The sequence below is a fragment of the Euleptes europaea genome, chromosome 18 (assembly GCF_029931775.1).
Source record: "Euleptes europaea isolate rEulEur1 chromosome 18, rEulEur1.hap1, whole genome shotgun sequence".
In the NCBI taxonomy this organism is placed as follows: Eukaryota; Metazoa; Chordata; class Lepidosauria; order Squamata; family Sphaerodactylidae; genus Euleptes; species Euleptes europaea.
In genome coordinates, this window is record NC_079329.1 from 16,787,964 (window position 1) to 16,839,434 (window position 51,471).

A 51,471-nucleotide genomic window follows, 5' to 3' on the forward strand; every position below is an offset into this window, starting at 1 on the left:
CCTGAAAGAGGGAGCTTTAACTCTCAAAAGCTTGTACCTCCAAAAAATGTGGAGGTCTCTAAGGTGCTAGAATCCACCTACTCTACTGCAGACCAACACAGCCATCCTCTGAAGTTATTTCCCTGGATGGCAAAGAAGGAAAATAATTTAAGATCTTCTTTATAATACCTTTTCTGCTGCTTCATAGGAGGTCAATGACAACATGATCTCAACAAGGTTGTCTTTCCATCATGTTCTCTTGTTGCTTTATAATCAGATTTGGCCATTTAAACTAATGTCAGCCTTTCTGAATGTCCTTGGAAATTTCTGCTTTAGTTTTAGTAATAATAGAACATCGCCTTTATTAATCCATGAATGTATCAGATACTTTGTCATCTAACTATACATCTGTGGATTCTTGACATAAGAGCAATACAGTTTTAGGAAGGTTTTAGGGGAGGGGCCGTGGCTCAGTGCTAGAGCATCTGCTTGGCATGCAGAAGGTCCCAGCTTCAATCCCCAGCATCTCCAGTTAAAGGGACTAGGCCAGTATTGACCCAACCTCTGAGCAGCTTCACCTCTTGCTTCCTGCGGTTCAAAACATCCTTAATAACCCATGAATTTGTTCTATATCCTTCAATTCTCTTCACACTTATCTCTTGATAAGTGAGGGCAGAAGTGAAGGCAACTAAGGTCACATTATAGTGGGGATGCCAGGACTCCAACATCTGCCTGTAGTTTGATGTAGTAAAATATATTTAATATTGCTAAAATGACTTCTGTATGAGTCACTGTGATATCCAGTGTTGAAGAAGATCATCTTCACAGTCATAATAAAAAGATATAACAGGCATGGGGCATTTTGTGAGCATACAGAGTGTTCAAATGAGTGATACTGGTCATTCTTACAAAAATTCCACCAGGAAGATCGGTGTAATTCTTGTCATGGTAAAGATAAAAACTGAGGCAAAGAGAGTGCCTTCCCAAAGGCCATCCAGTAAGTTCATGGAAGTGAAGAGAGATCACTCTGGGTCTACCTTTGTCACCGTCAGGACTATTATACACAGATTCAGAACCTCTAGCGAACACATTACAATGAACAAGAAGACAAAAAAAGAGCAACTACTATTAGCTCAGAAAATGAGCACGATGCCATTTTCCATCGTTGCTCAAATACCTCTTCAATTCCCACCTTTTCTGGGAAGACTTGGTTAGTCCTACTACCCATGAAGGTAACAATCCAAAACATGTCCTGCCCATTTATTCTTGAGGCTTCCTTTTCTTTTAGCCAGTATAGTAGCCACCCTGTTAAATTTTAGAGGATAAACTCAAGGAGGCAGGGACCACCATATTTATCATTATTCTGTGAAGCTTTAAGGGTACTACATAAAATCAAGAAAAACTGGAACAATGATTGAAATCTTTAAACCTTTCCTTTTTTCAGACATGAGTGCCTGTGTCACATGTCAAGAGGACAGCTATCCCAGCAAACCTCAAGATGAATGTATTCCCAGAGATATAACCTACCTATCTTACAAAGAACATTTGGGCATCATCTTATCTTTGTTGGCTATTACTTTGTCAATAATCACAGCCTTTGTATTTGGAATATTTGTGAAGCACCGGGATACCCCCATCATCAAAGCCAACAACCGGAACCTCACCTACCTTCTTCTCATCTCCCTCTTGCTTTGCTTCCTCTGCTCCTTGCTGTTCATTGGGCAGCCTGCAAAAGTGACCTGCCTTCTCCGACAAACAGCTTTTGGCATCGTCTTCTCCATAGCTCTTGCCAGCATATTGGCTAAAACCATCACTGTGGTTCTGGCATTTGTGGCTACCAAACCAGGATCCAGGGCAATGAAATGGGTGGGGAAAAGAAAGGCAAATTCTATTGTCCTGTTCTGTTCCTTGATTCAAACCGTTATCTGTGTCTTCTGGTTAAGTACTTCTCCTCCTTTCCCTGATAAAGACACACGTTCCCTGAATACAAAAATCATACTGAAATGTAATGAGGGCTCGGCCGCTTTTCTTTATTGCGTCCTGGGCTACATGGGCTCCCTGGCCATCACCAGCTTCACTGTCGCTTTCCTGGCCAGGAAGTTACCCGACAGTTTCAATGAAGCCAAGTTCATCACTTTCAGCATGTTGGTCTTTTGCAGTGTTTGGCTGACCTTTGTTCCAACCTACCTGAGCAACAAAGGAAAAGACATGGTGGCCGTGGAGACCTTCTCCATCTTAGCCTCTGGGGCTGGTTTGCTGGGCTGCATTTTTTCACCAAAATGCTACATAATTTTGTTGAGGCCTGAGCTGAACAACAAGGAACAGTTAATAAGGAGGAAAAAATGAGATTATATGTATATATTATTTTATTAGATTTTGATCCTGCCTTTTCTCGACCAAGGCCAGGGTCAGGGTGGCTAACTTTCAACAACAATTAACAATATTCAATTCTAATAAATACAACATGTTGATACGTGAAAAATCTATAATATATAGTAAAATTTAATCAATTTTAAACCAGAAAATCCTTCTCAGAAATACCTGAGAAGGGCTATAATTACTGTGCAGGAATGGATTCACAAACCCTTCCCGGATCCTTCTGTTGGGGCCTCCAGGAGGCTGGAAGAACCCCAATGTGATCGCAAGTCTCTGCTTGGCAATACACCCCTTCCACTTCAAATCAAATTTATTAATATAGTCAATTGACCAGAAGTAGTTTTCCACCACAGAATCACAGACTGCCCATACAAATAAAGGTGTAAGATCAATAAAAACAATCCCTGGTTAAAATTGAAGGAAATGGAGTTTTTCTTAAGAATGATCCTGAGTCTGATTAAGGACTAAACAAAGTGAGTTTATTCAGAAACCACAAACTTGGTAAACGACTGAGAGACAGGCGTATTTCTAACTAGAGTCCATAACTAACAGGGCAACATGCGGCCTATTGCTCCTCTCTTTCATGCCAACTATCAGTGCCCACCTTTGCTGGGAAAACTTGGTCAGTCCTATTCCACTTTTGCTGGGAAGCCTTGGTTACTCCTACTACCCATAAAGGTAACAATCCAAAACATGTTCTGCCCATTTACTCTTGAGGCTTCCTTTTCTTTTAGCCAGTGTAGTAGCCACCCTGTTAAATTTTAGAGGGCAAACTCGAGGAGGCAGGGACCACCATATTTATCATTATTCTGTGAAGCGTTAAGGGTACTACATAAAATCATCAACAACTGGAACAATGATTGAAATCTTTAAACCTTTCCTTTTTTCAGACATGGGTGCCTGTGTCACATGTCAAGAGGACAGCTATCCTAGCAAACCTCAAAATGAATGTATTCCCAGAGATATAACCTACATATCTTACAAAGAACATTTGGGCATCATCTTATCTTTGTTGGCTATTACTTTGTCAATAATCACAGCCTTTGTATCTTGAATATTTGTGAAGCACCAGGATACCCCCATCGTCAAAACCAACAACCAGAGCCTCACCTACCTTCTTCTCATCTCCCTCTTGCTTTGCTTCCCCTGCTCCTTGCTCTTCATTGGGCAGCCCGCAAAAGTGACCTGCCTTCTCCGACAAACAGCTTTTGGCATCGTCTTCTCCATTGCTCTTGCCAGCAGTTTCAATGAAGCCAAGTTCATCACTTTCAGCATGTTGGTGTTTTGCAGTTTTTGGCTGACTTTTGTTCCAACTTACCTGAGCACCAAAGGGAAAGACATGGTGGCCGTGGAGATCTTCTCCATCTTAGCCTCCGGGGCTGGTTTTCTGGGCTGCATTTTTTTCACCAAAATGTTATATAATTTTGCTGAGGCCTGAGTTGAACAACAAGGAACAGTTAATAAGGAGCAAAAATTAAAGTGTGTGTGTGTGTGTGTGTGTGTGTGTGTATGTGTGTGTGTGTGTGTGTATATATATATATATATATATATATATATATATATATATATATATATATATATATATATATATAATTTTAGTAGATTTTTATCTCACCTTTCCTTGACTAAGGCCAGGCTCAGGGCAGCTAACATTCAACAGCAATTAACAATATTCACTTCTAATAAATACAACATGACAATACATTAACTATGATTAAAAGCGTATAATATACACTAAAATTCAATCAATTTAAAACCAGAAAACCCAAAGGAAGCTGAGGAATGGATTCATAATTAGGGTTTCCAACCTCCAGGTACTAGCTGGAAATCTCCCCCTGTTACAACTGATCTCCAGCCAATACAGATCAGTTCCCCCTGGAGAAAAGGGCCGCTTTGGCAATTGGATTCAATGGCATTGAAGTCCCTTCCCTCCCAAAACCCCACCCTCCTCAGGCTTTTCCAAAATCCTCTCGCCGGTAGCGAAGACCGAAGAGGGACCTGGCAAACCTAATTCACAAGCCCTTTTCTGTTCCTTCTGTTTGGACCTCCAGGTAGCTGTAAAAACCCCAATATGATTGCAAGTCTCTTCTTGGCAACATGCCTCTTCCACTTGCTAGCCAAGGGTACAAAGGAAGAGATGCTTGTAGAGTGTAGTTGAGCTCAGTTAGCAACTGTGTTTGCTCTTGTGTTTCCCTGTATTTCTGTTTTATTTCACTTGTCTGTAGATTCATCCCAAGTATCCGTCTTTGAAATTTTTCAAGACATTCTATTTCTTGGCTCCACCATCAACCAAAAGGGAGACTGCAGCCAAGAAATCAGAAGGAGATTGAGACTGGGAAGGGCAGCCATGAAGGAGCTAGAAAAGATCCTTAAGTGCCAGGATGTGTCACTGGTCACCAAGACTAGTTTAATTCATGCCATCGTGTTCCCTATTACTATGTATGGGTGTGAAAGCTGGACAGTGAAGAAAGCTGATAGGAAGAAAATAGATTTCTTTGAAATTTGGTGTTGGAGGAGAGTGTTACGGATTCCATGGACTACCAAAAAAACAAATCAGTGGGTTATAGATCAAATCAAGCCTGAACTGACCCTAGAAGCTAAAATGACTAAACTGAGGCTATCGTATTTTGGTCACGTCATGAGACGACAACAGTCACTGGAAAAGACAGTCATGCTAGGAAAAGTTGAGGGCAGCAGGAAAAGAGGAAGGCCAAACAAGAGATGGATTGACTCAATAAAGGAAGCCACAGCCTTCAATTTGAAAGATCTGAGCAAGGCTTTCAAAAATAGGACATTTTGGAGAACTTTCATTCATAGGGTTGCCATGAGTTGGAAGCGACTTGACGGCACTTAACGCACACATCGTCTTTATATATGCTTGGTAATTTTAAAAAATGTACATTTTGATTCCTGATCTGGAAGAGATGTAGTGAATTAATGTACCTGCAACCCAACTGCTATGACAAACTCCACATTTAAATGTAATTTAAATGGGGGAATTCTAGAATTTTTCTTCAATACATGCCACACCCTTCTACGATAAATTTGCGTGGTTAATGCTTTTTCTAGATTATATGCAATAGCATTTAAAAGATAGTGAAGAGGAAAAAAATAGTATAAATACAACTATCAGCTAAAAAAGCTAAAACAAACAAAATCATAACACAGAGTTTCCCAAATTTTTCATTGTTAACACATCGACTAAGAAATTGGCCACTGCCACAGTGATCTCCACTGTTGTATCGTTCAATAAAATTTGACATTTTATTTTATTAGGAAGATAATATTTAGAATGTATCCAAGTATTTAACCATTTCTTCCTATTGGATGCATATAATGAGCTATCTAGCAATATTTAAAAAAAGATAGCGAAGAAAGGTAATTTGTATGGTAAACAAAATAAAGTAGGCTTTGATGCAGTAGAAATAGAATCAGAGATCAAATGGTTAAATTGTGGTACCTACAGTCTATAACAGTAGCTAATGAGAGAGAGAAATGAACACAGGTAGCAACACTAGTGGAATAATGATAGAAGGCTTTATTTAAACAAAGATGTAAGGTTACAATAATGATTGAATGTTTTAATCAAAAAGGTTACAATTTAACGATGTGATAGGGTTGGGAAGACGACAAGAAGTGATGTTTATTTTGCCTATATTGGTGTTTTTCCTTTTCCCCCTTTCCCCATATTTTTTCCTTTCGGTATCCCTAAAAACTTAATAAAACATTTATTTAAAAAAAATACATGCCAACATATGTATCTTCTTTAATAATCAACGGATCCATCTGTCTGTCTGTAACAAGCATAACTCTGCAGAAAATATAGCTAGGCCCTGCAAACTTGGCCACTGGTGACGGGATGATTGTGGGAGCTACAGTGCCAAATGACAAACTGGGTCACCGCTAACTGCCACCAATGACTGAGAGGTTCTCCTGCCAGACAGTCATATGCCTAGCAATCATGCATTCACTGTAACTTGCAAACATGGCTTAAGGGGCTGGGGGTTTAGTGGACAGCTTAATCCTTATTATAGCCATCATGTAGCTGGCTGTTTCATCTTCGAATGCCGGATATGTTATTTTGATCTTCTTCCCCGCTTCCAGTTCCCAGCTGAATCAGTCCGCATACGGCAGCTAGATCCAAAAATTCTCAGAGAATATGGGATGCATTCCTAACTAACGACACTAGGTGGCAGAAAAGCTCAGCAATCAGTCCAAGCAATATGTACTGTAAGCACTACTGGTATACCGGCTTGATCCACTGGCCAACCCCATAGTTTGATTCAGTCAATAGTTTGAATACTGAGCAAGCAATTCTACCTCCTGTCAAAGGAGATGCAGTGAATTGGATGTGAATTGGCAGTGATGCCAGATGTAGCAACAGCAGCGCAACTGTCCATTTTTTTTTTTGCAAACTGTAGCCAAAATGTGATTTATACCAATCTTTACACCCCACCTCTTTCCCCCATGGGAATCCAAGGTGGCTTAAATCCTTCTCTCCTCCATCTTATCCTCATGACTGTGAGGTAAGTCAAGCTGGAAAAGTGTGACTGGCCCATGGTTGCCCAGAAAGCTCCACGACGGTGGAAGGATTCAAACCTGGTCTCCTACATCATAGTCAGACACTCGAACCACTACACCAGACTGGCTGTGATACCTCAACCACCTTCTAAAACCCACTTTGCTTTGTCATGGAGGGAGTATTTCCCACCCTCCCTGTTGTACTGCCTGCACTTTCTAGGATTCTTGTGAGTAAACCTTTGTTTCCATTGCAGGGGGGGAAATGTAATAGAATCTATAGGGGTTCATGACATTCATGTCCATAATTATAAAAAAGCACCTTGAGAAGAAAAGTTATTGTTAATAGTACTGATTCTGTGGAAAAGAGCAAGAGTCCAGTAGAACCTTAAAGACTAACAAAATTTCCGGCAAGGTATGCCGGAAATTCTTCTTCAGGTATCTGAAGTAGGGTTGCCAACCTCCAGGTAGTAGCAGGAGATCTCCTGCTATTACAACTAATCTCCAGCCGATAGAGATCAGTTCACCTGGAGAAAATGGCCACCTTTGCCAATTGGACTCTATGGCATTGAAGTCCCTCCCCTCCCCAAACCCCGCCCTCCTCAGGCTCCACCCCAAAAACCTCCCGCCGGTTGTGAAGAGGGACCTGGCAACCCTAATCTGAAGAAATGAGCTATGACTCATGAAAGCTCATACCCTACCGGAAACGTTATTAGTCTTTAAGGTGCTGCTGGACTCTTGCTGTTTTCTACTGCGACAGACAGACTAACGTGGCTACCCATCGTGATCGATCTCCAGGTACTGATTCTGAATTTCACTCCCTCTTTAAATGACACATCGGGAAAACTTAACCTGGAACTGGCTTCTGCCAGTTTCCTGTTGCCCCTGGCAGCTGCAGATTCTAGAGAAGCAATTAATGTTTGTTTTTGCAGAAGATTGATGGGAAGAGAGCGGCAGGCAGCTTCTGCCCAGAGCACGCACCCGTGTGCCCATGTTTTTTATGCGTTTCTTGTCTTTTCTCTTCAGAAAAGAAATTTGGGCACCCACAAAATGAGGACCCTTTCTCTTCTTTGTCTGCCATTTGGCATGGAGGATTCCCTGGCAAAGACTATAAACCTTGTTTGTTTCATACAAATGGGGGGGGGAGATATGTGGAAATGTTTTTTCTCTCAAAACCAGTGGAAATGAAAATCAAATTGAATCACTAATGCCAGTGTGGTGTAGTGGCTAACAGCGGTGGTTTGGAGCTGTGGACTCTAATCTGGAGAACCAGGTTTGATTCCCCACTCCTCAACATGAGCGGCAGACTCTAGTCTGGTGAACCAGGGTGGTTTCCCCACTCCTACCCATGAAGCCAGCTGGGTGACCTTGGGCTACTCACAGCTCTTTTAGGGCTCTCTCAGCCCCACCTACCTCACAGGGTGTCTGTTGTGTGCTGGGGAAGGGAAAGTGATTGTAAGCCGGTTCGAGTCTTTCTTAAATGGTAGAGAAAGTCAGCATATAAAAACAACAACAACAACAACAACAATAATAATAATAATAATAATAATAATAATAATAATAATAATATCCAACAAAACCCAAGCGTATTGAAAAGAAAAATGATCAAAATAGGAACTTGTCCACAGCTGCAAAACAAAATGCAAAACCAAAAACCACATAATACTGTTTATTTTGTGTGTGTGTGCGTGCACCCTCAAGTCACAGCTGATTTATGGCGACTTCTAGTAATTACATTTCATTCGCTGCCTGGTGAGCCACCACCATCTGTCATTCATTTCATATTGCATTATGGACGAGGATTTCTACTTCCGGAGATGTAATAAGGCCTCGTAAATCCAGATATTAAAAGCATGATCAATATTTGAAGAAGGAGCACTAACCAGGAGGGTGGGGGAAAGCATGTGTGTGACAACACAGGCTGGGGCTCAATGGTCGAACATCTGCTTTGCATGCAGAAGGCTCCAGGTTCGATCCCCAGTATCTCCTGATAAAAGGATCAGGAAGGAGGTGATATAAATGATGTCTGCCGGAGACCCTGGAGAGCTGATGCTGGTAAGAAGAGACACATGAACACATGAAGCTGCCTTATACTGAATCAGATCCTCGAGAGTCCATCAAAGTCTACTCAGACTGACACCGGCTCTCCAGGGTCTCACACAGAGGTCTCTCACTTACTTGCCTAGTCCCTTTAACCAGAGATGCTGAGGATTGAACCTGGGACTTTCTGCATGCCAGGCAGAGGCGCTACCACTGAGCCACAGCCCCTCCCCATGCAGAGTTCAATGGGCCAAACTGGTGGTTCAGTATAAGGCAGGTTGATATGCATGTGCAATGCCAGATTTACGTATAAGCTAAACAAGCTATAGCTTAGGGCCCCACTCTGTTGGGGCCCCCCAAAAATTTCAGTTCAACAATTACTTTGATAAAATACATATTTTGTTATGTGCAAATGGCTTTAGATACCTATTAGGTCCATAAATTACCATATAACATATATTCAACACAAAAAACAGTGACAATTTGTTGTTGACAAAGGACAGCTGGACATATAAAGGTCCCCATTACCTTCAATAGCTTAGGGCCTCATCAAACCTAAATCCGGCCCTATGCATGTGGCTCTCCAGCTGCAGATGTTACAGCTGCTAACTAAGAAGCTGCAGCCGCTGGAGAGCCAGGGTGGTGTAGTGGCTAAGCGCGGTGGTTTGGAGCGGTGGACTCTGATCTGGAGAACCGGGTTTGATTCCCCACTCCTCCATATGAGCGGTAGATGCTAATCTGGTGAACTGGATTTGTTTCCCCACTCCTACACATGAAGCTAGTTGGGTGACCTTGGGCTAGTCACAGCTCTCTCAGCCCCGCCTACTTCACAGGGTGTCTGTTGTGGGGAGGGGAAGGTGATTGTAAGCCCATTTGATTCTTCCTTAAGTGGTAGAGAATGCTGGCATATACAGACCAACTCTTTTTCTTACAGCTTAGAAGGTCAGTAAACTTGGCCACTCTGACACAGCCATATTAATAATGATACCTTCAAGTAGGTTACAGCTAAGGATCCACCAACTCTGAACTATACGTAGCATGCCCCGATATTGCACTGTTCCATATCTGCTCACAATATCTGAGAATATCTTGGGGGGGGGGGTTTAGACTTCTGACCAGCCATAGCATCATTCTGCACGGTACACCATCCTTTTCCAAATAAGTCAAAGAGAAGGAAGGGGAGAGCAGCAATATCATGGACACCAAATACATTTGCCAGAGCTTGGTCAGAGCATAAGCAATGCCATGCTGGATCAGGCCAAGGCCCATCAAATCCAGCAGTCTGTTCACACAGTGTCCAACCAGGTGCCGCTGGGAAGCCCACAAACAAAATGACAGCGGCAGCATCCTGCCTGTGTTCCACAGCACCTAATATAATAGGCACATTCCTCTGATCCTGGAGATAATAGGTATGCCTCATGACTAGTATCCATTTTGACCAGTAGCCATGGGTAGCCCTCTCCTCAATGAACATATCCACTCCCCTTTTAAGGCCTTCCAAGTTGGCAGCCATCAGCACATCCTGGGGCAGGGAGTTCCACAATTTCATTATGCGCTAAGTGAAGAAATACTTAAGAACATAAGAAAAGCTCTGCTGGATCAGACCAAGGCCCATCAAGTCCAGCAGTCTGTTCACACAGTGGCCAACCAGGTGCCTCTAGGAAGCCCCCAAACAAGACAACTGCAGCAGCACCACCCTGCCTGTGTTCCACCGCACCTAAGATAATAGGCACGCTCCTCTGATACTAGAGAGAATAGGTATGCAGCATGACTAGTATCCATTTTAACTAACAGCCATGGCCACCCTCCTCCATGAACATGTCCACTTTCCTCTTAAAGCTTTCCAAGTTGGCAGCCATCACCACATCCTGGGGCAGGGAGTTCCACAGTTTAACTATGCGCTGTGTGAAGAAATACTTCCTTTTATCAATTTTGAATCTCTTACCCTTCAGCTTCAGCAGATGACCCCGTGTTCTGGTATTATGAGAGAGGGATAAAAGCTTCTCTCTACCCACTCTCTCCATACCATGTACAATTTTATAGACCTCTATCAGGTCTCCCATTAACCGCCTTCTTTCCAAGCTAAACAGCCCTAAGCCTGCTTCCCAGGGTCAGGTCTAGTCTGTGGCAAGAAGCAGAGATTAGACCCACACATATTTTATTAAATAAATCGTTCTGGTTAAGAGCCGGGAGACACCTGGATTCAAATCAGCTCTGAAGCTCACCGGGTGACCTTGCGGCCTGCCCACTGTTAAAACCCAGCCTACCTTGCAGGGCTGTTTAACGTGAGAACTGGCTTACATGTGAGCGTTTCCTTTTGTCACTGGGAGCTGTATGCAAATCCTGTAGAAGTGAGTTCCGTTTATTCCTCTTCCCTCCGCCCGAGGCTGATGACGAAGTAAGGGGCACACACGGGGAAGGGGGCTTTGCCAGATCTCCCAAAAACCCAGGCCATTTATGCATGGGTGGTTTTGCCTTGGATCTCCTGCTCTCTAGATGCACATTTTCCTCATCCGAATTCTCAAAACTCTGCATAGGGGCTTATTGGGCACATTCACACATGCACTTTCAGTGCACTTTAATAATGGTTTGCAAGCGAATTTTGCCACTTCACACAGTAAAATCCAGCTTCACAGTGCATTAAAAGTGGATTGAAAGTGTATTATTCAGCACGTGTGAAAGCGCCCATTTGTTGAGTTTTGAGAATTCGGATGGGGAAAAATGTGCATCTAGAGAGCGGCAAACCCAAGGCAAAACTTCCCGTGCATCAATGGCCCCACAGCGCGCGCACACGTGCGTCTTCAGGACGCGCATCCAAAGACCCCCCGCGTTCCTTACCAGCGCCCCGCCCTGGCTCAACCCAGCCCTAAGAAAAGGACCGGTGGGTTTGGCACGGAAGCCACCCCGGCCTTTCCCGGGGGCAGCATCCCAATCCCGAGCACTGCTGCCTGCCCGATAAGGAATTTGTTGAGGCTCCCCGGCGGAGGTGGGGCGAATGGGAATGGCTCCGCATCGGACTTGCTCCAGAAGCTTGGCTTTCGATTCAGCTGCGTAGACGCAGGAAGAAGGAACCCGCTGCCTCGGACCGGCCAAGGTAAGGCGACTCTCTGTTGTGATCTAACCCGCCGGGTTCCCATTTAATCAATCTCCAATCTGCACCCTGCTCCGCCCTGGTTCCAAATCTGCTCTCAGCAAGCAATTTCAGTCCCTTTGGAGGTTCATTTATCCTGTTCTTTCTTCTTGCTCTTTCTCACTTTCTGGGCTGCTCCGGTTCCCTTCTCCTCAATAAACCCCCAATTCTATCCCCCTCCCCAGATCCCTGACCAGACCTCATAGGGACCAGATTGTCAGTCTCGTGTGCCATTTATGCATGGGAGGTTTTGCCTTGGATTTGCCCCTCTTTAGATGCACTCCCCCCCCCCACATCCATATTCTCAAAACTCAACAATGAGCCCCCATACAGAGATTTGAGAATTCGGGTGGGGGAAATGTGCATCTATAGAGTGGCAAACCCAATGCAAAACCTTCCATGAATAAATGGCAATGGTGTGGTAGCAATTTGGCCCCAGCAGAATCCGAGGTGGAGCCTGGTGTCGAGAAGGGAAAGAGCAGGCAGGGTTATGGATATTAATCCTTCCCTGGAGTGTTTTGAAGAAGCAATACCATTTATGCATGGGAGGTTTTGCCTTGGATTTGCTACTCTCTAGATGCACATTTCCCCCCATCTGAATTGTCGAAGCTCTGCTCCCTCCCTAATCATCGCTTTAAAAGAAGTCCTGGAGATGCCCGGATGCATCTTGTGTGAGGGGAATGGGGCCACGCCCATGCTCAGCTGGGAATTTTTCCCTGTCCTGGAGGCTCAACTGGGATGGCAGCATCTCTGTGAGGTTCTCAGCTTTATGCCTAAATACATCCGATATTATAAATATAACCTTCTGAAGTCCCAAAAAAGACAAAGGGGGCTGGATTCAGATAGCCTCCATCTCTCGCTTTCAGCTGTTAAGAAGAAGAAGAGTTGGTTTTTATATGCCAACTTTCTCTACCACTTAAGGAAGAAGGAAACCGGCTTACAATCACCTTCCCTTCCCCTCCCCTCCCCGCAACAGACACCCTGTGAGGTAGGTGGGGCTGAAAGAGCTGTGACTAGCCCAAGGTCACCCAGCTGGCTTCATGTGCAGGAGTGGGGAAACAAATCCAGTTCACCAGATTAGCCTCCGCCACTCATGTGGAGGAGTGGGGAATCGAACCCAGTTCTCCAGATCAGAGCCCACTGTTCCAAACCACCGCTCTTAACCACTACACCACACTGGCTCTCTCTTTACTTTCTCCATGTTCCTTCTCTCGGCTCCTCCCATCACCTTCTCAGTAGGGCCAGAATTCTGCCCCTAATTCCTCTGCCATAACCCCCCCCACACACACACACAGTGCTCCCTTGCTAACCAGAACGACAGGTTGGTATTAAATCAAAAGAGATTGTGGCTAAACATTAGAGCTAGGGTTGCCAACCTCCAGGTACTAGCTGGAGATCTCCTGCAATTACAGCTGATCTCCAGCCAATAGAGATCAGTTCCCCTTGGAGAAAATGGCCGCTTTGGCAATTGGACTCTATGGCATTGAAGTCCCTCCCCTCCCCAAACCCTGCCCTCCTCAGGCTCTGCCCCAAAAACCTTCCACCGGTGGTGAAGAGGGACCTGGCCACCTTATTGCTGTACAAGGAGAGGAGGGATGTCCGAATAGAACATGAGCTAAGACTAGGGTTGCCAATATCCAGGGGGTTCAATCCAAATACACACAGAAATAGTATTTTCCAGTAAATCACAATATATTCCAATATCTAAATCTACAAAATAGTAAGCAATACAACAATCATAGTCATGAAATATACGAAAACATAAAAAAGGATGATTACACATCAACTCCACGTAAGTATAAATATAGGTAAGTATTAGAGTGTCTCTTTCAAATTGTACTCCTGTAATAAATTTATGATGTTTTTCCCCCCTTCATAACAGGGTCAAAATTCAACGGATGTCAGACCGGCAAGGAAGACGGCCGTTTCTGTTCTTCTTCAGTTCCTCTACCAAAACCTTAGTTTCTTCAGTTGTTGTATGTCTCCTTTAACCTAATATTTATAGATGCAAACTCCCCATGGTTAGAGAATGGTCCTCCTTCCTAGAAAGACTAGTCATGTCAGTAAGACTTCAAAGGTTCCCTATAGGGACTAGGCTTTCTAGGCAGGAGGACCAGTTTCTACCCATGGGGAGTTTGTTAGGTTATGAAGGGGGGGGGGTCATAAATTTATTACAGGAGTACAATTTGAAAGAAACATACTCTATACTCATATATAGTGTGGTGTAGTGTGGTGTAGTGGTTTAGAACGATGGTTTGGAGCGGTGGAGTCTGATCTGGAGAACCGGGTTTGATTCCCCCCTCCTCCACATGAGCGGCGGATGCTAATCTGGTGAACTGGATTTGTTCCCCCACTCCTACACACGAAGCCAGCTGGGTGACCTTGGGCAAGCCATGCTCTCTCAGCCTCACCTACGGTACCTCACAGGGTGTCTGTTGTGGGGAGGGGAGGGGAAGGTGATTGTAAGCCGGTTTGATTCTCCCTAAGGTGGCAGAGAAAGTCAGCATATAAAAACCAATTCTTCTTCCTCCTCCTCCTCTTAAGCACCCATTGTTCGATGCACAGTAAAGAAGTGCTTAAACTGAAGAGGGGGGACCCTTGGAATTTGAAACACATCCAATTCTCATCATGGTGAAATGCAACCACAAAGCTGTGCAGGGGTCTCGCAAATGAGCAGAGCGGGAGAAAGCGGTGGATAGGATTTCTGCTCTCGAGCTCGTTCTGTCCCTCTAACCAAAAATAAAAACAGGAGATCAATTTTTGTTTTGCCCAGATGGGGTGTGTGTGTGCTGCAAAGAGGCCTCTCCAGAGGGTCTCATCAGACTTGTCATTCTATGGCCTCGTCACAAAATTATACAAGCCAGGTAAGTGCCCCGCATGTGGTTCTTCAGTCAGGGGTGCTTAACTGGTCATTTTAAAATTTGAGGTTTGACATTTTACTGAAACTGGAAAATCAGATTTGCAACTTCTTTGAAGTGATTTTTTTTTTGAGGGGGGGGGTCCTAATGTACCTGGCCAGCTGGATGTGGAATGGTGTAGTATTGCCAGATCTCGGAAGCTAAGCTAGGTCTGTACTTGGAAGGGAGACCTCCAAGGAAGACTCTACAGAGGACTGCAAAGGCAAACCCCCTCTGCTTCAGCACTTGCTTTCAAACCCCCACCAGGGATTGCTATACCATCTTCAAGTACTTGAAGGGCTGTCATGTAGAGGAGGGTGCCGAGTTGTTTTCTGTTGACCCAGAAGGTCGGACCAGAACCAATGGGTTAAAATTAAATCAAAAGAGTTTCCATCTAGACATTAGGAATATTTTTCTAACAGTTAGAGCAGTTCCTCAGTGGAACAGGCTTCCTCGGGAGGTAGTAAGCTCTTCTTCCCTGGAGGTTTTTAAGCAGAGGCTAGATGGCCATCTGTCAGCAATGCTGATTCTATGAACTTGGGCAGTTCATGGGAGGGGGGCATCATGGCCATCTTCTGGGCACTGGGTGTGTGTGGGGGAGGTAGTTATGAGTTTCCTGCATTGTGCAGGGGGTTGGACTAGGTGACCCTGGTGGTCCCTTCCAACTCTATGATTCTAAGTTGGCTGCTACTTGGCGGCACTTTACACATGCACATCTGGCCAGCTTAGTATGAAGCGAGGGGAACCCAGTGTGTGGCTGCTGGATGTGGGTTTTCTCCCCGGGGGTTGGGTTGCCAGCTCTGGGCTGGGAAATACCTGGAGATTTGGGGGGGCGGAGCCTGAGGAGGGCGGGGTTTGGAGAAGGGAAGAACTTCAATGCCATAGAGTCCAGTTGCCAAAGTGGCCATTTTCTCCAGGGGAAATGATCTCTATCGGCTGGAGATCAGTTGTAATAGCAGAAGATCTCCAGCTACTACCTGGAGGTTGGCTATCCTAACACCCCTGCCTGTGGGCCACCCCTCCAAACACATGCACACTAATGTTTGGGAGATCTCCAACTAGTACCTGGAGGTTGGCAACCCTACTGGGGGCGAATGAGCTTTGGACTCCGGGCTCGAGTTCTATTTCCGTGGGACTGAGCCACCCCTTGAGCTGATGTGGCTTCACATTTCTCTTCACTGTTTCCTTGACCCAGTGCCCTTACAAAGCATCTCTGTGGACGTGGTGGTCCGTGGCTTCGTGGCTGATGTGTTTTCTGAGCTCCATTACAAGAATGAAGAAGAGAACCCAGCGGAGGTGACATTTCTCTTCCCTTTGGATAATGAAGCTGCCATCTATGCCTTTGAGGGCCTGATCTGTGGGACACGGATTGAGGCCCAGATCCGAGAAGTGAAAGAGGTATGGGGAAGTAGAGGAGTCTTTGGGAATATGGCAACTTCGTTTCCAAGGGAGCCAGAGATTTGTCTTAGGCAAGATTGATTTCCAAATCCAGAGCTTGTGTGAAGAAACCCGTATTTTGTGCTCGGAAGAAATTCTACCAAATGTAAAAGTGTTTTAGATCTTTTGCTTAACCTTCTCATTGTATCATGCTCTTCTACTTGTATATTTTCAGAATATTTTAGCATAAAAGGGCCTGTTATTTAAGGGGGCTGGGCTACTCAGTCTGCTGATGTCTCAGTAAGTGAGAGAGGACCTGAGATGTGAAATGAACATGGCTCTCTAAATATTTTAAAAGAAACTAGAAGGGTGATGAGTGTGACATCCTGACCTACATGTAACCCAAAAATGTGAGAGGGAATTGTTTTAGGCACTCTTGAATGAGTGGTTTTTAAGGGGAGTGGGCTACCCAGTCTGGTGAGCTTCCTCTTTAGACACCATATTTACCAGCATTATAGTTTGGTTTGGATCCTACGAACAAGTTCTGTGCCCTCTGTGCAGCCTATACTATAGAGCAGAGGTGGGGAACGTCAGGCTCGGGAGCCATTTAAAGCCCGCGAAATCATTTGGTCTGGCCCTTCGTGGGTCCTGGCAGATCTCTAGCTCAGAAGGCTCTAAGGCTGGCAATCCTTCCCCTCCCACGGGCAGGAATAGCCTCTATTCAAGGCAGATGTGAGTTTGTTTTTGCTGAGAAAAGGAACCTTTTTCCCCCTTGCAGAAGAGTCATTAGCTATGGAGCTGCTAGGACCACCCAAGAAACTGTGTTAACCCTTTCCCACCCGGGCTGTGGAGAAATGTATTCCCTCTGTACTACAAGAGGGCTAGGGGTAGAAGTGGCGACAATGGAGGGGTTAAAGGAGGCAGGGCAAGAATGCGTGCGGGGGGGGGGGTCTTAGCCAGTGTGTCCTCATTTCACCCCTGCAGGTGGAGGTAGCAGGAGCCAGCTGTAGAATCCGGCCCCAACCATGCAGAGCAGGAGCAACTCCGGCGTGCGGCTGGATGGCTATGCCCAGCTGATGCAACAGACCATCCTGTGCCACCAGGTGGGCAAGTGCGCCACTGGTTGGATGCCTGCCTGCTTGCCCGAGCAGGGGGGGTGTCATCTGAGGCAGCTGCCTGCTTGGGGCTTGGTCACCAAATTTTTAAGTTGATAATTTTTTATGGCCCGCGAATGATGTTATAAATATCCAAATGGCCCTTGGCGGAAAAAAGTTCCCCCACCCCTGCTATGGAGCTTACTCTGCTAGCACATCCGCTTGTGCGCAACCAGTGGCTTTCCACAAGTCCTTTCATAACTAGAAGTGCTAGTGGAAGAGGAAGCAGGCTTCATGCCAGGGGCTGTCTAGTACACGTGGATCTTCTTCATAGGATCAAAGCCATTGAGTCCATGGGAGTCAACTTGTTATAAAATCTTTCCTTGCCCTCCATCTCTGCCCTCTCCCTATTCCAATACAGGCACAGTATGAATACGACGATGCCCTAAGTGAAGGACGGCAGGCCTTCCTGCTTGAGAGGGACAGAACGTCCAGTGACATTTTCAAATGCAGTCTGGGGAACCTTCCTCCAGGAGGGGAGGCCACGCTGATGCTGCGCTACGTCCAGCAGTTGGCTCTGGAGCCTGACGGGGCTGTCCGCTTTGTCCTGCCTGTTGTGCTGAACCCCCGCTATGTGCCTGAGGGTAAGACCCTGCCCCCTGTCACCCAGTATATTTAGTCAGGTCATTGCCCCTCGCAGTTGCAACCCGTAATCTCTCACACTGCGCATACCCCACACAGGCACACTGTGAGGCCCAGGAACTGCTTGAAGAAGCTGTATGTGTTGGCACCACCAGCTTGGACGAGACCTTCCATTCTCCTTGAGAGCCGGCGTGGTGTGGTGGTTAAGAGCGGTGGACTCTGAACTGGAGAACCGGGTTTGATTCCCCACTCCTTCACATGAGCGGCGGAGGGTAATCTGGTGACCTGGGTTGGTTTCCCCACTCCTACACGTGACGCCAGCTGGGTGACCTCAGGCTAGTCACAGTTCTCTTAGAGCTCTCTTGGCCTCACCTACCTTACAAGGTGTCTGCTGTGGAGAGGGGAGGGGAAGGGAAGGCGATTGTAAACTGGTTTGATTCTCCTTAAAAGGTAGAGAAAATCAGCATATAAAAACCAACTCTCCTTCTCCTCCCTTCCTTCGATCTATATCTCAGTCTTTCTAGGAAACACAGTGCACATTAACACACACCCCTCTCAGCTAAGACCGTCAGGATCTCCTTCAGTCCTAATGTTAATGCCTGATCTATATGTGTGGCAGAGTGAAACAGGGAATGTAGGACCCTTACAGAATAGACCAGTGGTGGCGAACCTTTGGCATGCATGCCAGAGGGGGCACTCAGAGCCCTCTCTGTGGGCATGCGTGGCGTCGCCCCAGCAGAGTTCACCTGAGTTTGTTACTAGAAAGCCAGAGGGACGTGGGGCCGGGCTGCTCCTCTCCCCCTCTCCCTGCGTGCCTGAGGGCATTTCTCACATCACCCGCCCCTCTGCCCAGCAGCCCAAGGGGAGCGCTTCCTCCCTCCCCTATCACATGCAGCAGGGTGGCTCACATGCCAGGCAGCTCACATGCGGCGTGAGGGTGCAGCGCAGACGGCAGCCTGTTGAGTCTGTGGTGAAGGTGATTCCCGTGGTGGTGTTGGAGAGGAGCTAGGTTGGAGGGGAGCATAGCTCAAGTGTGGCATAGCTGGAGGGGAGCAGAGCGCTCGGGCAACAGCGCGGGCTTTTCGGCACCTCTCACCTTTCAGTGAAATCCCCTACTAAAAGAGGAACACCCACTTACCCAGCATGTAATTAACCTGTGGAACTACTTGCCACAGGATGTGGAGATGGCATCTAGCCTAGATGCCTTTAAGAGGGGATTGGACAAATTTCTGGAGGAAAAGTCCATCACGGGTGTTTAGCCCTGATGGGTATGTATTCATGTTGCCATGTTGGCACTTTGCGATAAATAAGTGGGTTTTGGGTTGCAGTTTGGGCACTCTGTCTCTAAAAGGTTCGCCATCACTGGAATAGACTATACATCTTCAGATTACAAATTGGGGCTATCATTTGTGGCAGAGTGAAACAGGGAATGTAGGACCCTTACAGAATAGACTATACATCTTCAGATTACAAGTTGGGGATATCATTTTTATTAGTGTCCCCCTACATATAATAAAGTCCTGACCTGGATACCCCAGGCTAGCCTGATCTAGTCACATTTCAGAAGCTAAAGCAGGGTTTCCCCAGGCAAGCATTTGGACAGGAGACCTCCAAAGAATACCAGGGTCACGACACAGAGGCAGGCAATAGCAAACCACCTCTGAACCTCTCTTGCCTTGAAAACCCTATAGGGTTGCCATAAGTCCACTGTGACTTATATAGGTAAAGGTAGTCCCCTGTGCAAGCATTCCTGACCCATGGGGTAACATCTCATCTCGACGTTTACTAAGCAGACTATGCTTACGGGGTGGTTTGCCAGTGCCTTGCCCAGTCATCTTCCCTTTACTCTCAGCAAGCTGGGTACTCATTTTATCAACCTCGGAAGGATGGAAGGCTGAGTCAACCTGGAGCCGGCTACCTGAAACCAACTCACATCGAGATCAAACTCAGGTTATAAGCAGAGCTTGGACTGCAGTACAGCAGCTTACCACTCTGCGCCACAGGGCTCATATATAAAATGTCTGTGAAAGAACAGACTCATAAACCTCTATTCCTTCAGGTCTCTGGGTTTCAGCCTCCAGCTTCATTCCATAAGCTGTGCAGGGACAAGCTATTGCTCTCAAAGAATGGCGAGCTTACTAGCTGCCCCTCCAAGTTACTTCATTTCAGATAGCAAGGCTGAATAGGCATGGTGTGGTTAGAAACATCAGGCTTAGAGCATTCAAAATATAAGGAAGTCTAATAAGAATATACGAAGGGACCTGCTGGATCAGACCAGTAGTCCGTCTGGTCCAGCATTCTGTTCTCACACAGTAGCCAACCAAGGTACTCTAGATGGCCAACAACAGGGCATAGCAGCTGAGGCCTCCCCTGGTGTTGCCTCCTGACACTGGTACTCAGATATTTACTGCTTCTGAATGTGGCTCGTAGCCACTGATAGACTCCATGAATCTGCCTTATTCCTGTTTCAAACTCTCTATCCCCGTGACCATTGCTACATCCTCTGACGGCAAATGCCACCTTTTAATCGCTCATTGTGTTTCTGTCATGATACAGTAACCCCATTTCTCCTGCCTCTGATACTAAGGTGGTGTATTGTGCAGTACTGAGAGCCAGTGTGGTGTAGTGGTTAAGAGTGGTGGTTAGGAGTGGTGGACTCTGATCTGGAGAACCGGGTTTGATTCCCCACTCCTCCACATGAATGGCGGACTCAAATCTGGGGAACCGGGTTGGTTTCCTCACTCGTATGCATGAAGCCAGCTGCATGACTTTGGGCTAGTTGCACTCTTTTAACTCCACCTCCGTCACAAAGTGTCTGTTGTGGGGAGGGGAAGGGGTGATTGTAAGCTGGTTTGATTCTTCTTTAAGTGGTAGAGAAAGCTGGCATATAAAAACCAACTCTTCTTCTGCGTCAAGAGAGGGATTTCTCACTGTGTCCTGTAACTATGACCTTGCCTGTGTCTGTCTCTCTCTGCAGGATCAGAAGAGGACGCAGTCACTAGTCCTATACCCCCACGAGTGCCTAATGGAAAGCTTCCCTATACGCTCAGCCTCAGCGCCATGCTGGAGTCCTCCCGTGTCATCAACCGGGTGGAATCCAAATGCCCTCTTGAGCCCCTTTGCTATATAGCAAAAGACCATACTGCTGCCCAGGTGGGTTTACTGCTGAAATGAACCATTAGTGCTAGTGATTGTTTCAGAAGGGTGTGGCCGGAACAGCCTTGCTCACTCGCAAGGGCTGCTCCATTTGGCCCTCTGAAGCATCTAGGCAACCAGGGGCCGTCCTGAGTCTCTGCATGGCAACGTGCCACTCTCCCAGCTCGCCTGATCTCAGGTGTGTTTCCTCCTCTCTTCTCCTTTGGTAGTTCGATAGTACAAGCACTAGACCACTCGGGCTCACAGTTGGAGTTCTTTGGGGAACTGAAATCCTTTCTCAGCCTCCAATTCTTGATTCTAGTTCTTGTTTTTCTGTCCCAAAGGTCTCCTTGGCAGAAGGGCACCAGTTTGACCGAGATGTGGAGCTGCTGATTTATTATGAGGATGTTCACAAGCCCAGCGTGCTCCTTGAGGCTGGGAAGCCAGGGGTTGCGTCAGGTGGGCAAGGCATGGATGGGGAGCTGAAGTGCAAAGGATTCTGGGAGATGTGCATTGGGCTGGATGGGGAGACGTGGTGAGGAGTGTGGGCAAGGATGGGGAGCTGATGGAAATCCGTGTTGAATCTCCTTTCTTCCTGTGCAAAACAGGCTCCCTGATGGGGGACCCATCCCTTCTGGTTACCCTGTACCCTTGCTTGAGCTGTGCCCCCAAGCCAGGCCTGAATGCCACTGGGGAATTCCTCTTTCTGCTGGATCGCTCCGGTAGCATGAAGTTCAGACATGCTCTTTCACCACCACGTATTCAGAGTGCCAAGGTACATATGAACAGGGCTAAAACAGCGGTACTCATTCCGCAGCTTGTAGAGAGCCACGTTTGCAGTTACCATCAATCGAAGGAGCCACATAACTGCTACATGCCCTGCGGGTAGGGCTATGCAAAAATATATATATATATCGGCATTTTTCGGGTCGATCAAACCTGAAAATTTTTAAACAATCCGGAAAACCCAAAAAACAGCCAGAATAATGCTATATATGTGTATGTATACATATATATGCCCTGACCTGGATGGCCCAGGATAGCCTGATCTCATCAGATCTCAGAAGCTAAGCAGGGTCAGCCCTGGTTAGTATTTGGATGGGAGACCACTAAGGAAGACCAGGGTTGCTGTGCAGAGGAAGGCACTGGCAAACCACCTCTGTTAGTCTCTTGCCTTGAAAACCCCCAAAAGGGGTCGCCATAAGTCGGCTGCGACTTGAAGGCACTTTACATACATACATACATATGTGTGTGTGTATTCGGCATTATTCAGGATTAGCTTATTTGGCTCTCTTTATTGCTGCCTTTTTCCATACCGTTTTTTTTTTAACATTTTTAAAACGTTTTTTAAAACGTTTGGGAAATTGATATGTACACCCCTGCCTGTGGGCCACCCCTCCAAACACACACATACTAATATATATATATATTAATTACTAAAGTATATCTGACCAGATAGGATTGTCTCTCCCAGCCATTGCTGAACCTTGCGCCTTGCGTATCTAGCATGAAGGGAAATGAGTCGGAAGGCAGAGAGCTTAGGAGAGGCAAAATAGGCAGAGATGGAAGTAAAGGGTGCTCAGGCTCCCCGCTGCAGGAGATGGCCTGAAATGGGCCATGAGTGTTCTGAAGGGAGGCTCCAAGGGGCCGTGGCTCAGTGGTAGAGCATCTACTTGGAATGCAGAAGGTCCCAGGTTCAATCCCCAGCATCTCCAGTTAAAGGGACCAGGCAAAGAGGTGATGTGATAGACCTCTGCCTGAGACCCTAGAGAGCCTCTGCCTGTCAGAGTAGACAATACTGACTTTTTGATGGACCAAGGGTCTGATTCAGTATAAGGCAGCTTCATGTGTTCAAGTCAGCACTGCTGGCACAGAGGGGCACTGCTCTCTCCATGGCACAAGGCTCCCAACACCCAGGTGAGGGGGAGATGCCTGAGTCTGCTCTGCCTTATGACAGGGAGAAAGTGAGAAGGCAGCGAGGGAAGTAAAGAGTGTGCTGGATTCCCGTGGCAGAAGCCTCCTCCGAGTCGACCGGCGATGTTGTGAAGCCTGTCTGTGCCAGAAGCCTCTGAGAGCCAGCATGGTGTAGTGGTTAAGAGCAGTGGTTTGGAATGGTGGACTCTGATCTGGAGAACCGGGTTTGATTCCCCACCTCTCCACTTGAGCGGCGGAGGCTAATCTGGTGAACCAGGTTGGTTTCCCTACTCCTCCATATGAAGCCAGCTGGGTGACCTTGGGCTAGTCACAGCTCTTAGAGCTCTCTCAGCCCCACCTACCTCACAAGGTGCCTGTTGTGGGGAGGGGAAGGGAAAGTGATTGTAAGCTGGTTTGGTTTTCCCTTAAGCTGTGGAGAAAGTCGGCATATAAAAACCAACTCTTCTTCTTCCTCTTCTTCTTCTGTGCAGACCCTTTATTACATGTAAAGGTCCCCTGTGCAAGCACCGGGTCATTCCTGACCCATGGGATGACGTCACATCCCGACGTTTCCTAGGCAGGCTTTGTTTACGGGGTGGTTTGCCTATGCCTTCCCCAGTCAACTTCCCTTTACCCCCAGCAAGCTGGGTCCTCATTTTACCGACCTCAGAAGGATGGCAGGCTGAGTCAACCTTGAGCCAGCTACCTGAAACCGACTCCCGTCGGGATCAAACTCAGGTTGTGAGCAGAGCTTGGACTGCAGCTTACCACTCTGCGCCACAGGGGCTCCTGGACCCTTTATTACTCTCTTTCTTAACACGAGGCAGCTCAGGCAAGAGGGTCAAGTTGCCTAGACGCCTGGAGGAGAGCAAGGTAACATGGAGAAAAGGAATGAGTGAATGAATGGTTTTATTTTCATTTAGCCATAGGCCATTACAAACATATCAAGGATACCCCAGATACATAATAAAATATTGGAAAAAGGAAGTGAAACCACCACTACACACAATGGCCAGCTTGTTTCTTTTTCCAGGCGGCTGCCCTGGTGTAGGTGTGAGAGCACAGAGGCTGGGGGTGGGGTCATTGAAGTTGGGTTCTTTGATTCCATAAGTGGCATGAGAGAGGGGACCTCAGAGAGACTCAAAGCTTTCCCGTCTGCCAGTTCCTCCAGTGGTCACTATTTCTAGGTGGAAACCACCTGCTGACCAGAAGCCTGCTAGGCAATAGGCTTGCCCATAGTCCTGAAATATGAGGGAGGGTGTCACATTAGGTATCAGCGCTCAGAAGGGCCACAGGTGGCATGTCGGATAGCAACACATGGAGCCACTGAGTGTCACTAGGCTAAATGCCAGAGCCTCTGGCAGAGGGTGGGTCATCTAGGGGTAGATTGTACAAGGGAAGAAATAGGGTTGCCAGCTCCATGTTGGGAAATACATGGAGATTTTGGGGGTGGAGCCTGAAGAGGGCAGGGTTTGGAGAGGGGAGGGACTTCAGTAGGGTATAATGCTATGGAGTCCACCTTCCAAAGCGGCCGTTTTCTCCAGGTGAACTGATCTGTCACCTGGAGATCAGTTTTAATCCCAGGAGCTCTCCAGCCACCACCTGAGGGTTGGCAACCCTAGGAAGAAGTGGACTAAGGAAGGGGACAGGAAGCTCTGGGAGGCAGTCTGGAGGTAATACCCTAACAGGGGAGTGAATTCAGAGTGGTAACTTTAGATTTTCTCTCCCTCACCTCAGGAGACCCTTATTTTCCTCCTGAAGAGTCTCCCTCTAGGATGCTTCTTCAACATCTATGGCTTTGGATCCAAATTTGACGCATTTTATCCGTGAGTGTCAGAATGTTGCATGCCTGTCTATCCTTTCATTTCTTGTTCCTTCTGCTCTGTACTGTTTCGATCTTGACTCCCTGAGCCCAAGGGAAAAGAAGGGGAAAGGAGATGCTGGTTCACTAGCTGCTACTCTTGATCTGCTAAGGCCAGCAAAAAACAAAGTAGTTTTTGACAAAGGCAAAAAACTCACAAAAACCAACAAGATGGTCACCAAAGCTGTTGGAAAGAAAATAGAAGACAAGTCAGTTAGGCATACCGATGATACTTTAAGTTCAGTACAAGTTACTTTTGCACTGCATTCATCCCACTAGCTAAATACCTTTCTCTTAAGGATGTTATCTCTGTGGACTAGAGGAGTGAGAAAATGCTTGTAGCTTTCATAGAAAGTCAAAAGCAGATTCCATGAACCATTGCAATTTCAGGCCTACTAGTGTGTGTGTGTGTGTGTGTGTAAAGTGCCGTCAAGTCGCAGCCAACCTATGGCGACCCCTTTTGGGGGGTTTCATGGCAAGAGACTAACAGAGGTGGTTTGCCAGTGCCTTCCTCTGCACAGCAACCCTGGACTTCCTTGGTGGTCTCCCATCCAAATACTAACCAGCGCTGACCCTGCTTAGCTTCTGAGATCTGACGAGATCAGGCTAGCCTGAGCCATAATGCTACCTTGATGAAATCAAACCACTCATGGCTGATTAACATGAAATCCCATGAAACTCTGCTGGGCAGCAAAGTTCTTCCCTTTTTTCTGTACCCTTAATGCCATCTTGTCCCTAACCTGGATAGCCCAATCTCATCAGATCTCAGAAGCTAAGCAGGGTTGGCCCTGGCTAGTGTTTGGATGGGAGACCTCCAAGGAATACCAGTGTTGTGGTGTGGAGGCAGGCAATGGCAAACCACCTCTGAACGTTTCTTGCCTTGAAAACCCTATGGAGTCCCCATGAATTGGGGGTGACTTGACGGCGCTTTCTGACATCAATACCATCTTACTGTCTGGCACTAATTAGCCACTGATGGCTTAAATTTTAATGGGAGATTATTGTTATTGGACTAGAGTTTTGGTGGGTGGGAGGGTCGCTTCGATGGGTTTTAGTGTTTGTGTGCAAGTCTGAGTCAGGGAGCAGAGTAAATAGGATAGGCAAACCTTAAGAAACAGGTCATCCACATCCTTGACTCCCTGATTTTTACCCTGTCAGACAGAGCGTAGAGTACACCCAGAAGACAATGTCAGAGTCTGTCCAGCGTGTGAGGAAACTGCAGGCCAATTTGGGGGGCACAAGGATCCTGAAACCACTGAAGGCCATTTACGCTCAGCCATGCCGAGAAGGATATCCTCGTCAGGTACAGGGAAAAAATGACTGTGTGGTGTTGGAAAAACTGATGGAACATATGACTGGTTGAAGATTTGGGGTCCCGTTCTGCTTATTTCCCAAGTCTGCCATTACCACCATGCAAGTGAGGACTCAACAGCTGTTGAATGTCTTGACATCTCCCCAAATTGCCTTAGAAATCAGAGGCCTCTCCATCGTGGTGCTGACAGAGATGGTGATGTTCCGTCCAAGGGCTAGGTCGCTGTCCTCATGTTACCAAAACGGCAGGTTCTTGGGTAATTTTTAAAAAATTAATATTTATTTATTTTAGAGAAAAGTAAATACAAAAGATTTTTAAAAACCCAGATAAAATAGATAGAACAGACATTACTACTGCGCATAAGCATATTTAGCGAATTCAAAATTAGGACCTATTTAAACAGAACAGAATAAACATGCTTAATATAATAGAAAACAAGTCATTGCTTCAGACTAGTGACAAAATTCAAGAATAGCTTAGCTAAAATCAAATATATCAAAAATAGTTAAACCTATAAGTGGGATATATAAGCCAATATGATTATTTCTATAGTATCTATAATGATATCTATTCATCTCCACATACCATTGGTTTCTAGATGCTTTAAGCAGGCGCAGCCTCGCTGTTCCCTATGGGGCGAAAGGCCCCAGTTAAACAAAAAAAAGCTGCGAAACGGCTTTTTTGTGTTTAACGGCGTGCCCGATTCAGCTTAGGAAGAGGCGCCACTGCCGACTCCGCACGCTGTCAGCTCAGGAATGGGCTGTTAAACCTCTTCTGTGCTAGTGGGTCTCCATAGATAGGTTTTTGGCCTCCAATCTCACATCCTTCTCTTTCTCTTTCAGCTGTTTGTGTTTACAGATGGAGAGGTATCAAACACACGTCAAGTCATTGCAGAAGTTCGGTGTCACAGCAGCTCCCACAGGTTGTTACTGGGAACAAGATATCAAACACTCCTTTCTCCCTGTATCCTTCTTTGTTATCACCTTCTCTGCCCTAGTCTCCTCCTTCCTCCCATGAGAAATGAGTAGTCAGATTCCACCCAATTTATCAAGCCCATTCCGTAATCTAGTTAACGTTAAATAAGGGCCATGGCCCAATGGTAGAGCATCTGCTTGACATACAGAAGGTACCAAGGTTCAATCCGCAGTGCTTCCAGTGATGAGGATGGAGGAATGGGTGATAGGAAAGACTTTGCCTGACAGGCGGTGGTTTGGAGTGGTGGAGTCTGATCTGGAGAACCGGTTTGACTCCCCACTCCTCCACAAGAGCGGCAGAGGCTAATCTGGTGAACTGAAAATGGCCGCTTTGGCAATTGGACTCTATGGCATTGAAGTCCCTCCCCTCCCCAAACCCCGCCCTCCTCCCTGAAAGACTCCTGCCAGTGGCAAAGAGGGACCCGGAGAGCCAGGAGGTGATAACTGACCACAGCACCGTTTTATATCTGTACACTGGCTCAGCATTTTACAAAGGATGCTGACAAGAAAAATCCTTAAGATTATGAGCTGAGACATCTGCTTCTCCCCCTCCTGTTGCTTTATTTTTACAACATCCAGCCTGAAGAGTTCTGGAGAACATTGAATGCTTGTGGAGGGGCTGTGGCTCAGTGGTAGAGCATCTGCTTGGCATGCAGAAGGTCCCAGGTTCAATCCCTGGCGTCTCCAGTTAAAGGGACTAGGCAAGGAGGTGATGTGAAAAACCTCTGCCTGAGACCCTGGGGAGCCGCTGCTGTTTGGAGTAGACAATACTGACTGTGATGGACCAAGGGTCTGATTCAGTAGAAGGCAGCTTCATGTGTACCTTAGGAGAGGTATATTATTAGTGTCCCTCTGAGCTTGTGCAGGGTGTCGTTGGGGAGGGGCTCAGTGGTGTAGAGCATCTGCTTGGCATGCAGAAGGTCCCAGGTTCAATCCCCGGCATCTCCAGTTAAAGGGACCAGGCAAGTAAGTGATGTGAAAGACCCCTGCCTGAGACCCTGGAGAGCCGCTGCCGGTCTGAGCAGACAATACTGACTTTGATGGACCAAGGGTCTGATTCTGTATAAGGCAGCTTCATGTGTTCACACTTCTCTGTGTGATTGTGATGGGACAAAATAAAAGGTACTACATGGCTTTTGTTCTTCTTTTTGGATACAAAATTTTTAAAAACCTTGTTTTTTGCACCCTTCCTTATAGGTGCTTCTCCTTCGGCATCGGGGAAGGGGCCTCCACCGCCCTCATCAACGGCATCGCTCAAGCGGGCGGAGGCTGTGCCGAATTCATCACCCACAAGGAGCGCATGCAGGCCAAGGTGAGGAGCCAGGAGCCTGCCTTTCCCCTCCGTCACGGCCGGGTTCCGCTTCTCTCCCCTGAGCTCTGGGTGGCTCGCCAAACTCTCGCCTCTGTCAGAGAGCACCTCAATGCGTGTGTTCGCAACCTAACTGACTTTTAAATGAAACAGGGTGCTCTGGCTTTCAGTCTTTCCTCGGACCATGCTAGGAATGTCTCCTTAGACTGGTGCTTTGTTACAGCCTTCTTCTCCAGTAGTTCTGCTGGACTGCTTTTTTCCACCTTCAACAGCCAGTGATGCCTGACTTATTTAGATCTATTTTGTTTGTAGGAGACATGTGGGGCTTGATATTTTACCTCAAACTGGGAGTTTGAGTAGTAAACGGCCCTTTGCGATGCGGCACTTCCGGGTGTAAACTGGAAGTGTCGTGTTGCTTCAGGCAGGCGCGTGGGCACCCGTTGCCCGCCGACCCTCAGTTGGTCGGCGAGCAGCCAGGTGGATTGACGGGGGGTTGCCCGCTGCCACCTGGCACTTGGCAACCCTATTTCAAAAGGCATCTACAACACCACCTGAAAACTGTTCTTGAGGTCAGCAGACTGTTGCCTTAGAAAGTGCAAGCTGGGTCTCTTACTTTGTGAAGGCACCCTCCTCTGCAGCTTATGCCTGTTGATACTTACGCCTCTTTTTTCCTTCAGGTCCTGCAGTCTTTGAAGAAGGCCCTGCAGCCTGCAGCAACGGAGATCTCTCTGCGTTGGGACTTGCCTTCCGGTCTTGAGGCCGCTCTGGTGGGGTCCGGCCCCCAGTTCCTCTTTGATGGACAGCGCAGCCTCATCTATGCCCAGATCCGTGGGCAGCATCAGGCAAGCGCCCTCCACCAAGACTCCAAATATTGACTATCCATCCTGATCCATCTCCCTTGGCCGAGGGAGCCCTTTTGAGGCCTTAGTGCTTGTGGCATCTATATTCCCAGAGTAAATTCCTCCTTTCCTTCTTCTCTGCCAATTTCTTTTCCTCTTCAGTCCTCAGGTGCCTCAGAAGGGTCGGTTGTGATCCAGTACAACTTACAAGACCACACTTTCACAGAGACAATGAAGTTCCCACTCCAAGTTCAGGAGAGTGACAGGTAGGACACCCTTCTGTGTATGTCCCATCTTGTTGGCCAAAGTGTTGAAATTTAATTGGGAATAGAGATGTGAAGACTTGAAGGAAAAAAATACAGTAATGGGGGGGGGAGTATTCTTCTGTTTCCCTCCCCCACCCGAGTATTTTTGTCCAGGTTTTTTTTTTTTCCTAGAGGATTCACTGGCAGCCCATTCCTGGGAGGGTGGGTGGATCTGCGGTGACTGGGAGCAGCTCCGCCACGCCTCTTCCTCAGAGGCTTCCCAGCCACCGTGGAAGGGAAAAAAACCTTTTTCAAAAGTAAAAAATGAAAAGGGGGGAAACGCTCCAGCGCAAATGCGAGGCCAACAAAAAGATGGTGCAGCCCCGCAGCCGCTCAAGGGGGCATTACTGGGTTGAAAGGGGCTAGAAAGCTGACTAACATCAGCTCCACTCCTTGGAACACCCGAGGAATGCCCACCTCCAATGCTGGTGCGGGCTTTCCTTCCATGAAATCTAGGGTTGCCAGCCTCCAGGTACTAACCACGAAAAAAAACCTAGGTTGTCAGAATGATATTACTCAAGCAAAGACAACCTATTATATTCTTTGCAAAAGCTTCTGTTTCATATATACTTCACTTATATTATACACCAGGGGTGGGGAACGTCAGGCCCGGGGGCCGTATAAGGCCCGCGAAGTCATTTGGTCTGGCCCTTCATGGGTCCTGGCAGATCTCTAGCTCAGAAGGATTTAAGACTGGCGATCCACCCCCTCCCAAGGACAAGAATAGCCTCTATTCAAGGCAGATGTGAGTTTGTTTTGCCAAGAAAAGGAACCTTTTTCCCCCTTTACAGAAGAGTTGTTAGCTATGTAGCTGCTAGGACCGCCCAAGAAACTGTGTTAACCCTTTCCCACCCGGGCCATGGAGAAACGTATTCCCTCTGTACTACAAGAGGGCTGGGGGCAGAAGTGGCGAATGGCCCGCGAATAATCCTATAAATATCCAAATGGCCCTTGGCAGAAAAAAGGTTCCCCACCCCTGTTATACACCATGTAAAAAAAAAAAAAGGTAAAGGTCCCCTGTGCAAGCACCGGGTCATTCCTGACCCATGGGGTGACATCACATCCCGACGTTTACTAGGCAGGCTATGTTTACGGAGTGGTTTGCCAGTGCCTTCCCCAGTCATCTTCCCTTTACCCCCAGCAAGCTGGGTACTCATTTTACCGACCTCGGAAGGATGGAAGGCTGAGTCAACCTGGAGCCGGCTACCTGAAACCAACTCCTGTCGGGATCAAACTCAGGTCGTGAGCAGAGCTTGGACTGCAGGACTGCAGCTTACCACTCTGTGAAACAGGGCTCCTGAAACACCCTGTACTAACTCTATAATACTCAAATTATACACAAATTCTAACTCTATACTACTACATTCCATATATCCCACCTCTGTGATGAGAGATGGAAATGGCATTACACATGGAAACTTTCAGATAAAACAACAGTCTTTATGGACACTTACCTTAAGAAGAAATAGCAAAATATCTTATAGACTTCACCGGCTACATATGGAGACTGTGCCCTCTGTTTTTGAGATGTCCTTATGTACTGTGTTTATTTAGTTTGTCTGTTAAGTTTATAGCACATAGGTGGGATATATGGAATGCAGTAGGACAGAGTTAGCATTTGTGTATAATTTGAGTATTATAGAGTTAGTATGTGGTGTATAATATAGCTGCAGTATATATGAAACCGAAGCTTTTGCAAAGAATATAATAGGCTGTCTTTGCTTGAGTAACCTCCAGGTACTAGCTGGAGATCTCCTGCTGTGACAACTGATCTCCAGCTGATAGAGATCAGTTCCCCTGGAGAAAATGGCTGCTTTGGCCACTGGACTCTATGGCATCAAAGTCCCTCTCCGCCCCATAAGCCTCCCACCGGTGGCAAAGAGGGACCTGACAACCCTAGTGAAATCCCTACCGGTGTCGCTCTGCGGTTCCCAGACCCCGGCGTGTTTGCCCCCCTTTCCAACCCAGGTCTGGCAACCTTATCCGTTTGTCTGCTGCCTTCTCCCCAGGCTCCCTGTTCATCGACTGGCGGCCCGCGCCCTTCTGCAGGAGCTGGAGGATGCCGAAGAGAAGGATGAAGAAAAGCAGCGCCTGGCTCTGGAGACGAGCCTGAGTTCAGGGGTGGTGTGTTCCCAGACTGCCTACGTGGGAGTGAACACAGAGATGGGCCAGCCACCGCCAGGCCCCGTTTTCTACCGACCTGTCTTATATTTGTGTGAGTCATTTATTCCTACTAATGGAATAAATGAAAATTTATTATTAGGATAGTCAGACCAGTTCCCTCTTCCGTTCAATACATGACTGTGCAAAAGTCTCCTCCCAATTCATTACCGGAACAACCTCTAATATAATCCAATTTTCATTTATTCCATTATAACCTAGGTTATCCCTCTGGGAACCAGTCTGACTATCCTAATAATGGAATAAATGAAAATTTATTATTAGGATAGTCAGACTGGTTCCCAGAAGGATAACCTAGGTTACAATGGAATAAGTGAAAACTGGATTATATTAGAGTTGGTTCCGGTAATAAATTGGGAGGAGACTTTTGCACAGTCATGTGTTGAATGGAAGAGGGACCGAGGAAGAAGGGGAAATGGCTATCTCCCCTTCTTTTCTTGACATTTGGAACCTGCATTTTCTCTTGTACCTGGCTGAAGGACATCTGAAAATAAGACATACAACAATATGAATTCCTTCAGGCTTTTGTACTAGGATTGGACTTTTATAACACATGGATGGTGTTAGTAATCTCGTGTTACTTACCTGGCTATTTATAGCCATTAGGATAGATATATAGTTGTACTGTCGTTGATTTTGTTTTCCATGTTTTGTAGCTGGTATAATATAATATTTTGCACTGTGTGATACATGTTCGCTCCTGTGTTTGCTTCCTTACATTCCGTACTTACACAGTGGTGTCTCTTGTGAATACTGGGAAGGTAGCAGAAAGCCTTTGACAGGGAGCCTTGGTCCTTAGGAGCACTCTGGGGAGACAATGGGGAGATGCTGAAGCTGCGTCAGCTGCCAGGGTGAATTCTGCTTTCAGCTCAGTAGGGGAAACAGCAGGACACAAATGTAAAAAAACAAAAGGGAAATTGCCTGATCACTCCAACTCTGCCTTTGCCTCCTCAAAATAGATAACCCAGATGGTTGGGCGCAATCCCGTGCAAACTCCAGTGATATTGCTAAGGGTACTCCCATGCCCGGGATGCCGACGGCGGAAAGCATTACAGGTAATAGAAGCGGTTCAACCACCAGAGATCCTGTTTGTATTCTGGAAAGAAGCCCCAGGCTCTGGTTTTATGCATAGACATCCCTGTGTGTGCTGGGGTGAGAGAGAAATTACGTACATCCGGACAGTCAGTTGCTATCTTGAATTAGATTGTCCTAGAGTTTTTTCTGATAGTGGGGTTTCTATACTGGTCAGGATGGGAAAACCTGGGGTTTCGAGGTAAAAAAAAAAATTATCTCATGCTACTGGAATGTGGGGCCATCTGCTGAAGCTGAGGGGTGAGAGATTCAGAACAGATAAAAAGGGGCATTTCTTCACACAACACATAGTTAAATTGTGGAACTCCCTGCCCTAGGATGTGGCGATGGCTGCCAACTTGGAAGGCTTTAAGAGGGGAGTGGACATGTTCATGGAGGAGAGGCTAGTCATGGATACTAGTCATGATGCTGCCTCTTCTCTCCAAGTTCAGAGGTGCATGGCTATTATATTAGGTATTGTGGAACACAGGCAGGATGGTGCTGCTGCAGTCGTCTTGCTGGTGGGCTTCCAAGAGGCACCTGGTTGGCCACTGTGTGGACAGACTGCTGGACTTTATGGGCCTTGGTCTGATCCAGCATCACTTTTCTTGTGTTAATTGAGGGAGGGTGGTAAATGCATGGGGATAAGGCATGAGACACAGTGTGGTGGGTCCCATAGATAGAGGCCTGGAGTTTGTGACCTAAGAATCTCCACCCCTTTACTAGCAAGTACCTCTTCTTCCCCTTTCTCCTTTCTAAGACTCTGGCAAATACCACCCACTCAGCTCCCAACATTTCATAGTTTCTTCATTAAATCTTAGTATTTGTAAGGTCTAGAAACCTGCCCATTAAAATGGATCCATGTTGCTTTGGAGCAACGACTGGGTTTTGCTTCAGGCTGAGAATCCAGAACTGCCCGCCGAGGATAGATGTGGAAGATAGTGCTTCTTTCCTTGAACCAGAAAGCTAGTTAGGAGGAACAACAGCTTAAAGGGAACATTCAAAGGCAACAAGAAAAATACTGTGAAGCTGAATCCATTTTTTCTGTTTTCACAGAAACACTGGAATGTCCATTATTCGAGTATTCTTCAGGTAACGTATCAGAAGGGGTTTTGACATGTGGAGGGGGCAGAGAAGATTGAAGAACTGATGGACCAACTAAATAGCACCATATTACTCTATCTGACATAAACGTTCCCAAGACAAAATCAAATATAAATTGTGCAGTGCCATTAACGTAATCCAGCTTGAGGTCATAGGGTGGCCAAAGGAGAATGAGTGAGAAATAAGGATTGTTGTACAAGGAAATGGGGGATGTCTGAATAGAACATGAGCTAAGACTAGGGTTGCCAACCTCTAGGTGATGGCTGGAGATCTCCCACTATTACAACTGATCACCAGGCGACAGAGATTAGTTACCCTGGAGAAAATGGTCGCTTTGGCAATTGAACTCTGTGGCACTGAAGTCCCTCTCCTCTCCAAACCCTGTCCTCCTCAGGCTCCACCCCCAAAATCTCCAGGTATTTCCCAACCCAGAGCTTGCAGCCCTAGTTAAGACTGTAGCTATAGCTGGTTGATGCCTTCATGGCCAACTCCTTTAGTGGCTGTCACAAAGCCTTGCATCAGTAAATTCCATACATTAACAATATGTTGAATCCCCAGCTTTGAGGATTGGAGCCTCATGGGTTAGTTAGAGTGTGCTTCTCCCCTTGGCTGTTAAGAAGAAAATCTCCCCAAGTGAGCAATAAAATGTTTGTTTAATTTGGCTTATACCCCATCCTTTCCCGGCAAAGCATGGCAGTACTAAGACCAAAATCATACAACCAAGGGAAATGTTTCTGGCTACATATTATTTCATAGTTCTTAAGAACAATAATGACTGCTCTTCTCAGCCCCTGAGGTGAAAGAAAAACCCATCCCCAAGAAAAAGGAATCTCCTCTCTTGCATCTGGTCTCCCTGCAGAATGCAGATGGCTCCTGGGTCCTCGATGCCAGCCTGGCCAGGCTGCTGGGCCTGAGTGAGGCCAAGATCGTGAGCAAAACACCCGAACAGGTAAGTTCTGTGGCAAGGCCAGAACCTGGGGAAGGGCTGTAGCTCAGTGGTAGAGCCTCTACTTGGCATGCAGAAGGTCCCAGGTTCAATCCCCGGCATCTCCAGTTAAAGGGACTAGGCAAGTAGGTGAAGTGAAAGACCTCTGCCTGAGACCCTGGAGAGCCGTTGCCAGTCTAAGTAGACAATACTGACTTTGATGGACCAAGGGTCTGATTCAGTATAAGGCAGCTTCCTGTGTTCAACCTGGCATTTGAATGGGAAATAGCGCTCTTGATGAGCAAGGGGTAACCCCTGTAAGGAATAACCGCTATATGAACTTGACCCGAGTATAAACTCAAAAAAAGTCCCTAAACAGAGTTTTCTGGAAAGTCCCTAGATTATGCAAATTAGCCAGACATAGATTCAAAAGGGAAACAAGATCAGAATAGCTGAAACTAAGTACAGAATGGGAACAGAACAAGGGCCACAATGTCAAGAAAGCAGCTTAGTTTATAATCGCCCATGTGCAATACAAAGGAAACACTTAAGCAAGTAAAAGGAAACAATGTGTAAGAATAAAGGGGGTTACCACACTTGTATTTGCAGCGATGTATTAAGAGTTTGAAAATGTTATAAAAAATACTGTTCGCACTTTGTTTGGCCCCTTTAGCTGTGAAGACCTCTTCCAACCATTTATAAGCCGTGGTATCCAAAAACCATTTAAAGTGTTGTTTTTTACAACATTTTCAAACTCTTAATACATCACTAGGAATACAAAGTGCGGTAACCCCCAAAGTAACAGACGGGTGTAAGATAAAGGGGGCTTCCTCACTGCAAAATGGTATGATTAGAGATGCTTTGGGCCATGGCTCAGAGGTAGAGCATCTGCTTGGCACGCGGTAGGTCCCAGGTTCAATCCCCAGCATCTCCAGTCAAAAGGACCAGTCAGTAGGTGATGTGAAAGACCTCAATATGAGACCCTGGAGAGCCACTGCCAGTCAGAGTAGACAATACTGACCATGAAGGACCAAGGGTCTGATTCAGTAGAAGGCAGCTTCATGTGTTCACTTTTAGAGAACAATTTTTTTTTAGTGTCGTAACCTCCCGCCGGCAAATGAACCCTTACCTGATCCGAGTCATCTCTCTGTGTCCTTTGGGCAAGGTTGCGAGAGGAACAGCCTTAGGGGCTACACTCTTAGGGATCCATTTGCCTGGCTTTGGGGCGAAGAGCAGACATAATGTTAAGCCTAACCTAGTTTATTGCCTTCAGGTCTGATTCCAAACCTACAGTGAAGTCAAGATTCCAGTTCCTGGAAGAAGATAAAAAGGAAAGGGAGGGGAACTGACCTCACCATGGTCTACTCAGTGAAGACTGTAACACTCAACCATCGTTAATGCAAACCGGGGTTTCGCATCCTGATTTGTGCCCCATCTGAAAACATAGCTTAAGCTTTCTTGCTTGACCATGGTTAAGTGTTAGGCCTGTACAGGGCCTGTGAGCAGGCAAAACTCAGGGTGGTGTAGTGGTTAAGAGCGGTGGTTTGGAGAGGTGGGCTCTGATCTGGAGAACCGGGTTTGATTCCCCACTCCTCCACATGAGCAGTGGAGGCTAATCTGGTGAACTGGATTTGTTTCCCCACTCCTCCACATGAAGCCAGCTGGGTGACCTTGGGCAAGTCACATTCTCTGTCAGCCCCACCTACCTCACAGTGTGTCTGTTGTGGGGAGGGGAAGGGAAGGCGATTGTAAGCCGGTTTGAGTCTCCCTTAAGTGGTAGAGAAAGTTGGCATATAAAAACCAACTCTTCTTCTTCCTCTTCCCCCCACCACTAGGTGGCCCCCAATGTGTGGGCAACTGTGCTAGCCATCCTGTGGCTCCACTCCAGAGCTGCGGAGCAGAGGGAGGAATGGGAGCTCCTGGAAGCGAAAGCCCTCAACTGGCTTCAAGCAACTGCAGGTGAGGGGTTGTGGCTAGGGTTGCCAGCTCTGGGTTGGGAAATACCTGGAGATTTTGGGGGTGGAGCCTAAGGAAGGCAAGGTTTGGGGAGGGGAGGGACTTTAGTCCAATTGCCAAAGCGGCCATTTTCTCCAGGGGAACTGATGTCTGTAGCACGGAGACCTCCAAAGAATACCAGGGTCATGACGCGGACGCAGGCAACGGCAAACCACCTCTGAACATCTCTGGCCTTGAAAAGCCCGACAGGATTGCCACAAATCAGCTGTGACTTGATGGCACTTTCCACCACCATATATGGTTAAAAAAAGTGTTTTCTATTTTTTTGATGTTTGAAGGAGTTGCTCCCTCTCTCCTGTGCTAGAGCGCACAGCTTTGCACACTTCAATAAGATCTTCACATCGAAAAGGGACTTGCCGAACCTTCCCAGATATATGCTAAAATGCATTCTGAGTCCATTGTGCTTGTGGGGAAAGACTCTTACTGCTTTCTCTGTCTGTTGCAGGGTCTCAGCTAGCGGACTGTGTGAAGACTGGCAATGCAGTGCTGGGCAGCAGCGTGAGCCCCCAGGCTTTCGGTCTCTGAGCTCCTCTCTGTTCCCTGGTGCCTTCAAACTGGAGTTGTTGCTTCGCTCCCTTTTCTCAACCTGCCCAAGTGTAACCAGCTGCTTTTATGAGGCCTTGATTGATTTCCCTGGACAGTAGTTCATTCTCGTCGTGCCTGAGTGTCTTCTCTACCAGTGTCCTTGGGCATTCTCCTGCCTTAGTGTCTTCTCTACCAGTGTCCTGGGGCTATCCTGTACTTGAAAACTGTTGCTCTTTCCCCAGCCACAAGGTGCCTTATGGTCCCAACTCCTTTTTCCCCAGCATGTGCTGCGGGGCAGGCTCAGTCATCAAACTCTACCCTTTATAAGCTGTCCAACTGAAAATGCTTAGAGGTATATTAGTTTGTATCCATATTCTGAATAAAGGTAAGGTAAAGGTCCCCTGTGCAAGCACTGGGTCATTCCTGACCCATGGGGTGATGTCACATCCCGACGTTTACTAGGCAGACTGTGTTTACGGGGTGGTTTGCCAGTGCCTTCCCTAGTCATCTTCCCTTTACCCCCAGCAAGCTGGGTACTCATTTTACAGACCTCGGAAGGATGGAAGGCTGAGTCAACCTTGATCCGGCTGCCTGAAACCAACTTCCGGAGGGATCGAACTCAGGTCGTGAGCAGAGCTTGGACTGTGGGACTGCAGCTTACCACTCTGCGCCAAGGGGCTCCTATATTCTGATTTGTGATGTTTAGATTAAGCATATCTAAAGTGCAGTTCCTAACGCTCCTGGGAGGAAACCTATAGAACGGGAACAGAAAAGAAAGAGAGCTGTTTTCCTGGAAGCGTGTCTTTGGGTGAATCGTTTTATAACTTGAATGGCCGCAGAGGAGCTGTGGTTTCTGCAAAACACAGACCTGACTCCATAGAAATCTGAAGCTTCCTGGACAGCTCGATTCCATAGACATCGGCTTAGGTCAGAGAGCCAGCGTGGTGTGGCGGTTTGGAGCGGTGGACTCTGGTCTGGAGAACCGGGTTTAATTCCCCCATTCCTCCACATGAGCAGCGGAGGCTAATCTACCATTAATTACTCTGAGAGTATCCACTGGTAGGCAGAGTAATACGTCTAGTGCCCCATACCTGTGTTGCCATTTAGAGACTCCTTCTCTCGCTGCGTCTCCCACTGTGCTTCTATAGGCAGGCATGGTGGGGGGTGATCTGTTGCAATTTAGTCATTTAGAGAGATCATGCTCCAGGGATGAAAAGCTTCTCTGATGCCCTCCCCAATACCACATTTCAGAAAGCAAGACCAAACAGGCATGGTGGGTTTCCAAAGATCAGACTCAGAGAGTTCAAAATATAAGAAAGTTGAATAAATGAATAAGAGTACGCTCGTTCCGTTCAAGGAAGAGATGCTTATAGAGTGGTACTGTAGAAGAAGAGTTGGTTTTTTATACCCCGCTTTTCTCTACTGAAATGAGTCTCAAAGTGCCTTACAATCACCTTGCCTTTCCCCACATACACACACAACAGGCACCTTGTGAGGTAGGTGAGGCTGAGAGAGTTCAGAGAGAACGGTGACTAGCCCAAGGCCATCCAGCTGGCTTCATGTGGAGGAGCGGGGAATCAAACTTCATCCACCAGATTACAGCCCGCCGCTCATGTGAAGGAGCGGGGGATCAAACCCGGTTTTCCGGATTAGAGTCTGCCGTTCTTAACCACTACACCTTGCTAGCCAAGTGAGCAGATCCCAGTTGAATGAGTCTGGACTCGTCAGCGAGATCCAAAAATTCTTCTTAATGAATCTCTGATTATATGCATTCTCAACTAAGGACACTAGGTGGCAGCAAATCTCAGCAGTCAATGCTTCATTCAGTAGTCTGAACACTGAGCAAACAATTCTTCTTCCTGCCAAAGGAGATGCAATGATTCCAGATGAAGCAGTAGCCTTTTTTGCAAACTGCAGCCAAAATTAGATTTATAACCGTTTTCATACCCCCACCTCTTTCCCCCATGGGAACCCAAGGTGGCTTCCATCCTTCTCTCCTCCGTTTTAGCCTCAGGACAACACTATGAGGTTAGTCAAGCTGAGAAGGCGAGACTGGTCCAAGGTCGCCCAGGACGTTCCATGGCCGAGGAGGGATTCAAACCTGGGTCTCCTACACCACAGTCAGATGTTCTAATCCAGTGGTTTGCAAAGTGGGCAGTACCACCGCCTGGGGGGGTGGGATTACCTAGAAGGATACTAGAGGTGGGCCCCTTCAACTGTGTTGTTGGATAGGGTAGGGGACACTGGGGTTGAGTTTGTGGAACCAATGGGGCGGTGGCCCAAAAAGTTTGGGAACCACTGTTCTAACCACTACACCACACTAGCCATGATACTCCAGCAAACTTCCAGACCCCATTTTGTCATGGAGGGAATATTTCTCACCAGGGTTGCCAACCTCCAAATAGTAGCTGGAGATCTCCCGCTATTACAACTGGTCTCCAGCCGATAAATATCAGTTCCCCTGGAGAAAATGGCCGCTTTGATAATTGGACTCTATGGCACTGAAGTCCCTCCCCAAACCCCGCCCTCCTCAGGCTCCACCCCAAAAATCTCCAGGTATTTTCCAACCAGGAGCTGGCAACCCAATTTCCAACCTAATCTCCCTGTTTATACTGCCTGCCCTTTCCTGGCTTCTTGTCAGCCAACCTTCGTTTCCATGACAAACTCCAGAGTAGGGTTGCCAACCTCCAGGTACTAGCTGGAGATCTCACACTATTATAACTGGTCTCCAGGCAATAGGAATCAGTTCCCCTGAAGAAAATGGCCGCTTTGGCAATTGAAGTCCATCCCCTGCCCGCACCCTCCTCAAGCGCCACCCCAAAAATCTCCAGGTATTTTCCAACCCAGAGCTGGCAACCTTACACCAGAGGGATGCTGGGGAGCCGTGCCAGGATGCACCAATGCCAGCCCCACCCTCATCCTGAAGCTGGGAACCTTTCCGAACGTGTCCAGAGGAGGACAACAAAGATGGTGAGGGGTCTGGAGACCAAAGTCCTATGAGGAAAGGTTGCAGGAGCTAGATATGTTTAGCCTGAAGAGGAGAAGACTGAGAGGTGATAGGTTAATCATCTTCAAGTACTTGAAGGGCTGTCATATAGGGGAAGGTGCCAAGTTGTTTCCTGTAGCCCCAGAAGGTCGTACCAGAACCAATGGGTTGAAATTAAATCTAAAGTTTCCATCTAGACATTAGGGGGAATTTTCTAACAGAGCGGTTCCTCAGTGGAACAGGCTTCCTCAGGAGGTGGCGAGCGCTCCTTCCCTGGAGGTTTTTAAGCAGAGGCTAGATGGCCATCTGTCAGCAATGCTGATTCTGTGACCTTAGGCAGATCATGAGAGGGAGGGCATCTTGGCCATCTTCTGGGCATGAAGTAGGGGGGTCACTAGGGGTGTGGCGGGGAGGAGGTATTTTGGAATTTCCTGCTTTGTGCAGGGGGTTGGACTAGATGACCCTGGTGGTCCCTTCCTACTCTGCCCTTTTAACCAATGTTGGTGCTCCTTCCTTTGTTGCCTGACAAGCTCTGTCCACTGCAAAGAAAGACTGTTCCCTCCCGTTGCGAATGGCAGGGGGAGGCGGGTAGGAGGGATTCATATTTGTTTTCAGGGAGGAGGGAGAAAGTCATAAGAATATAAGAAAGGCCCTGCTGGATCAGACCAAGGCCCATCAAGTCCAGCAGTCTGCTCACACAGTAGCCAACCAGGTGCCTCTAGGACAGGGGTGGGGATGGAACCTTTTTTCTGCCAAGGGCCATTTGGATATTTATAACATCATTCTCGGGCCGCACATTGTAAACCTGCCCCCTTTAACCCCTCCATTTTCACCACTTCCTCCCCCAGCCCTCTTGTAGTACAGAGGAAATATGTTTCTCCACTGCCCAGGTGGGAAAGGGTTAATGCAGTTTCTTTGGCGGTCCTAGCAGCTCCATTGCTAATAACTCTACTCCAAGGAGGAAAGAAGGTTCCTTTTCCGCCTTGAATAGAGGCTATTCCTGTCCGCGGGAGGGGGCAGATTGCCAGTCTTAGATCCTTTTGAGATAGAGATCTGCCAAGACCCACGAAAGGCCAGACCAAATGATTTCGCGGGCCTTATACGGCCCCCGGGCCTGACGTTCCCCACCCCTGCTCTAGGAAGCCACAAACAAGACCACTGCAGCAGCACCATCCTGCCCGTGTTCCACTGCACCCAAAATAATAGGCATGCTCCTCTGATACTAGAGAGAACAGGTATGCAGCATGACCAGCATCCATTCCAACTAATAGCCATGAATACCCCTTTCCTCCATGAACATGTCCACTCCCCTCTTAAAGCCCTCCACCCGCTCTGCCCTGAGCGCACAAATGCACGCCCGCCGCACCCATTCAGGACACCCCACCAGACCAGCCGCATTCCTCCTTTTGTGCCCAGCTCTGTGGGTCTTCCAGGCTCCACCCAGCCCCAATGACAGGCAGGGCGGAGAAGGGGGCGGAGGCTCATCCGAAAGGCGCACCTGACATTTCCAAGCTGCGCAACGAAAGCTCCGCACTACCAGTCAACCGGGAAGGGGCTCAGCCCAGCGAGACCTTTGTCGACGCTCCCTGGCGGGGGTGGGGGGGTTACCGGGAACTGCTGGGGGAGGTCTGCTTTCGGTTTCAGCCCCGCAGCTGCGGGAAAGGAGCGACCAGCCGCCTGGGACCGTGGTGCGTAAAGCGCATTTCTCCTTTTCCCGAGGCTACCTTGTTTGAAGCAACTCCCGGCTCTGGTAAGCAAACAAGTTCACGCCAGAGAATCGGGGACCGTCCAGGGAACTGGCGTCACGCCCTTGCATCCTGCCAGAGAATCCCCCACCCAGGGCCGGATTGAGGTTTGATGAGGCCCTAAGCTATTGAAGGTAGTGGGGCCCTTTATATGTCCAGCTGTCCTTTGTCAACAACAAATTGTTGCTGTTTTGTGTGTCTGTGTGTGTGTTGAATTTATGCTATTTTTTTGTTGTTTTGTGTGTGTGTGCTGGATTTATGCTATATGGTATTAAATGACTGTTAGGGAGGAATGGAGGATTTACAAAATAATTAATTTTTAATGGAAATAATCAAATGCTTTTTATTATGTGTGGGTTAAGTGCCGTCAAGTCGCTTCCGACTCATGGCGACCCTATGAATGAAAGTCCTCCAAAATGTCCTATCTTTGACAGCCCTGCTCAGATCCTGCAAATTGAAGGCCGTGGCTTCCTTTATTGAGTCAATCCATCTCTTTTTATTATACTAATGCATTTATTATTAGTGAGATCTATTATTTCTTTTCTTGAAGGTATTGGGGCCTTTTATATGTCCAGCTGTCCTTTGTCAACAACAAATTGTTGCTGTTTTTTTTGTGTGTGTGTGTTGAATTTATGCTATATGGTATTAAATGACTGTTAGGGAGAAATGCAGGACTTACAAAATAATTAATTTTTAATGGAAATAATCAAATGCTTTGTATTATGTCTGTGTTAAGTGCCGTCAAGTCGCTTCCGACTCATGGCGACCCTATGAATGAAAGTCCTCCAAAATGTCCTATCTTTGACAGCCCTGCTCAGATCCTGCAAATTGAAGGCCGTGGCTTCCTTTATTGAGTCAATCCATCTCTTTTTATTATACTCATGCATTTATTATTAGTGAGATCTATTATTTCTTTTCTTCTTCCTTTTATTTCTATTTCCTTTTTTCTTTTTTCTTTCCTTTATATGATATTATTAACTATTAATCTTTTTTTCCCTTAAAAATATAAATGTCAAAGAGATCAATAAATATTAACAATAGTATTAGGATTCGAATTTTGTGCAAAGGAGATTACTAATTTATCACAAGATGAAGGGAGGTGTGGGGGAAGTCAACGATTCTTTATTATATACAATTTTTTAACAATGTTACCTATTTGCTTTTACTTTTTACTATTTATGTCATTGCTAAGCTATGTGATTAATAATTTTGGAAAAATGATAAAAAATTTATTAATAAAAAAAAGAATTTATGCTATATGGTAATTTATGGACCTAATAGGTATCTAAAGCTTACTAACAAAAATAGGCTTTAGATACCTTTAGATATCTAAGGCATATTAACACATAACAAACTGTGTTTTATCAAAGTAATTGTTGAACTGAAATACAATTAAAAAGTATATTAATAGTGAAATAATTATTAAGCTTTAACTTAAAATGATAACACTGTTGCTGTATGTAGATTTTATCTTATTTGTTTTTTAATCTTATATTTTGGAAATGTACATCCAGTTGTTTTTTTCCTTTAAATTTTTTTGGGGGGCCCAAGAGAGTGGGGCCCTAAGCTATAGCTTGTTTAGCTTATACGTAAAATCCTCAAATTGCACTATTGCTTCATAGCACCTTTTCAATCAACAAAATTAAATGTACAGTTTTATATATACAACAAGGCAAAATTCATAAAAAATCAAATTCAACAGAAATTAGCAATTGACTTGTGGTGTCTTTCTTTCATGAATTATGCATATATTGTCCATAAATGTCCTTGAGTCCAGTTGGGTAGAACAGGATTCCGGTATCTTTGCCTGTTTCAATATTTCTTCAGCTACCCTGAAGGACATATATTTATGACGTCTGGATCCTCTCTCAGAACGTCCCTTGTATCCTCAGCATTTGTTTGTAATATCAGAATGCTGGTCTGTTGATAAATTATTTAAATAGAACTATAAATTAACATTCTAAGCATTGCAATATTAATTATTTTACACATATATAGTATAATTACAATTATACTTACAATCATAAATGAATTTTCATACACAGTGACTTGTGTGGTGTCAACCTGACAAGAATCCTTTCTTGTTTCCAGTCAATTAGTTCCATACAGGCAGTATACTTAAATGCTTACTGCATTACTCATTAGGATCGATCCCAGGTGCAGGTGTTAATTTACAAGAAGGAGGTAAGATCATTGGCCATATTTAACCCCTTAGGGGATATGCAGTCAAAGAGTTGCACAAAGCGTGCTTCCTGCTGACTTAAAATTCGTTCTATGTTAGATCTCTGGAACTTCTTAGGTGTTGCTTGCCAAATTGCAAAGAACTGAAAGTCACTATCTGTATGTTTGCACTTCAACCAATGCTCCACTAGGGGCGCTTCTAATACTTGATTTTTTATTCTGGACCTGTGCTCCCCAATTCTTAATTTAAGGGGGCGTGTGGTTTTTCCAACATAAATTAATTTGCACATACAAATGACTAAATAAATAACATTTGCAGAGGAGCAATTTGTAAATTGACGCAGTACGTATGTGAAGCCAGTGTCTTCCCTTGTGAAACTCTTTACTGGGAGGGAGAACCGGCAGACTGCGCATGATCCACAGCGATGATGTCCAACAGCCCCTGTGGTGGGAGGTGCTACATTGAGATCTGTATGTATTAGTGCATCTCTTAAAGAGCCCGTTCTTTTAAAACCAATCAAGGGTGGTATTGCACATCCTGCAATGCTCTGTACTATGTGCCAGTGTTTATAAATGATTCGTTTTATCTTAGTTGCCAAATGTGTAAATTGTAAAGAAGCTGTTAAATTCTGTTTATCACGTTTCTTGCAAGTAAAAAGAGTAGACCTATCTATCCCATCAGCTCGAAGGCGTGCACTATTGATGATATGTGGTGGATAACCTCTGCTCAAAAGGGTGTCTTCCAATTCTGATGCTGCTTTTATATAGTCCTCTGTGTGTGTTGCATTCCTTTTTAACCTTAAAAACTGGCCATAAGGTAAATTGTTCCTCATAAAGGAGGGGTGATGAGACTTATAATGTAACAGAGCTCCCTTATCTGTGGGCTTTTTATAGGGAGCTACCCAAAGCTTTCCCACTGAGTCAACATTAACAATTACATCAAGAAATGGTAGACTGTCATGATCCGTCTGAAAATCAAACTGAATATGCTCATTGTATTGGTTAAGCTGTTCCAAAAACACATTACAATTCTCTTGATTGTCAAATAACATGATCAGATCATCCACAAAACGGCGAAAGAATAGAACATGTTTTTTAAATACCTCATTACAAAAAATAAACCTCTTTTCAAAAGAAATCATAAAGATATTTGCCACCGATGGAGCAGCTGCTGACCCCATCGCAACTCCCTTGATCTGCTGATACATCTCTTCACCAAACCTAAAATAATTGTTCTCCAGGAGTAGGTCCAGCAGATCCATTAAATAATGGGTCGGAGGTGTTTGGTCTGCTCTACTCGCGAGTAGTCTTTCTATAATTTCACGGGTCTCTTCTAAGGGAACATTAGTATAAAGAGCCCTTACATCCATGGTGGCTATTATTATATTAGGCATATTAGGAAGATTTTCAATATCCTTAATAAAATGCGTGGAATCCAAAATATAAGATGGTGTATCTGTAGAAAATTTATGCAAATGACTTTCCAAATATTTGGAGATGTGGTCAAGTGGTCCATTTATGCCCGAAACTATGGGGCGTCCTGGAGGGGGTATTCTCCCTTTATGTATCTTAGGCAAAACATAGAATATAGGAATTCTAACAAACTTATTATATAGAAAATCAGCTTCTTTCTTTGTTATATAGTCCAATGAGAGACCTTCAAAAATTACAGTTTTGATACGATTCAATACTATGGAAGTAGGATCACCTCGCAATTTTTTATAGAACTCTTCATTACTAAGTTGCCTATGACATTCTGAATCATAATCCGTTTTCCTAAGCAGGACAATAGCCCCGCCCTTATCGGCTTGTTTGATAATTAGATTGGGAATTTTTTTCAGCTTGTTAATATTTTCCCTTTCTTCTTTAGTAATGTTCTGCTGATATGGAATCTTCTTCTGTTCTATTCTTTCTACATCCTTTAGTACTAATTCTTGAAATGTAGATATCAAATGGTTTTGCACTGGAGGTATGAAAGTTGATTTTATTCTAAAGCCTGTGGGTTGTGGGGTGCTCTGCTTAAAAAAATCCCTTAATTTAAGCTGTCTAACCAATTTAAAGATATCAATGCGGGTCTGCATAGCAGAATATTTAGGAGTGGGAGTGAAACCTAAACCTAAATTTAAAACTCGAAGTTCCTCATTAGTTGGAGTATAGTCTGAAAGATTTACAACTAAGTTTTCCGTCCTCTGCGGGGCCGCCTTGGATAATAGCCTCCGCGGGCGTAATTGCGTGGGCGTAAAAAATAATCCCGACTAGATGCCCTGCTTGAGAGACTTGAGGATTCTGATTCCTCCTCAGGTGAAAGGAACCCCTGTTCATCTCCCTGATACTGTCTTCTTGTATTCTTCGTATTTAGCCAAGGATATACTGTTTTGTTTGTATAGTCAGCAGTGTCTCTGTCTAATTTCCTGATTTTATAGGCTCTCACCTGTTCTGTATAATCATTCAAGTCACTATTCAATTGTGCTATTTTCTGATCAAACGTTTTCTTATCCAGTATTTTATACAATTCCTCTTTCTCTTTTTCTACTTCTTCCTTTAATTTCTCAGCTTCTACTGTGGCTTTTTCTATGAGTAATAACATTAAGTCATTTGAACATTTGTTTAAAATCTCAATCCATCTCTCTTTAAATTTATCATCCTTTCTAAACAATGTAGGAGCTTTTTGTATACGTAGCCCCCGTGGGATCATATCCTCTTTCACATAGTCTGTTAATGAGGTAGCATGTAAATCACATCTTATAGCTTGTCTACTTTTAAAACCAATCATTTCTATGGTATCCTTTTTCTTGTCTGGTTTTTTTCTTATAGAGTCCCTGTTGCCTATAATCCTTTCTCTATCCTCATTAGTGTAGGCAAATTTTCCACTATACTGTTTAGCCATTTTACATACAAGTAGTATTCAAAAAAATGTAAATTCAACTGTAAATTGGTAGTATTCAAAAATCACAGATGTAGGCTAATGATTCACTTATATCAATATTTATAAATATAATTTCCTCAAATTGCACTATTGCTTCATAGCACCTTTTCAATCAACAAAATTAAATGTACAGTTTTATATATACAACAAGGCAAAATTCATAAAAAATCAAATTCAACAGAAATTAGCAATTGACTTGTGGTGTCTTTCTTTCATGAATTATGCATATATTGTCCATAAATGTCCTTGAGTCCAGTTGGGTAGAACAGGATTCCGGTATCTTTGCCTGTTTCAATATTTCTTCAGCTACCCTGAAGGACATATATTTATGACGTCTGGATCCTCTCTCAGAACGTCCCTTGTATCCTCAGCATTTGTTTGTAATATCAGAATGCTGGTCTGTTGATAAATTATTTAAATAGAACTATAAATTAACATTCTAAGCATTGCAATATTAATTATTTTACACATATATAGTATAATTACAATTATACTTACAATCATAAATGAATTTTCATACACAGTGACTTGTGTGGTGTCAACCTGACAAGAATCCTTTCTTGTTTCCAGTCAATTAGTTCCATACAGGCAGTATACTTAAATGCTTACTGCATTACTCATTAGGATCGATCCCAGGTGCAGGTGTTAATTTACAAGAAGGAGGTAAGATCATTGGCCATATTTAACCCCTTAGGGGATATGCAGTCAAAGAGTTGCACAAAGCGTGCTTCCTGCTGACTTAAAATTCGTTCTATGTTAGATCTCTGGAACTTCTTAGGTGTTGCTTGCCAAATTGCAAAGAACTGAAAGTCACTATCTGTATGTTTGCACTTCAACCAATGCTCCACTAGGGGCGCTTCTAATACTTGATTTTTTATTCTGGACCTGTGCTCCCCAATTCTTAATTTAAGGGGGCGTGTGGTTTTTCCAACATAAATTAATTTGCACATACAAATGACTAAATAAATAACATTTGCAGAGGAGCAATTTGTAAATTGACGCAGTACGTATGTGAAGCCAGTGTCTTCCCTTGTGAAACTCTTTACTGGGAGGGAGAACCGGCAGACTGCGCATGATCCACAGCGATGATGTCCAACAGCCCCTGTGGTGGGAGGTGCTACATTGAGATCTGTATGTATTAGTGCATCTCTTAAAGAGCCCGTTCTTTTAAAACCAATCAAGGGTGGTATTGCACATCCTGCAATGCTCTGTACTATGTGCCAGTGTTTATAAATGATTCGTTTTATCTTAGTTGCCAAATGTGTAAATTGTAAAGAAGCTGTTAAATTCTGTTTATCACGTTTCTTGCAAGTAAAAAGAGTAGACCTATCTATCCCATCAGCTCGAAGGCGTGCACTATTGATGATATGTGGTGGATAACCTCTGCTCAAAAGGGTGTCTTCCAATTCTGATGCTGCTTTTATATAGTCCTCTGTGTGTGTTGCATTCCTTTTTAACCTTAAAAACTGGCCATAAGGTAAATTGTTCCTCATAAAGGAGGGGTGATGAGACTTATAATGTAACAGAGCTCCCTTATCTGTGGGCTTTTTATAGGGAGCTACCCAAAGCTTTCCCACTGAGTCAACATTAACAATTACATCAAGAAATGGTAGACTGTCATGATCCGTCTGAAAATCAAACTGAATATGCTCATTGTATTGGTTAAGCTGTTCCAAAAACACATTACAATTCTCTTGATTGTCAAATAACATGATCAGATCATCCACAAAACGGCGAAAGAATAGAACATGTTTTTTAAATACCTCATTACAAAAAATAAACCTCTTTTCAAAAGAAATCATAAAGATATTTGCCACCGATGGAGCAGCTGCTGACCCCATCGCAACTCCCTTGATCTGCTGATACATCTCTTCACCAAACCTAAAATAATTGTTCTCCAGGAGTAGGTCCAGCAGATCCATTAAATAATGGGTCGGAGGTGTTTGGTCTGCTCTACTCGCGAGTAGTCTTTCTATAATTTCACGGGTCTCTTCTAAGGGAACATTAGTATAAAGAGCCCTTACATCCATGGTGGCTATTATTATATTAGGCATATTAGGAAGATTTTCAATATCCTTAATAAAATGCGTGGAATCCAAAATATAAGATGGTGTATCTGTAGAAAATTTATGCAAATGACTTTCCAAATATTTGGAGATGTGGTCAAGTGGTCCATTTATGCCCGAAACTATGGGGCGTCCTGGAGGGGGTATTCTCCCTTTATGTATCTTAGGCAAAACATAGAATATAGGAATTCTAACAAACTTATTATATAGAAAATCAGCTTCTTTCTTTGTTATATAGTCCAATGAGAGACCTTCAAAAATTACAGTTTTGATACGATTCAATACTATGGAAGTAGGATCACCTCGCAATTTTTTATAGAACTCTTCATTACTAAGTTGCCTATGACATTCTGAATCATAATCCGTTTTCCTAAGCAGGACAATAGCCCCGCCCTTATCGGCTTGTTTGATAATTAGATTGGGAATTTTTTTCAGCTTGTTAATAATTTCCCTTTCTTCTTTAGTAATGTTCTGCTGATATGGAATCTTCTTCTGTTCTATTCTTTCTACATCCTTTAGTACTAATTCTTGAAATGTAGATATCAAATGGTTTTGCACTGGAGGTATGAAAGTTGATTTTATTCTAAAGCCTGTGGGTTGTGGGGTGCTCTGCTTAAAAAAATCCCTTAATTTAAGCTGTCTAACCAATTCAAAGATATCAATGCGGGTCTGCATAGCAGAATATTTAGGAGTGGGAGTGAAACCTAAACCTAAATTTAAAACTCGAAGTTCCTCATTAGTTGGAGTATAGTCTGAAAGATTTACAACTAAGTTTTCCGTCCTCTGCGGGGCCGCCTTGGATAATAGCCTCCGCGGGCGTAATTGCGTGGGCGTAAAAAATAATCCCGACTAGATGCCCTGCTTGAGAGACTTGAGGATTCTGATTCCTCCTCAGGTGAAAGGAACCCCTGTTCATCTCCCTGATACTGTCTTCTTGTATTCTTCGTATTTAGCCAAGGATATACTGTTTTGTTTGTATAGTCAGCAGTGTCTCTGTCTAATTTCCTGATTTTATAGGCTCTCACCTGTTCTGTATAATCATTCAAGTCACTATTCAATTGTGCTATTTTCTGATCAAACGTTTTCTTATCCAGTATTTTATACAATTCCTCTTTCTCTTTTTCTACTTCTTCCTTTAATTTCTCAGCTTCTACTGTGGCTTTTTCTATGAGTAATAACATTAAGTCATTTGAACATTTGTTTAAAATCTCAATCCATCTCTCTTTAAATTTATCATCCTTTCTAAACAATGTAGGAGCTTTTTGTATACGTAGCCCCCGTGGGATCATATCCTCTTTCACATAGTCTGTTAATGAGGTAGCATGTAAATCACATCTTATAGCTTGTCTACTTTTAAAACCAATCATTTCTATGGTATCCTTTTTCTTGTCTGGTTTTTTTCTTATAGAGTCCCTGTTGCCTATAATCCTTTCTCTATCCTCATTAGTGTAGGCAAATTTTCCACTATACTGTTTAGCCATTTTACATACAAGTAGTATTCAAAAAAATGTAAATTCAACTGTAAATTGGTAGTATTCAAAAATCACAGATGTAGGCTAAAACCAAAATACATTACAAGGGGTAGCTTGGGGGAGGTAGTTGTGAATTTCCTGCATCTTGCAGGGGGTCAGACTAGATGACCTTGGTGGTCACTCTCTTCCAACTCTGTGATTAAGTTTCCAGGCCTTATTGCTGGTCTTCCCCCTCTCTGTGGCTCTCCAAGGGATTCGTGGTGGCCGTGGGCTTGGAAGGGCTGAACTGGTTTTAAAGAGGCCTGTCGTGTTTTCAACACCCTCGAGTGCATTTTATGGGAGTAGTGCACCCCTAAATCAGATTTTCCCCATTGCTTCTCTGGATGATTCGGTGCCTTCTGCACTGTTAAACCAACAGTCATTTCAACCCGGTGCCAAACAGTGCCCTGGTTGCATTCCATTCTATGATTCATTCTGCGGGGCCATACCCTTTTCCTCCTTCTGGGGGCTTGGTGCATCATTCGCAGATGTTAATTGCCCCCTCCCCTTGCAGTCTGGATACTCATCCCTA

General features: G+C 45.4%; 1 protein-coding gene and 1 pseudogene across 1 annotated transcript; both read left to right on the forward strand.

Moving 5' to 3' along the window:
• LOC130490563 (vomeronasal type-2 receptor 26-like) overlaps positions 1-2,352 on the forward strand; it is a 9,813-nt pseudogene extending 7,461 nt beyond the window's left edge.
• Positions 2,353-16,095: 13,743 nt separating this feature from the next.
• On the forward strand, positions 16,096-37,527 carry LOC130490564 (von Willebrand factor A domain-containing protein 5A-like). Its single transcript, XM_056864384.1, has 16 exons — positions 16,096-16,338; positions 17,833-18,055; positions 21,031-21,206; positions 21,533-21,647; positions 21,797-21,963; positions 24,840-24,928; positions 26,122-26,266; positions 27,118-27,197; positions 28,447-28,561; positions 29,236-29,400; positions 29,560-29,663; positions 31,712-31,917; positions 32,843-32,938; positions 34,847-35,007; positions 36,819-36,942; positions 37,445-37,527. The coding sequence occupies exons 1-16, from the start codon at positions 16,096-16,098 to the stop codon at positions 37,522-37,524; spliced, it is 2,289 nt and encodes a 762-aa protein (XP_056720362.1). The 3' UTR covers positions 37,525-37,527.
• Positions 37,528-51,471: the final 13,944 nt, after the last annotated feature.

Bases quoted from the DNA above. Each gene is read 5' to 3' on its own strand.
- LOC130490564 (XM_056864384.1), top strand. From the start codon at position 16,096: ATGTGGCTTCACATTTCTCTTCACTGTTTCCTTGACCCAGTGCCCTTA. The intron at 16,339-17,832 runs GTATGGGGAAGT...ATTCCAATACAG, and splicing joins AGATCCGAGAAGTGAAAGAG to GCACAGTATGAATACGACGA. The intron at 21,207-21,532 runs GTGGGTTTACTG...TCTGTCCCAAAG, and splicing joins AAGACCATACTGCTGCCCAG to GTCTCCTTGGCAGAAGGGCA.